The sequence below is a fragment of the Herpailurus yagouaroundi genome, unplaced genomic scaffold, assembly GCF_014898765.1.
Source record: "Herpailurus yagouaroundi ecotype Mexico unplaced genomic scaffold, PumYag 77, whole genome shotgun sequence".
Taxonomy (NCBI): Eukaryota; Metazoa; Chordata; class Mammalia; order Carnivora; family Felidae; genus Herpailurus; species Herpailurus yagouaroundi.
The window spans coordinates 62,877,928-62,950,016 of NW_024412388.1; the positions used below are offsets into that span (position 1 = coordinate 62,877,928).

The 72,089-nt window shown below is 38.0% G+C and overlaps 2 protein-coding genes and 1 long non-coding RNA gene across 7 annotated transcripts in view; 1 reads left to right on the plus strand and 2 right to left on the minus strand.

Annotated features, from left to right (window-relative positions):
- Window positions 1-1,150: 1,150 nt before the first annotated feature.
- On the minus strand, window positions 1,151-37,594 carry CRYZ (crystallin zeta). 2 transcript variants are annotated; one of them, XM_040470659.1, is made up of 9 exons: window positions 37,484-37,594; window positions 32,013-32,129; window positions 30,416-30,568; window positions 26,457-26,620; window positions 21,657-21,708; window positions 17,275-17,424; window positions 13,780-13,881; window positions 13,584-13,679; window positions 1,151-2,188 (listed from the first exon to the last, which is right to left on the minus strand). In XM_040470659.1, exons 2-9 carry the CDS (start codon window positions 32,121-32,123, stop codon window positions 2,006-2,008), a joined length of 1,011 nt encoding a protein of 336 aa, XP_040326593.1. In that variant the 5' UTR covers window positions 32,124-32,129; window positions 37,484-37,594; the 3' UTR covers window positions 1,151-2,005. The 2 variants fall into 2 exon arrangements, with proteins under 2 accessions (XP_040326593.1, XP_040326594.1); XM_040470660.1 differs by lacking the exon at window positions 1,151-2,188 and adding an exon at window positions 12,058-13,147.
- A 31-nt stretch (window positions 37,595-37,625) lies between these two features.
- On the plus strand, window positions 37,626-54,215 carry TYW3 (tRNA-yW synthesizing protein 3 homolog). 4 transcript variants are annotated; one of them, XM_040470665.1, is made up of 7 exons: window positions 37,626-37,920; window positions 40,437-40,517; window positions 41,634-41,732; window positions 41,961-42,032; window positions 44,248-44,381; window positions 50,602-50,692; window positions 53,659-53,727. In XM_040470665.1, the coding sequence occupies exons 1-6, from the start codon at window positions 37,747-37,749 to the stop codon at window positions 50,678-50,680; spliced, it is 639 nt and encodes a 212-aa protein (XP_040326599.1). In that variant the 5' UTR covers window positions 37,626-37,746; the 3' UTR covers window positions 50,681-50,692; window positions 53,659-53,727. The 4 variants fall into 4 exon arrangements, with proteins under 4 accessions (XP_040326599.1, XP_040326595.1, XP_040326596.1 ...); XM_040470661.1 differs by lacking the exon at window positions 50,602-50,692 and having other exon boundaries at window positions 53,659-54,215; XM_040470662.1 differs by lacking the exons at window positions 41,961-42,032; window positions 50,602-50,692 and having other exon boundaries at window positions 53,659-54,215.
- Window positions 54,216-67,227: 13,012 nt separating this feature from the next.
- LOC121018529 (uncharacterized) overlaps window positions 67,228-72,089 on the minus strand; it is a 102,768-nt gene continuing 97,906 nt past the window's right edge. The window contains exons 3-4 of the long non-coding RNA XR_005785217.1: window positions 70,157-70,302; window positions 67,228-67,344 (exon numbers count right to left, since the gene is read on the minus strand). This is a non-coding gene — a long non-coding RNA (uncharacterized LOC121018529). The remainder of the gene's footprint in view (window positions 67,345-70,156; window positions 70,303-72,089) is intronic.

Here is a 72,089-nt window from a genome sequence, read left to right on the forward strand (position 1 = left end):
GGCATAGAACAATGTCTGGTTCAGAGTAGGTGCTTAACAAATATTTGTCAAATGGATGATGTTTGTTTGAAATATTTATTAAGTTTTTAGTTAGATGGGCAAGCTAGAGGTTTTCAATCAATTTACCAACCACTTACTCTGTGGCAGGTACTATTCTCTAGCTTTTATGAGACAAAAGACCACCCATGGATCCCTGGATAAACAGAGCAGTGGGGGTCGGACAAGTCAGTTGATAATTGTAGTCAATTATACTTCAATAAAGCTGGAAAAAGAAACAGATAGCTGTAATCTACCTGTTCATTCAACATGTACTTATTGAGTACTTAATAGAAGAGAGCGGAGTTTCTTCACAGGCTTTTTATGTGCCAAGCATTGTGCAAAGGCATAGAAAGATGTATCTATTATATTTTTTCGAACAGCCGGTAACCGGTAACCATTATCCCCGATTTACAACCATGAAACTTGAAGCTTACCAAGGCCCACCAGGTCTGGGGGCCTAAGTGGCTCAGTGGGGTTAAGCATCCGACTCTTGGTTTTGGCTCAGGTCATGATCTCAAGGTTTGTGTGCAAGCCCTGCATGGCGCTCTACACTGACAGTGCAGAGCCTGCTTGGGATTCTCTTTCTCCCACTCTCTCTCTCTCTCTGCCACTCCCCTGCTTGCTCTCTATCTCTCTCTCTCTCTCAAAATAAATAAACATGAAAAAAAAAAAAAGCCTAGGCTAGGTGTAACTAAACCAGCCCTGCGAGAAATATTAAAGGGGACTCTCTGAGTGGGAAAGAAAGACAAAGCGACAAAAACTCGAAAAGAACAGGGAAAATCTCAAGACTAGACCAGGTCTAGGTCTAACTCTGTATTATAGTTATTCTGCTAAAGAAACTCAAAGAACCATCTAACCTATGAGTGAGCTCAGAACAGCATTCCAAGCAGAAGTAACACCTAAGGTAAACCTTCAAAGTAATGGGCCAGAATTGGGCAGGGTGGAGGGGAGAGCACGCTGAGCTGGATGGACAGCCTGTGTGGAGTATCACAACATTGTACTTTCCATAAAGAAACTTCTGGACCTTTGTTTTCATTAATACAGAAGGTTAAATTTTGGCTCTCTGAATTACTGAAATATAAAAAATACAAACACACACATACACACCCCATTATAAACAAAAGCAAAATCAATTTAATATGTGATATAACTCAATCATGCAGTGCAAATAATCAGCAGGAAAGAATAATATAAACACAAGACTGAGGAAGATCCAGTATTCCAGATTTTAACAAAAGAGATATGATTGCCTATAAACAACATTTTCCATTTATAGCATATAATTAAATAACTTATGTGGCAATTAAATTACATGCCAATTAAATAGAATTGCAAGCCTTAATAAAACAAGTTAAAAACAAATGGAAGTTATTACTGAAGCACATCAATTGCTTTTTTCCTACTAAGTTGAATTGACATCTAAAAATTAATACTTACCTGTGTTATATACTTTCTATATTTAGAATAGAAGTTTAAAAATTAGACAGTTACAGGTTTTGCAAGCTAAAATTAAGTAAGGTTATGACGTCCGGATGCTTGTTTCATTCAAGTAAAATAATAAAGGAAAATGAATGTTTTAATTCATCGGTTTTACTTTTATTTTCTTCAAAATTCCATTTTTTTCCTCTTAACCATCCAGAGTGAGATTTTCTTTGAAGCAAGATGGCAGGTACCCAGAGCTGAGCTTTGACAGTATACAAAGCCAAATTTTTCATACTTGATCCAAGTGTTAAATCTGCAATTTACAGTTAATGTACCAACATGTTTACATACCTCTGTGGTATGTAAACCATAATACAGTTTAAACTTCAAATTAAATATATATATGTATATATATGTGTGTTATATGTGTGTGTGCATATATATATATGTAAATTGCAATACAGTTTCAACTTCAATTAAATATATATGTAATATACATCGTGTGTGTGTGTGTGTGTGTGTGTGTGATACTTGAGATATAGCATTATTTGTAATAATACTTGATAAGCAAGTATTGTTTCTGGGAGATGTGCCTCTCCCTTGTTTGTGGTTGTGCAGGGTTATGTTGCATACCTGAGGCTTCATATGCTTCAGAGAGTTTATATAAACACTGACCAGGATTACTGGGAGCAAAAGATCCATCTGTCCACTTGAACCTCCTTTGTACCTGTCCAGAGAAAAAATATAGAGTACACTAAACCTAACTAAGGTTATTATGGTCTGGTTGTTAGAGTACCATGTTGCCCTCATCCTGTCTTTTCTTCCTACTTTGCAATGTACTTGAGAAAACTGAAAAATCATAATGGATCAATTTACAATATTTTATTTTCTAAAATTCTCTTTTGCGTGTTTACAGTGCAGAGCCCCCTTCTCCTCTGATAGGAGACCTAGGCAGTTACCTGAATCTAGTTCAAAAAGGTTATATAAAAAGGGGCCCCTGGGTGGCTCAGTTGATTAAGCGACCGACTTCAGCTCAGGTCATGATCTCACACTCTGTGAGTTCAAGCCCCGTGTTGGGCTCTGTGCTGACAGCTCAGAGCCTGGAGCCTACTTTGGATTCTGTGTCTCCCTCTCTCTCCGCCCCTCCCCAGCTTGTGCTCTCTGTCTCTCAGAAATAAACGTTAAAATTTTTTTAAAAAAAGGTTATGTAAAAAGAAATTGTAATAAAAGGCATACTCTGCTTTCCAAATCCTTGTTTTCTCTTAATCTATGTAAGGCATACCCAAAATAGACATGTAAAGAAAGACAAAATTTGTCTTTATGGAAGAAACAAAACAAAAAGCCTTAAAAACCTATATTCATAATAAATATAAGTGGAGCTATATTTAAATTAAATTAAAATAAATTAAAAATTAAATTAAAAAAATTAAATTAAAATAAATTTAAATTAAATTTAATTTAATTTAAATTAAATTAAAAGCTATATATAAATACAACTTGATATAGCAAAGCTTGCAGGTAGGAAAAACCTAACTGGCCATTATAATCCTTCACTCCCCAAACACTTGAATGCCTGCCCTCTACAGCGCTATTAGGTTTTATTCCTCACCTCAAGAAGCTTAAGTTCTAGTGCAAAAAAGTTAAATCAAAAGATAAAAACATTCACTCCTCCTGATTAGCAACTGCTTATCCTACTAAGCTTCAGCTATTCCATGCTCTTCCCTAGCTTGTGGTTTACAGCAATTTGCTCTCGTTAAGTTTCAGTGATATCTGATTAGTAGCTGCTCCCACATTCCATCTACCGTCCAGAGGGAAAAATGCCTTGCTCATCTTCCAAACACTGCACACAGGGATATAGTGAGATCATCTTGTGATTAATCAAATGCTTAATTCCTGAATATATCTAGAGAAAGGGCAATAATGGGACATAAATGGCATGAACAGGAGTACAGGCGGGAAAGTTCTGGGTTTGAAGGGCAAGTGAGAGGGGGCAGCTCAGCAGCACATGTTTCATTTGATTGGCTGGAGCCTCAGTGGGCAGATGACATGGTGATAGGAAGACTGGAAACTGGGGGTTGACTACAGGTTTGATGCAGGGCTAGGTTTCATTGAGTGATTCTGTAGATGGATGGTGTCCGTACTAGTTGAAGGTATTCCAGTCACCACCTAGGCCTGGTGGAATGCGAGGGCTGGTTATGGCTAACCCACTGAACAGCAATGAGGGATCAAATGAGTGGAAGGACTGAATGCAGTCAAAGAACAGGTATATTTTAAATTTTTTTAAAGGACTTTAAGCTACCTCTGCTTTGGAAACTGATTTCTTCACTGTCTAGTCACTTTAGAAAGGCATATTAAATTAAATCTTCCCAGTCCTCACCACTGCAGGGGCTAGAAGTGAGGCCACAATAATAGTAATAACACAAATCCTATTATTTCAAGTGAGTCCAGTGTCTGGCCTAGGGCATCCAGCTCCCTGAAAAATCTTCCCCAAGTATTTCTAGGGGATCCAGAGCTGTCTAGATCATGGCTCTTTCCCTGGTCCTATGGCTGCTGCTTTTCTTCTGTGTACCCCTATCCTCCAGTCAGCCTCTGACATGCCTCTAGGAAAAACAGGCACAGTGCTAGGATCCCACTGGCTGCAAATTCCCCATTCCTTGGTCAAACCATAGTGTTTGGAATTTATATCTGAAAAATGCATTATGAACACAATTTCAGGCAGAAGTTAAGGCACATTCCACAAATCAGTGCATAATAAATATTTATTAACTTATTCAATAAATGTTTGCTTACCAGTGAGGTACAGAGACAGATTTAGGAAATAAAAGACAGAGTCCCTTCACTCAAGAAATATATGCCATTCTCGTCAGCAAAGCAGACAAATCAATAGTAAACTACAATGGTGTAAGGTGTGCTTTTTTGTTACCATGTTTATATGAGGTATCTGTGTGTGTGTGTGTGTGTGTGTGTGTGTGTGTGTGTGTACTCACCTTCTTCCAAAAAGAAATGACTACCTTAGGCAGGGTGGCAAGTGTTCAGATTTATTTCAGGAACAGAGTCGAAGGGTGCCTAACTCCGATTAGGGGTGGTCAAGGAAGATTGCAGGATGTTATCGTATTTAGTAGGGCTTCAGATTCCATGTGCTGCCTTCACATCTTTGAGACTCACAGGGCCCTGAAGGCTTAGCTGTGAGTTCCCCTACTCTTGCCAGAAATGTCCCTGACCTGGTGGGAAAGGCTCCCCACCCTTGTTCCTCTGTCAGCTGGGCTGGTTATGACCCATCCTGTCCTCAGCACAATGAGTTGGACCTCTCTGCCAGCCTGTAAAACTCTTCAAACCCATCACATTCCCCAGTGGGAGCCAGGGGGTACCCTACCCTCTTGTTACTACAAAGCAGGCCTCCCAAAGTGCCTTTTGATTCATTTAGCTCCCAAGTACAACTACCCATGTGGCACTCTCTGGCATTCAGTGCCCTTTTCCCTGAGCTGTGGGTATATATGACAAGTAACTCTTGCCAACCTCACCTGGCCAGTGTTGGGTGTTGCGTGTTTGGCCTTCTCACACTATTTCGGGTGGAGGAATCCCTCCTTCACCAGCGAGGTGGAAAGGAGGTGCTCAGAACAGTCACGTTCGAGGAGTTTTGAAGGATGAATAAGATTTACGTAGGTGGAGACTTGGAGGAAAGCATGTCAGAAGAGAGATACAAAAGAGTATGATGCATTTAAGGAAGGACAAGCAGATTGGTAGAATGGAGAGATAGTGAGGGTAGAGGCTAAAGAGGGAGTGCCATTTGTGAGAAGGTAAAGAGGTTTTTTGTTTGTTTTGTTTTGTTTTGTTTTTCTTGAAACAACATTAAAGGATTTTAATGAGACATTTCACAAAGATCACTCTAGTACTGTGTGGCCAATGGATTCAAAGTAAGGCCACAATAAAGGCCAAGCAGCCAGTGAGAATGGCATGATAGAAAGTCAAGCGGGAAGCACGAGAGCTAAGACCAGGTTCTGTAGGTACAAAGAATGGAAGCCATTCAGGTTCCTGGCCCATAGGATGCAGTACTGGGGACAAAGGAGGGGGAAGAATTGGAAACGACTGCTAGACTTGGGTAGCCAGGTACAAGCTGTCTTCATTCACTGAGTCAGGACATGCAAGAAGAGGAACAGGTTTGAGATTGGGAAGAATCCAATTCTGGACATACTGATTTTGAGATGTCTGTGGAACATCCAAGCACTGTCCAGTGGATGGTTCATCCTATGGATCTTAGAAGAGGCTGGAGATAAAGGTTTGAGTGCACAATGGTGATACTGATGCCTGGGCTCTGATGCAAGTCAAGAGGAATGTACAGAGAAAAAAAGTCTCAAAGTAAAGCATGCCAACATTTAAAAGGTGAATGGAAGAAGAGATGTTTACAAAGGAAACTGCAAAGAAACCAAGGGTATCAGGAGAATGTTGTTCTGGAAGTCAGGATAGGAAAGAACCTGGGGTGTTTATATACTTAGGGAGATGATGAAGCTACAGGATTCAGGAATATTCGACAGAGCAAGGTTCATGAAGAGGCCAGAGCAAAAGGATTCAGAGAAAAGATGGAGAAATTAATGCTTAATAAACAGAATGGTCATCACTTCCAATGAAAGAGATGAAGACAAAGGATACAAATAAACATGTAAGTATAAATAGCTTAATGTTTTCTTCATTGTGAAATAAAAATTCCAGATAAACTGCCTACCACTGGGTGGAACAAAACTGAAAAACAGTGCTCCTCATTTAGTTAGCCAGCAGGCTGACGATAAAGAGGCAAAGAATTCTAGCAACTTAAGAGTTTTCATTTATGTGGAAATGTAGTTTGATAGACATAAAAAGGAACATAATCTGAGAAGCACTTAGAAGCTATAGTGATAGGTCTATAAACAAGACTATGTGAAGCCAGCTAATAAACTCAAACCTACTTTAGGATAAAAGAAACTGCAAGACATGTAAAAACCCAAATTGTATGGATACACTGTGAAACAGAATTACAGTGTTAATTCCTAAGCAAAATAATATTTCACCAAATAATACATGGGTACAATTTTGTTACAATGCATTTGTCACACCTACTAAAAATGCTTTGATTACAACTGATGCTTACAATTGGATTTCAAATGTGATGTTGCAATCAAAATAAACATCCAAGACAAATTGATAAGCCTAAGTTATTCTTGTTTTTTTTTATTAACCCTAAGTTAAATCTGAGAGTTCATTACTAAAAAGGTACATACAAAGCTTTCCCAAGATCAGATAGTTCTCATCTGAAGAATATTTTATCTTTTCAAAACAAAATGGACTATTTTCTGAGGACAACTTATTTCAAAAACAAGAATAAAATAAGTAAATCATTACAATCCACTTAGTGCAAATTTAACACAAATGCACTGCAATAATTTTTTAACAAGCATGTCATAAGAATAAATCATAAATTATCAACACAGATAAAAACGAATTCTGAATGTGCAGGCATACAATTACAGATGGTTCATGGTAAGATATATACTTGTACTCTGAAACTTAGTCATTTGTTTTGATATTTTTATATTAAACTCTTTAGAACCTAATATTTATTATATAAGGAAGAATTTCTCTTAAATAAAATTTAGCTGTTGGTTTGTCAGAAATAACTTTTGTTCAAAAATATTTGAAAATGTTGAAAAAAAGTGTTGGGGGAAAATCTTTGTAACTCCACTACTAAATCAGAACCTTCTGATAAGTATCTAACAGACATCTCTTGAAATGCATAATTAACTGCAGTGAAATAGAACTGGAATTATACATATTTTGTATTTGCTCTTTAAACTTAATATTCCTAATACTGTGTCCTGAACATCTTTCCATGCTAATAGCTATAGATCTACCTGATCATTATAATAGCTACATTGTATTGTGCTATACAAATATATTAGCTTTTTAATGACTTAACTGATGAAAATCTGGGTTGTCTCCAGTTTTTTATTATAATTAGCTATGCTGCAGTGAAAACAACCTTGACATATGCCTCTATAGACATATCTATCTCGTTAGGATAAATTCCTGCAGTGGAATTAGTGGGTCAAAGAGGATCCACATTTTAAACTTAAGGACATTACCTATCTGCTGTCCAGAACAAAAGCAATTTCATACTTCCATCCATAGTCCATGAGTGCCCATTTCTTGAGTTACTAATGAGGGTGAACAACTCTTTCTCTAGGTTTGCTGCCATATGCATCTATTGTTGAATGGGTTGTCCACTCATTTTCATTCTCTTCGAGGGTGTCCATCATTTAATATAGAATTTTTTAAAGATGATTCATCTCTATGTGTAATTATGGATTTTTTTTCTACTTTTCCTATTTTGTTCTTTCTTTGATAGTTTGGGCTTCTGAGTAATGGTGTAAGGGGATGTTCACCTCTCAAGATTATAAAAAAATATTCTACCATCTGTTTGTTGTATATAATTTTATTTATTATATTCAAGTTTTTGAACCATCTCAAAGCCTATTGTCAACCACAAAAGTGAGAAACATTTCTAGACTCTCTTTTGTTCCACTGATCTTGGACTAATACTTTAGTAACTCTAACTTGGGAAAAAAAATTTTCATATCTGCTGGGACTCGTTCCAACTTTTTAAGTATTTTTTTTTTAATGTGTCTGGCTATCTGCCTATTTTTTTTTTCCCCACAAAAAAGCTTTGAAAACATTTTTTCAAGATTCTAAAAAGTCCTATTGAGATTTTGGTATGAATTACGTTGAATTTCCAGAGTACAAGAGGAAAGTCTGTACATGAATCTGATCAAGAAATCTTTAAGTATTCCATTATGTCCTCCAGGAGTTCTGTAGTTCTCTTTTTAAGGGTCCTGTATGTTTCTTGTAAATTTGGTCACTTATATTTCACTGCTTTTTAAATTTAAGTAGTATTTCTATTGCTAATAGATCTTTCTCCAATATATTTTCTGATTGATCAGGTTTATATTAATTTTTGTAGATTTGTTATTTTTTAAATTTTTTAACGTTTATTTATTTTTGAGACAGAGAGAGACAGAGTATGAATGGGGGAGGGTCAGAGAGAGAGGGAGACACAGAATCTGAAACAGGCTCCAGGCTCTGAGCTGTCAGCACAGAGCCTGACACCGGGCTTGAACTCACAGACTGCGAGATAATGACCTGAGCCGAAGTCAGACACTTAACCGACTGAGCCACCCAGGCGCCCCGATTTCTGTATATTTATTATGCAATTAGCTACCTTTTTGAACTCATAAGTTTGAACTCTTTCCATTTATTCTCTTGTATTCTCCAGGGTTTGGATAATATAACTGTAAATAATGATTCTTCTGTATGCTCCCTTCTAATATCTGTATGTGTGACTTCTAAAAATTTTAAAGGGTAGGGGCGCCTGGGTGGCTCAGTCGGTTAAGCGGCCGGCCGACTTCGGCTCAGGTCATGCTCTCGCGGTCCGTGAGTTCGAGCCCCGCGTGAGGCTCTGTGCTGACAGCTCAGAGCCTGGAGCCTGTTTCAGATTCTGTCTCCCTCTCTCTGACCCTCCCCCATTCATGGTCTGTCTCTCTCTGTCTCAAAAATAAACGTTAAAAAAAAATTTTTTTTTTAATTAAAAAAATTTTTAAAGGATATATCTTATTACTAGTAGTTTTTAGGGGCACCTGGGTGGCTCAGTCAGTTGAGCGTCTGCCTTCGGCTCAGGTCATGATCTCATGGTTCGTGAGTTCGAGCCCCGTGTCGGGCTCTGTGCTGACAGCTCAGAGCCTGGAGCCTGCTTCGGATTCTGTGTCCCCCTCTCTCTCTGCCCCACCCCTGCTTGTGCTCTGTCTCTGTCTTTCAAAAAATGAATAAACACTTAAAAAAAAAACCAGTAGTTGTTATTAATTTTGCATAGATCTAATAAAAACTATCAGTAAATAAACTTAGCTCTTTTGGTTAGTTTAGGAAAATATTACTTTGATCTTTCTGTTTTCTTTGGAGTGGCACACTATAATTCAAAACTCGTATTTTTCTTTCTTTTGTTTGCTATATCTTTTTTTTTTCTCATCTCTTTCTCCACATTTTTAGAGTGATCAAATTTACCCATATGACCATTGAAGTTTTCAGTAGCGTCAGTTATGCTGATTTATTCCTTGTATGGGAATTTGCTTTGGGGGTTTGCTTTTATTTTATTTTTTCATATTTCAGGATGCTTCCCTTTCATTCCTCCTCTATTTCAACTTACTCCTTTTTTATGCCTAATAAAAATGAAAGACTATTTGTTTAAACACTTCTTTATGCAAGACAGAGCACTGAGTACTTCACAGACTTGAACTTGTTAACTTTCTACAAACGCTAAGGTAGATATTACTCCTGTGTTATGTGTGAGGAAACTGAAACTGAATGACTAGTTAATTTGCCCAGGACTCTACAGCTGGTCAGTAGGAAAGCCAGGATTTAAAGCCAGGTCATCTGCCTCCACAACCCATGCTTTTAACAACACTACCGGACAGTTGGTTTCACATGCCTTTGCGTCTGTTCATAGGGGAGTTCAGTTCCTTTCAGATCTATACCTGGAATGAGGTGGCCTCAAAAATACCTTGAGTCAATTCCACTGCCTGCTGCACTAATGCAGGAGCATCTTATGCTCCAATTCTTAGATAATTTGCCATTGCTCAAGTCAGACAAATGTTCTCTGTGCAAGGGTTATACACCTTCCAGCATTTGTTACAATCTAGGGATCCTCCACCCTCCACCCATTAGCAAGATTTTCTCTGTGGTGACTGTACACTCAGCGGCGCAAAGTCCCCCTCACTCCTGAGTCTGCAGGTGTACCCCAAACTGAAATCTGTAGTTTCTATCATGCAGGTGAAAGAAAGGGGCAGAGGACTACTGAGGGGGTGGGCATAGATCTCAATTCTAGCTAGCTCAGATGATGTCTGGGCAGCAGGGACTTGATTTTCTAGGTAGTGTAGCTCCTGTGCCCTGAGTTTGAGGCAGTGACTGAGTTGGAGCTTTTTACTAACTTCTCTCCAGCTAATTTGGGTCAATGAATCAAATGATGGACACTGGAGTTACTATAAATTCCCAGTGGATTCTGGCACAGGGTTTCTTCTTTAGTTTCTAGTAGTGTTATAATCTTTGTGCGATTTTTTGCATGAAGCTGGGAAAGGATAACCAGGGATTACCAACCTCTGGCATGTTTAACATGTTTAACAAGCATCTGTATCACACAGCAGGTTTGTGATTTGATTTAGGTTCACTTTTCTTTTTTTTTTTGTGAGAAAGGGAGAGTGTGGGTGCATGAGCGGGGGAGGGGCAGAGAGAATCTTAAGCAGGCGTGGGCTCAATCTTATGACCTTGAGATCATGACCTGACCCGAAATCAAGAGTCAGAAGCTTAACCAATTGAGCCATCCAGGTGCCCCTAGACTCACTCTTAAAGAGTATACATAGACTGTCTTCATCAACACCTAACAGTCCGACTCACTCACCAAAGTGAATCTAGATCACTTTTTATGATATAACATTTCTGGGCTCTCTTCTTCGATATAGGAAGTTCCCCAAATATGAGCTATTCCTAAAGCCCTATAGTGAAACTGTCCTGTGACAATTTTCAAATGACATATTTTTAAAAAATCACCATGCTAAAAAATGGTAGTGTTGGAAAAAGAATTAAGGATTGATCTGAGGTGTTTTCCCATCTATGAGATGTGGTTGAGGAGGCAGAAAGAGCCAGGTCAAAGCGACCTGATAGGTTTTGCTATTCTTTAGTGTTATCTTGCACAGAAAAAAAAGCTCTTTACACCGTGAATTGTGGAAGCCCCTTGGCACGTAGAATTTCTTGCTTGAGTAAAGCTGAGCTAAGGACATTATAAAATGCTACCTCTTGGGGCACCTGGGTAGCTCAGTCAGTTAAACATCTGACTTTGGCTCAAGTCATTATCTCACGGTCTGTGGGTTCAAGCTCTGTGTCAAGCTCTGTGCTGACAGCTCGGAGCCTGGTGCCTGCTTCGGATTCTGTGTCTCCCTTTTTTTCTCTCTGCTCTTACCCTGCTCACACTCTGTCTCTCAAAAACTAAACAATAAAAAATTAAGAAAAAAAATGAAATGCTACTCCTCCCCCCCCCCCTTTAGAAGCACCCAAGTTTTGTACTTCTATGGCCAAAGCTACTCTGGATAGAGGCAGCTGACAAGTGCATCAAAAATATTAAATGTGTAACTGGAAATCTCATGCTACATTAAGTTCCCTTCATCTGTGTTCTTATGTCACTCCCTTGTGATGATTGGTTTTACGTATCAATGTAATGTCACCATGTTTTATTTATGTGCTTACAAAAAGTCACCACGTGACTCTAGGTAGATTATCCTCATAACGCAGATGGGCTGCACGCAATCGGTCAAAAGTCTTAAGAACAAAAACTGAGGTTTCCCAGAGAAAGAATTCAGCAATATAGAAAATCTATTGGCCTACCCTATAGATTTAGACTTATCAGTCCCCATAGCTGCATGAGAAAATTCCTTAAATCTCTTTATACATACGCATGTGTGTTTGTACATATATAGGAGGCTGTGCTCATATAAAGAAAAACAGGACAAAAATAACAATCAAACCTCATTTCCTTGCACATAACATTGATGGCATTTATTTAGTATAGATAAAGACTTCCAACACAGAACACTGTTAGGAATTAATCATTAGGAACTATGTAAGAGATGTGATGTAAGGCAAGTATTATATAAAGATGAAATAGATAAACAGTTTTTATTTTTCTACAGAATTCACTGCAAGTTACCATGCTATGAAAACAAAAGCCGCCCACTCTTAATAGGTCAAATTTGTTTAGTAATTTAAAGAAAAATATATGACTCCCATCACACAGATAATTCTAAATTTACTTTGAAAATCAAATCATCAAGAAGTATCTATCTGGAGAGACTACGGACCTACTATCACATTATAACAAAGATAAGGCTGCTATCTTCACAGAATATATGGATAAGTAGTAATCAACCATTAACACAGTCAATGTTCTAATATTTGGGGAAATATTGGAAAACTATTTTTTAAAAAACAAATTTCTGTGGATATTGTTTATCTTGCCAATGAGATTAGTTTGGAAAAGGGGTCTTGTTTAGTCTAGAAAATCTTCAGAGTCCAATAGAGTTCTGGGCTGAACATATACTGAAGATCCTTTACAAGCACAAATAGGCTTGGAAATCACACAGTCTTACTTTGAATTAGCTTGCTTTAGTCCAAGGTATGGAATTAATGATCAAGTACTAGGAATTTCTGTAATGTACCCAATGCCAAATGGCTACTAACATTCTACTTCCTACTATGATGACTCCTTGATTGGAGCTCGGTGGGAGGCATAAAGCATATTGTGAACTATAAAATAAATTGTGCTCCAATTTATTCCAGATCTCTAAAGCTAAATCTTGTTTTTCAATATAAGAAACTCACTATTAGAGCAAAAGTAGTATAAGTAAAACTGGGGCAGGAAACTTCTAATTGCACAAGAAATACATGAAAGACTTAATCATTCTAAGAGAAGAATCATTTTCCCAGTAGCCCCACTGCTATGGATGATATTTTCATGAGCCTGGGCCACCTTCTCCAATGAATACTGAGAACCTATTACAGGTTTCAGCCAACCAATTTCCATTCCAGCTTGAAGGGCCGCTGCATATTGCCTAAATTCCTCCTAAGTGAAAGAAAAAGGTATGTCTGTAGAAGAACATACGACCTAAGTTCCAGAAGCACTAGAAAATTTCAGATTCTGAGAGTTAGAACATAAACGGTTTCTTACAAATATGTGGCTTTTGTCAACTTGTCCAGAACAACAGAAAAAGTAGTTCCATATAGAATAACCATAAGCCCAATTTGCCTGAGACAGTGTCAGTTCACAAAATACCTACTGTCCTAAAGTAATTACTAATAGTATGTCTTTTCTCTCTCAAAAGTGTCTTGACTTGGAAAATAAATCACATTGTCACCCTGGTTATCTTATAGTGACTAATACTTAACATACTCATGTAGTCAGATAACTAAGTTAAACATCTGCTTAAACTTTCAGTCTGTCTGACTAGGCAAATTGTCTGTGTTTAAGTTACCAAGATCAGAATCACTTCTTTTCCTACCTTAGTTGATGAGTAGAGAGCAACCCCAATTATACTAGATTCCTTTGTCATGGTGTCCCGTGGGTTTATTTCAATAGGACCTCTGCTGCCAACAACCTATTATGAAGAATAACACGTCTATAGTTAAAGATTACTGTAAAATAGTATTAAATCATGGTAAAACTTCAAAGTGGTAAAAAGAAACCAAAATACTTACTATTACTCGTCCTCCACGTGACAGAAGATTCAAATCATTATTAAGATTTACATTAGCTAACATTTCAATGATCACATCAATTCCTTTTTCACCAACAGATTTCTGTGTAATAAAAAAGAACCCAGAGTGAGATAAGAAAACAAGTAAAAAAAAGACCCTGTAAAATAGTTATCATAGTCCTATATATTGCAGAAATGTGTTTCAAAAGACATAAATACTACATTTTTAAGACTATAACACAAATGTTAATGATCTAATTATATACTGAGGATGTAATTCCAAGGTACTAGTCACAACATCTAAAGTGATAAAGATTTATACTAAATAAATTTCACGTGCTTCGACTCGACTATAAAATACTTTTTATTTTATAAATAGTTGAAAATTTTCTGTCTTCAAAATGTATTTTCACAGAGAAAAAAAAAAAAACAAAGCGTAAATCCCAAAAAGGTTTTCACTTTAAAAAAAAAAAACAAAAAACAAAAGAAAATCACTGGCTGTCTGGCGTTGCAGATTTTTTCTGTGTGTGCATTCAGTTTTGTCCCAAGTGGTTTACAATCAGCTTGGCTACTACTTCTTTTCTTTTGGGTTTTTTCAGAGATCTCGGCCATCCCAAACTGTCTCTTAAGTAAGTTATACATATACACCTTATATTCATTTTATTCTAACAAAAAAAAAATGAATACCTGTGTCAGATATTGTTAAGTACTGGGAATTCAAAGATGGACACAGAGAACTCAAAACACAGCTAGGGAGAAAGATGGAAAATACCGCTGACACAGCTGTGATGGAATGGGCCAAGTGCTGCATGAGCAGAAATAAACCACAGGTTATGGAGAAAAACAGAGTTACAACCCTGATCACCTGTAATGATCACAGAAAGTTCCACAGAGGTGAGGACCTGGGCCCTGAGGAATGAACAGGAGTCCTGTAAGTAAAAAGGGAGGAAGAAGAGCCAGCGGTACACACATGAGGCATAGTCCCTCCAGACAGAAGAAACAGAAAAGCAAAGAGCTATGGACTGAGAGTCCAGGTCAGGATCAGAAAGTAGCCAAGCAGAGCTGAGGCATGTGTTTGGGAACGTGGGGGGGGGGGGGGGGGTGGGGGGGAGGGAAAGGGAGAGAGGTAGAGACTATAAGTTGCTATGGACTGGTAACACACATTGATGCCACGTTACAGGATCCAGACTTTTGGGGGGCAGGTATTAATTAAGTTTTGTGTCAGACCCTGTTTTAGGATACTGAGCTGCAGCAGGTAACAAGAGAGACAAAAATTCCTATCCTCATGGAGATACATACACACATATACACATATTTTTTTTTTTTAGGAGAACAAATAACTCTGGAGACAGTGAAGATAGAAGGCGATAGTAAGTCAGTTATAAACAAAAGACAAAGCTGAAGAAGATGAAGACTAAACTAAGTCACAATGGAGAACAGAACAAAGAAGATATATTTGAAAGGCATGTCAGAGATGAAACTGATAGAGGGAGGTGATCGGCCTGATGGGTAGGAAGGAGAACGATAATTAAAAGATAGAAATATAAAATAAAACTTGTGACTCTGTCTGCAGGGAGCAGATGAGTGGAGACATCTAGGAGGCCGATGACACAAAGGCAGGGAACTCACGCCAGAGACAGTGCTGGATACCAGCAGGATGCAGGCACTAACTGACCAGGGGAGATGAGATTGGTCAGGAGGAAGGTCTAGCACCAGGGAGGATGGCAGACCAAGGGGAAAGTCTAAGGAGCAACAACATTTAAGTAATATGAGGAGGAACGGGGCTGGAAATGAAGTCAGGCAAGTAAGACAAGAACCAGCTTTCAGGAGACGTGGTCAGGGGTAGCTGCTGCCAAAAAAAAAAAAAACCCCCAAAAAATCAAGCAGGATGAGGCCTAAGCCAAAAGCAGCAGATGGGTAATTAGGAGCCCACCAGTGACCTCTGACAAGAGGTATAAGTAGCTGGGGTGGAAGCAACATGCGGGGGAAGGTGACGGGAGGTAAGGAAGTAAAAGATGTCCTCACTACTTTCTCAAGTGTGGTGGTAGAGGGTGTGGAGGGTTTGATAAAGGGTTAAGGGAATGGTCTGGAGAATGAGAGAGACTTAAGCAGAAGGAGCCAGTAGAAGACATAGAAGCCATAAGACCTCAAGGTCTTAAGGTCAGATTTCTGCAAAACAAAAACATATTCTTAAAATAACTGAGCATTTTTCATCTTTATAAATATTCTTGGATAATAGTATCAGGCATGAATATTCAATTAATTTTAGGTTTTCTAGATATATAACAAAAGAGTGCCTTTACACAGCTTTTTTTTTTTTGGCAAGATGATGTAGTTGTAATACACAAACCCTCACTCATATTTTCCTCAATTTGTAATGACCTAGGTTACATAGTAATCAGTACCTGGAAAATTCTAATTCTTTCTCAACATGAGCAAGTAGTCTGAGGATTAGGTTGAACTCTGCTCTAGCAATGAAATATATGCAACGAGTAACTAAAGCCTACCTCACAACTCTGGTTGTGGTAGTGATTATTCTTCCATGGCATACAATTGACAAGTAAACTTTGTCCCCTAGCTTAGACAGATCCAATTTGTAATCTGTAACTACCTCACCTTCTCTGGAAAATTTAAACCAATAGAAATTATATTAAGAAATTAAGAAAACCTCATGGTTGCCAGAGGTGGGGGTGGGAACTGGGTGAAATGGGTGAATGTGATCAAAAGGTACAAACTTCCAGTCATTAAAAAAAAATAAGTCATGGGGATATAACGTACAGCATGACAACTATAGTTAATAATACTGTATCACAGATTTGAAAGTTGCTGAGAGCATATCTTAAAAGTTCTTATCAGAAGAAAAAAAAATTTGTAACTATGTATGGTGATGGATGTTAATGAGACTCAGTGTGGTAATCATTTCACAATATATGATATATACAAATATCAAAAAAAAAATTTAAAAGAACACCTCTCAGCTCTAAATACAAAGCTATGACTTTACTAAAAATGTGGCTGCATTGGGGCGCCTCGGTGGCGCAGTCGGTTAAGCGTCCGACTTCAGCCAGGTCACGATCTTGCGGTCCGTGAGTTCGAGCCCCGCGTCAGGCTCTGGGCTGATCGCTCAGAGCCTGGAGCCTGTTTCCGATTCTGTGTCTCCCTCTCTCTCTGCCCCTCCCCGTTCATGCTCTGTCTCTCTCTGTCCCAAAAATAAATAAACGTTGAAAAAAAAATGTGACTGCATTAAAGAGTACCAATTTTTATAACTAAGACTCTGGAAAGGCTATATTTTATTTGATAAACATAAACAAGTCAAATGAGAGTGAAGTCTGAAAATTAGACATCTCTGCTTTTTTAATTAAAACTTTAAAACACACATAGGCATAAAAAAAGAAAACAAACAGCTTTAAGAGAGTGGTTGCTTTAAAAAGGTTACAAAAAAGTAAGTCTCTCAAGAAACAAAATTTACTTTCATAAAACTGTGGACTAATTTTACCTTAATTTTATCAATATAATTATGTTCTCTGTGGTTAAACACTTCATGGGCTCCATTTTGCAAAACGATGTTTTGTCCTTCCCCAGTACCAGCTGTGCCCAGAACCTTTAAACCATAAGCTCTAGCAATCTGGCATACTGCCAGTCCAACCTGAAAAACAAAATATAAATGCATACTTTTAGATTCTTTGCATCCCTGCAAATATTTCTTAAATATATATAATAGAAGGTTCCTCTAGGTCCTACCCTATCCTTAAGGAATTTCGAGTCTAAATGAAGAAATAAGAACAACAGCTTTTATTGAGCATTTATAATGTGCCAGGTACCACAAAAAATACTTTCTATGCATTGCTTTATTTTATCCTCACAGTAAGTCTAAGTAGACATGATGTATGTAGTAGACATGAAATGTCTACATGTATGTAAGTAGACATGAAGTAGATATGACTAGTGTCCATGTTCTGTAGATGAGAAAACTGAAACTTATATAATGTAAGTGACTTGCCCAGGTCACAGAGATGGGAACAGGACCAAGTCACAGAGCTGGACCAAATCAGTCTGTAGAGCTTGAGCCTTTAACCACTGTATCAAAACGTGTACTTAGCATCTGCTTTGCACAGAAGGTACAGAGTTTAAAGCTATTCAAAACATGCTCACTGGCTTCATACTTTCACTGTACATTTAAAGTATTACACAACAAATGTTACACCATTTAAGTGGAAGAGACAGGCGTATGAGCAAATTAACTTATTCATCCATATGATGACCGTTAAATGTTTACTATGTGCTAGACATGGTACTTCGTGTAAGAAACATGTTCTAAGAAAGAGGAAAAATAATAAACACAAACAAATAAATGAATAAATTAAATTCAGAAAATAAAAACGTGCTATGAAAAAAACCCCAGCCTATTGTGTTACAAGGAGATAGAGAGAAGGGTTAGTTAGATCATCACCAAAGGCCACTCTGAAGAGATGAGACCTGAGTGAAGTGAGGCACGAGCCATGTGCAGATCTGGAAAGTCTGGTGGAGAATGCTGTGGGCAGAATGGCTGTAGCTCACCTTGTGATGTGGGAATGAGCCTGGGGCATTAAGGACAGAAAGAGGGTCCATGCGGCTTAAAGGCAGGGCACATGGGAGACAGAGCAAGATGTGGCCAGAGGGGCACACAGGGCCTTGCAGGTAAAGGCTCTGGATTATATTTAAGAGATAACTTAGAGCTATCAGACAGGTGCGCCTGGGTGGCTCAGTTGGTTAAATGACCGACCAACACTTGATTTCGGTTCTGGTCATGATCTAACAGTTTGTTGAGTTCGAGCCCCACATTGGGCTCCGTACTGACAGCGCTGAGCCTGCTGGGGTTCTCTCTCTCTCCCTTTCTCTCTGCCCCTCCCATGTGCTCTCTCTCTTTCTCTCTCAAAATAAATAAATAAATACATAAATAAATAAATAAATAAATAAATAAATAAAAAGAACATTTTATATGGGAGACAGAAAGAGGGGAGTGGCGATAGGAGTAAGATGGACCTTCCTCATGGACTGCATCTGAGAAGTGAGGCACAGAGAAAAGTCAAGGCTGTCTCCTGGGTCTCTGGCAGGGTTAACTGGGTAGATTAATAGGGCTGAGGAAGAGTACAGAGAATCAAGTTTGTAAGAGTATCAAGACTGACTCTGAGCAAGCTGAGCTGTATTTGCTCACCTAAGTGAAAATGTGTAGTAATCAGCTGAATAAGCATATGGAGCTGGAAATATAAATTTGAGATTCATCAGTTTAGAGATGGTATTTAGAGCCACAGATTGCACGAAGTAACTAGATCATTACATAAATGTGCTTAGGATAAAGGAGAAATAAACGTATATTAGGAATATGGATAAAAGTAATTATTTAAATTACAGTGCTAGGAAATCTATGTTTGGTTACATGATCTATGAATGGCACAAGTAAGTGTCACGTACATTTAGAGCAGGGCTTCTCAAACTTAGCACTATTGACATTCAGGGCTGGACAGTTCTATGATGTGGGTGCGATCCTGTATGTTGAAGGATGTGTAGAGTAGCATGTACCCATTAGAGGCCAGAAGCCCTCCATCCAGTGACAACCGAAATGTCCCCAGACACTGCGCCAAATGTTCGAGGGGGAGAAGAGATGATGCCAAACCACCCATCGCTGATAACCAACGATTAAGAGGAAGGTAAAATCATGGACTAGGCATGACAGTAAAGAGTTTAAATGAAAAATGATGATAGAAACTGATTAAAATTGTAACAGAATCACAGACTCCCCAGGCCTGAAATGGACTTTAAAGATTGTATGGCATATGGGAGTGATGAGCCTGAACTCTGTTGGGTTTTGGCAGGGATTTGTTTGATTTAACCAAAACAAACAAACAAAAAAACTCACTGTTTGATGAGAGAGACATTCAATTCCATGAAATACATTATACTATGGAGTTAGCACTATTGATTTGCTACTTTAAGTTAAAAAAAAAAAAGGCCTGTAATAAAACTACACCTATACTAAAAACTTACTGTAAATATATCTCTTTATATTCTACTTTAAAGAAGCACCTAATCGCTGTTCTGAAGGTACTATTTACTTTATTCTTGTCAACAATTATATCAGCAATACCCCTTTGATAGATGATATACCGTTAATGTGTCAACTATTTTTCTTCTATTTACTTTGCTGACACTAAAAGAGGGCACTCCCCACCAACATATCTGGATAACAACCGTGTTCATAAATTCCACACGATTTTAAATACACACCATAATCCCAAAGGAATTTGCATTAAATGAGGACAGAAAGTACAAACAGAAGCAAACAAAACCCAGTACTATTTCCCTGTGGTAGGGCAGGGAGGATCAGAAGCGCTTCACACACCAGGCCACCAGCCTATCCCTGCCAGCCAAGGATTTAACAAACTCAGCCAGCTCAGAGAACAGTATGGATTTTGCCTTAAAAAAAAAAAAAAAAAATCATGGTGAAGCGACTGAGCTTTTTACAAGAGGGTGAAGGGAATAAAAAGATTTTCTTTAAACTCTTCTCTCCCCTTCCTACTGAAACCTCTCTCTTTTATACAGAGCACAAGGTTAGCTCTCTCAAAGCCAAAGCAATTTAAATAAATGCATGTTTGACAGATCCTTTAGTTATTTTGGGTGAAATTTAATTTAACCCAAAAATAGCCTCTTCAGTGAAGGTATGCAATGGGAAGTTTTGACAAGGTATATCTGTCATATTTTCTCAAGCCCCCAAAAGACATTCTTGGTCTTTTCAGGAAATAGTCTGATCTGTGACATCCTTCAGAATTGATCTATTTGAGGTAGACAGGAAGCTAAGTGTGGTACCTCGTGCTTCATCTCTCTAAAGTAACAGAAACACAATGGGCTGAATTCTGTGTTTGTACCACCTGGCCACCTTTAGCCATAAATTCACATTTTCAGGATGCCACTCATTATGCTGGGTACAATGTGCCATTTTTAATAGGTTACTTGTGTCGATTTACTCTGCAGAATACATAATGCTCTGAAAGGGTTAACCAGCTTCCTCAAGGTTAGCTATGGAGCCCCAGGACCTGTATTTTAAAAATGTGAAATCTCATCTCCAAAATTTCTAAAGCCTCTACATGCAGGATAGAGGTCATGTGGATTTCTTGTTAAATTCCAACCTCAGAGCTCTAACTTTTCCTCTAAGCTCCTCAGAGGCAGACTGACAGCCGGTTTCTTGAAGAAGCTTCTGACAGCCCGGTGTTGGGTTATTTCACTGAAGGGCTTATTTTAAAGTTCTCCGTCCTCTCCCCACCTCCCCACATTAGCATTTTAAGCCACGGGTTGTGGAGTTAAGGACACAGCTGTACACTGTGCCTTCCATGAATGCCATCAAAGCGCAGCGGGCGAGCAGTAGAAGGAAGATAGAAGGGCCTCAGAATTCACAGTGCAGCTTTGCAGTGCTGTCTGGGGCAATGCAGGTAAAGCTTTAACGAACCTTAGTTTCCTTATCTAAGGGAATAAGGAATTAATATTAACTTTAAAAAACTGTTTCAAATTCTAAATAAATATTATTATAACATAGGCTACTTGAAGGCAAAAACAAAGCCAGTTTATCTTGGTCCACACCCAACACAGGTGGAAAACCTAATACACACATTTTTAATGGGGTGGTCTGTTGAATCTATTAACCAAGAAATGCTAAACTAATGACAAAGAATCACCTTCAGAAGATAGAACTCAAAAAAAGCTTTACTACAAAAAGGAATATTTATTGACTATAAATATTGACTATGTTTATAAATTTGGCTTTTAAAAATGACTTAAAAGAAATATAATGTGAAACCCATTAACAAAATCTCATTTAAAAATAAACTTAAAAAACAAAATACTTACTCCTCCACTAGCCCCATGAACCAGAACACTTTCTCCAGCTTTCACACGGGCACTGCAAAAGAAGGCATGATCATCACCTCACTTTGAAGCTAATTAACCCAGGAGTTTGTCATTCTTAAGAAAACTCTATGCTCAGTTCAGCTAACACTTCCCCAAATAGGAAGCTCATTCTACTTTACAGCCCCAAATTTTCTCCAGGTTTTAGAGGATCAAACAATGGCTCTTCAGAGCCACAAACAAAAGACAACCTTAAATTTATTTATGCATTCAACAAACGTTTACTGGGAATCTGTTATGTGCCTGGCACTGTGCTGCATGCCTGTCTCTCGAATTCATTCCCCCAGAAAGTGTCTCAAAACAGGCTTTTTATAGCCTAATTGTTATTCTGTGGCCCGGGGTAATGTCCAAGTAAACACAGAAGTCAGATTATTTAAGGAAACATTTGCCTTTGAACATCAGGTTGTATAACCTCTAAGCCTTCATTTCAGAGAGCAACGCTGAATTGGCATGGTAGGAGAGTAAGAAGTACGATAAATCCTGTCACAAAGGTTTCTATGTCACCCCCAAAATGTCTAGATCCTCTGGTGAAATGACACATTCTTTTTAATTCTGGTTCATACTACTACTTTTCTATTATACCAAAAATAAGGCACAGGCAGCGAGACAGACAGGAGATGCTTTATTATTCCAGATGGACAAGTGCTAATGTCACAATCCAGCAGCTGTTCTATGATCCAGATCTGACTCTCAGGAGATCTCTTCCTTCCTAGAACAATAGGGGTGGCCACACCGTACAGACATTGTGGTCAGACATCTGGCAGTAAGAACAAAATAACCCTGGGTCTTGCTCAAGGCTCTATGCTAACAGCCGACAAATGGCAATTGTGAGCAGTAAATGAAGCTTTTCCCAATACTCTTGCTTAGAGATAAGGAGACTGAGGGCAGTGAGTTAAATGGAGAGTCTGAAATGATAAACTTAAGATAACTATCACCAAAACACTCTGATACTTTAAAAAGTAAAACACAAATAAATGTAAGAGAAAGAATAACTAACGTTATACTGTGGGATATGAAATACTTTTCCCAGTAACGTTTTTAAAAAACTTACAAACAAGCCCTCAAACACTAAAAGCACATTCTCCCTAAACCACTGGGCTTGGGGTGGGGTGGTGAAAAAGCAGGCTAACCCTCTTCTGGATGCCCACTGCTCTGATCCTTCTACCCTTGCACAGAGTCACTGTGATGGTTAATTTTATGTGTCAACTTGGCCTGAGCCATGGGGCCAGATATTCGGTCAAACATTATTCTGGATGTCTCTGTGAAGGGCCTCTTCCAATCCGCTGAAGGCTTTAATAGAACAAAGACTGGCTTCTGGAGCAAGAAGGGATTCTGCCCATAGATTGACTTTGAATTTGAACTGCAACTCTTTGCTGGGTCTCCAGCTTGCCAGTTTACCCTCTCAAGACTTTAAACTCACCAAGCCTCCACAGAGCAATCTCCCTGCCTCAATCTCTCTCTAATACATATATATACATACACATATGTGTATGTATATACATACGTAAGTACGCACAAATTCTGTTTTTCTGCTCCTCTGGAGGACCCTGACGAATACAGTCATCTCCCCCTGGGGGTCACGGCAGGGGCTGGAGCCTTGGCCTGGCCTTCCATGATGCTGTACCTTATTCCCTCCCAGTCACTGAAGACTAGTACATGGCACACAGACTTTCTCTCCCACCCAAAACCAACCCTAATCTAAAAAGTTTCAACATTCCCTGGGAAGAAAACCTTGAATCACAATCCCTGAATTTTCCTCCCCTTTGGCCACTCTCTCCCAAGGCTGAACCTGGTAACTTCCCTCAACCATTCCACTTGAGAAATAGCAGACCCTAATAACCAATGCTATGACAGCAACCTCCTCTCCTAATTCTGTAAGCCCATATTCTCTCAAAAATTTTCTTTCCACTTCCCAGAGACTGGCATCTCTCAATTATTCAGTTTCTGCCCACTTGTTGCTCCTGGCCTCGCTTCCTTTGCTGGACAGCTGGACCCTGAGGTAGGTTACCCCAACTCCTCCCTCTCTTCCTCTCCAGTGCTCTCATTTCCTTTGCACTGTTCCATTTTGCCACTAGTACTCCAGGCCTAGATGAATGCTAAAATCTAACTTCTTTGATAATCTATCCAAATGGCTTAGTACTATTAAAAAAAAAAAAAAACTCACATGACCATGCATTTTGGTGTCACTTCAGTTCTGATTCTCAAAAGATCACTTTACATATTTAATTATGAAAAGTGAGGCAATCACATATGAGTTCCTTCAACACTCCACCTCCCTACCCACAAACTTTTCCATAATTATGCCATTTTCACATCTTATAGGTTTAGCAGATGAGCTGTCCTTCGGATAGCTGAAGCCAATCTCCCTACATATGTCCTAAGTCCTTTCCATCTTGCCTTCTGCAGGATCTGGTTCCATCTGCCACTCCACCCTCTCTTCCAAACCTTCCATCGCCCCCTCTCTGCTAGATCTTTTCTCAGCTATAAACATGTTCAACTCTTGCCCAACCTTTAGAAAATCCTGTTGTCCCCACACTGTCCTCGAGTATTCTTCTGCTCCCTCCTCCCTCCCTACCTCCATTCAAGAAACCAGTTTCCGCTTCCTTCTCTAGCCCACTCACTCAAGCTTCTGTCCCACCACTACTGAAAATGACCTGATTCAAGTCACCAATCACCTCCTCACTGCGAAGCCTGTTCTTTTTATTCCCCAAACACCTCGCTGCTACATTTGATGGCTAGCTTCCCTCCTTAGTAACAACATCAACTACTGTCCCTAACACTGCCAACACTGATGGGAGTACTTGCTCTGCGCCAGACTCTGTGCTGATCTTTACCAGTGTTACCTCATTTAGTTCTCACCACACCCCTAGGAGGTAGGTGCTATTACTATCCACGTATTTCAAATCAGTAAACTACAGCTCAGGCAAGGAAGTAACTGGACCACGGTCATAGGGCTGGTCGTAGGACAAAACAGTATTGGCCTTGGCATACACTCCCTTTGGTCTCTTAGGACTCTGTCCCTACCTCTGACTATACTCCTACATGCTGATATTCTCAAAGGTTCTATTCTCACTCCCCTGCACTTCACTCCCTGAAGGCTTTCAGTCACTTTCATCTCATCAGCTCCCACACACAGGCTGACAGTCCCTCGGTTACATGTTTAGCCTTCAGGCTTCAGACTTTCACCTAACAGGTTGCTGGTCTTCTCCATTACGATGCCTATCTTGGTTTCAACTCCAAAGCTGGACTCAGCTTCCATTTGACACTTTTTCCTCCTTTTCTTTAAACATTATCCAAGCTAAAGAGCTGGAAGTATCCGTAAGCTCCTCTTCTCTCTCATTGTCCACATGCAAACACTCAACCAAATAAACCTGATTTTACCCTCCAATAGTTATCCTTTCCTCTCCACTTTTTCTACTCTGGCCCGTAAGTATTATGCCTAAGAGATATTCACATAATACCCCCCTATCTCTTTCTCCATTCCTGTCACCAAATCCTGTCACCTTTCACACAGCTGACAGGTGATCTTAATAAAATACTCATATGACAGTATCTCTCCTGAATGAAACATTTCATGATCCCCAATCCCTTACAGAACCAATATGCGAGCTCTATCATCTTGCTTTTCATAATATGAAATCTATTCCATGTGATAGCTAACATTTATTGAGAAATGACTATATTCTAGCCTAATTCTATGCCACTCTTTGCCTTGATATCTTCTATTCAACAAAACCAAACTGCTATAGCTCTCCTTAAATATCAAGATTTCCCCCCGATGCTAGGCTATTCCTATGGTCTAGAATTCCCTCCCTGCTCCGAACTATCCTTCCCCAGGATAACCCCTTCAGATTTTTTTTCAAATACATAGGGAATTTGATGAAAATACAGATTCTCAGAGGGATGCCTGGCTGGCTCAGTCAGTGGAGCATGTGACTCTTGATCTCGGGGTTGTGAGTTCAAGCCCCACACTGAGTGTAGAAATTACTTAAAAATAAAATCTTTGTGTGTGTGTGTGTGTGTGTGTGTGTGTGTGTGTGTTAAGGACAGCTATGTAGCTCAGTCGGTTCAGCATCCGACTCTTGATTTCGGCTCCGGTCATGATCTCATGGTTCGGGAGTTCAAGGCCCACATGGGCTCCATGCTGATAGTGCAGAGCCTGCTTGGAATTCTCTCTCTCTCCCTTGCCCTCTGCCCCTCCCCTGAACACACACACACACTCTCTCTCTCAAAATAAATAAATAAACATTTTCAAAAATTAAAAAAAATATAGGGAGATTCTTAGATCCCAACCATGGAAGCTGACCAGTGGGTCTAGGGTACTATACTTTCAAATTGCAGCAATTAGTTTCTAGGGCTAGATAACAAAGATTTTTGAACGAGGACTTTAAAATAATCCAAGCCTTACGTCTTGGCAGGAAGCCCTATCTCATCACCACTGTTACATCCCTTGTGATCCCACAAATCCCTATGCACATCTACACCATTGTACTTCCTCCATATTATACATCAATAATATTACTCTTATGTCTATCTCTCTTACTAGACTGTCAGATGCATCTTAAAGATAAAGACAGTGTTTTGCTCTTCTTTATATCCCCAGTGATTAGAATAATCTCCCAAATTAGCATAGTTTCCACTCCATAAATACTTAATGGTAACCAAATATGAGAGATGGATACATGGACGCATGGCAGGAAGGAAGGCAATACTGGCAGTATAAGCGACAGTGTATGTTATTACCTGTGGAGCAGAGCTCGATAAGCAGTAAAATATGGGATACCGATGGCAGCTCCTTGTTTAAAGTTCAGTTTTTCTGGCAGTGGGTAAACAGTGTGATCTGCTGCAAGAGCATACTCGGCATAGCCCCCAGAGATGGTGCTGGTAGTGAAAACTCTGTCACCTTTCTGGGGAAAGCAAGAGATTAATAAATGCACCAGGGATTAAAAATTATGTCAAAATGGGTATAATCCTTCATAATGTAACCATTATAACAACAAATAAGTATTTATGTATTGCTTTCTACATCTTAGGGTCTTGTAAAAATAGCTTCAAAATGCTGAAGGTTAAAAAAAATTTTTTTTTTTTTAGAGAGAGAAAAAGCACGAGCTGGGGAGAGGAGTAGAGGGAGGTAGGGAGGGAGAGAATCCCAAGCGGGCTCTGTGCTCAGCACAGAGCCCAATGTGGGGCTTGAACCCACAATCCTGGGATCTTGACCTGAGCCAAATCAAGAGTCGGATGCTCAACCTACTGAACCACCCAAGTACCCCTGAACATTTTTAAAGGTTTTATTCGCAGAAACAAAGAAGAAGAAAAATTAAAGGAAATAGAAAAAATAAGAGGAAAGAGAACCTCCGGAATGGTATAACATGAAGACAACTAATCTTCTTTGAGATCTTAATGTGCAAGACAGTGTATTAGGTGCTTAATGAGTACTGTCTAATTTGATCTTCTCAAGAGCCTATGAGGTAAGTACTTTTCTTATCACCACTTTAGATTAATTCCACTATACAAATGAGGAAATGGAGGGACAAAGAAGTTCAATAATTTGCTCAGATTAAGCAGTTAGTAAATGGCAGTTAATAAAACCCATTTTTTTCCCTCTGGTATACTAGGGAGAAAATAAAACGTAAGGTTTCTTCCACACACTAAATACCTGTTCTAAATCCTTTCTACATGTTCCCCCTCATTTTTCATGCATACACCAAGCGCAAGAAACTATCTGTGGATCCTGATAGTAAAATGAGCCGAAACAGGCTTCTTCCCTTGTTACAGCACCAGAAACACAGTAGACTTTCAGTAAACTCTGCTGGGTCCTTGCTATTGAACAGTGGATGCATAGTTGAGGGTCAGGTATGGCACTATGCAAGCATTCAAGCCTGTCCAACATGACCTGCATGCTACGGAAATTAGCCTATCACTGTAAACACCTGCCCTAACTCTTCTTTCTTGAAAAAAAAAATGTAAATATTCCTTGGAAGAAGCACAACTTTAAGGCAATAACTCTCAGTATACTTAAATTTGTGCTATAAAAAAGAGATCTGAAAAAGTAACAGCACTATGCAGTGCAATAGAAACAAAAAAGCCTCACAAGGCATCCAGGAGTCAAAGACAAGCCTCACTACTTAACAGTGTCACTTGCAAATGGTCAAATGTGACTGTACTAAGATCAGTACCATTTTTTTATAGCTTTAAAAAGAGGTTGTACTCCTTATAATTCAAATATTTTCTAGGAATTCACTATGAAAGCAGTACTTTTTGAGTTCTGTGATGGATATTAATAAAAAAACACCCTCCCCCACTAAAAGCATCTTAAACTCTAGGATGACAGAAAAGAAAAGGGTAAGAGTAACTACAATGCGAGACAAAGATGATGCGCCATCAAAGCTGGGTAGCAGGAAAAGAAAGAAATTATTTCTAAGTAGAAGGAGTAAAAAACGGCTACATTGGGAAGCTAATATTTAAGGTAAGTCTTGAAGAATAGGACAAGATTTTAAAAACTAAAGCTGAGAAGAGTCATTATGAGTGAGGGAAACAAAGTAAGTAAAGGAACAGCGGCAGGAGTAAGTGTTGAGAAATCGCTGGCATTTGTGCCCAATGAGTAAGTAGTCTAACATACAGAATGTAATAGTTTCAGGGATAAAATGAAAGGGAATTAAAGCTGGAGGGTAAAATCTCTTCCACCTATGCTTATAAGTTTCAGTTTTATTCTGCCAAGTGGCAGAACCAATATGAAAAAAGATAGAGAAGAGCAAGCGTGGGGTATGCAGGGAAGAGCAGCTTTACTAAAAAATAAACTACCAGGTGAGAAGGAATAGAGATAAGAATGGAAGGATAGTAGAAAGGAGCATGAAATATCTTCTCTAACAACATAAGCAGTCTCAGCAATACTCTGAAATCTGCAAGGAACTGATGTTAAGAATTAACTGTAAAACAATCGATTACATTTTAGAAAACACCCTTTATATAGCAAGAATTGACTGGAGGAGGAGGGAGGGCAGGTGTTAAATACCCATTACAGATATCCAGGTAAGGGACTAGGTAGAATAACCTGAACTATAGGCAGTGGGAATGGAAAGAGAGAAAACAGTTCTAGTAAGGGAGAGCTGAGTGGGGGGAGTGAAGAGATATGCCTCAAAGCACAGAAGTCACCAAGACAGTCACACAAGAGAGGAGCAGATCTAACGTGACAAAAGATAAGCTCAGTTTTAGACATACTGAGTAAGAGGTTACCAAGGGTTGACTATGTGGGTCTCATACTCTCCAACACAACTTCCTGTGATGATATAAATGTTCTATATCAGCACTGTCCAGTAGGGTAGCCACTAGAAACAGGGGGCTATTCAGCATTTGAAATGTTGCTACTGTGACTGAGGAATTGACTTTTTTATTTTAATTTTTAATAAGAATTTTAAATAGCCACATGTGGCTACCTTATTAGACAGCGCAGGTCCACAGCTTCATAGACAATTCTAAGCTACAGATATCATATGTGATAATGGACACCATGGGGGTGCATGAGATCTTTGTGAAGAAGGTACAGGATACAAAAAGCAGAGGTCTAAGTAAGGGGCCAAGAGCACTGGGCAGCACTAAGATTTGAGGATTATCCAGAGAAAAACAAGCTTGAAAAACAATGTCCAGGAGGAAGTGGGGAAGAGGACAGGAGAAAATGATGTCATAGAAGCTGAAGAAAAAAAAAAAATTAAGAAAAAGTAAGTGGCTGAGAGTGTCAAATGTCACTGAGAAGTCAAGAGAGATAATGACATAAAAGGCCCCATTAACTCCAGCAATAGAGAGGCCATTAGTGACATTAGCAGGAATCGTTTCAGTGGAGCGGTGGGGGCAGAAGCCAGACTGCCACAGGCCGAGGAGTACAAAGCTGTAGGAATCTGACGGTCTTCCTGTGCAGAGGCCACGTTAATCTTCTCTGTCTCAGTCCAATTTTGGTAAATGTGCTGCCAAAGTTGAGCAGGTCAGGGAATTATGAGAAAAGGTGCTGGGACATGAATATACTATCTGTGTTTTATATTTCTTTTGGCATATAAATAACAAAAGCCCTGATCATAACATTTTCATTGACTCAGTCACCTTGATCTGAGTCAGAGCTCTAAAAATGTATAGTTGACCTTGCATTTTTTTCATCTTTTACTCATTATTCAAAAGAATTAGCTTTCCCTTTATCCTATGAAACTGAATTTATAAAAGGAATGAAACATCATCTAGGCTTGTTTTTATCGAGAGTTAGGAAATACTATAATTTCCTTGCTTATTTTCTTTCTTACATGTTTCTGCTACATCAAAAGGATCAGTTGAATTCTATGAGGGGAAGTGAAGATACAGAATTTACCCAGCACTTGTCCCCAAAAATGCAAACAAGGAAGACACCTAGACAAGAGGTAATCTCTTTTTTGAATAGAGGAGTCCCCCAAGTGGCAGAACTTGTGTAATGGGGCTTTTATTTATTTTTTTAAGTTTTTATTTAAATTCCAGTATAGTTACCATACAGTGCAATATTAGTTTCAGGTGCACAATATAGTGACTCAACACTTCGGTACATCACCTGGTGCTCGTCACAACAAATAAACTCCTAATCTGTAATGGGCCTTTTAAAGATTTATATACAGACACATTTGAAAGCTATGTCAAAATATTTTAAGAAAAATATTTCGCCAAAATAGAAATAATTTAAAATGTAATACCTTGAAAGTAGATGCATTATCTCCAACAGCTTCTATTACCCCAGCTACATCTGAACCAGGTGTATAGGGTAAGAGTGGTTTTATCTTGTGAGTACCAGAACGAATATATGTTTCCACTGGGTTTACACCACATGCATGGACCTTGATTAGAACCTGTAATGCCAATGTATTTTAGTTAAAACAAAACACTAGGCATTCATTCAGCATTATGCTAGGACTATACAGATTATGGGAGCTATAAAAATGGAGGGGGAAACCTTGCCTTCAACAAGTTCACATTACAGTTTTGTAAACCAACATATAAATACAAAGATAAGACAGAATGGTTTATGTGCGCAAAACATTTTGGGAAAATAGTAGTGGAAATATTTAAGAAGTCGTGTGGCACAAACCTCTATGTGCTCATCAAACCTATCTCCTCCTCCTCCTGGGTATGTGGGAAGAATATTATTTCTTGGTGCCTTTAGTTATGAGCAGCCAAATGATTGAGTTTGGGCACAAAATGATGAGAACTACTCTCAGGGCTGGCCCATAAAGACCTTCTGGGCAATCCTCACTGTGCCTTCACCCCTTCATTAGAAGGGACCTCAGAAGACAGGCATTGAGGGTGACAGAGCCACAGTGATGGAGGAAGCCTGGGTCCCTAAATCATTCTTCAAGAGTCACCCGCAAACGTTTTAGAATTCTGCAATGCAGTGAATGAGAAACAATTTTCTATTGTTGAACCATTGAGATTTTGAGGTTACATCTACCACAGAAGCTAATTTTACCTTAATTAATACCTAACGATTACTTCTGGTGCAAGAGTAAGAGAAGGCCTTCCAAGGAAAGCAGTATTTGAGCTAGGCCTTAAAAGAAGAGTAGACATTCTTTCAGAATGGGAGAAAAAGGACAATTCAGGTAAAAGGAATAGTATGTGCAAAGACAGAAGGAATGAAAGGGCCTCCTGGGGAGACCAGACAATCCTCTGGGGAAACCAGACAATGCTGCTTGTTATAGCACAGTCTACTGAGAAGGAGCAATAAGAAATGAAACTCTAAAGCTAGGTTATGGCCAAACTGTAAAAACTCATAAGGTTCAAGTTTCGTTAAGGAAATGAGACGTAAGAGTTACGGAAGGTGCAGTAATAAAAATACATAATTTTTAATGAGAAAGTATATCGTTAAAGTCACAGGAAATGATTAAACTTTTCATTTAAATTCCCTTAAATCATATATGGAAAAAAGCATGTATGCAGAAGAAAATTATTTTCCTACTGTGCACAAAAAAGAAATCATGGAAGTTTGTAATAGAATAACTTGTTCAACAATACTTATGATTTTATCCAGAAAAAATCAATTACTGCACTGCATAGATGATTCCCAACTTCAACAATTTTCTTGTAACAGGATATTTTTCCTTTTCATAGATCTACCTCACTAACTGTTACAATTACGTTCTCTTTGTCAGACCTCATATATATCATCAGTATAAACTCTGTCCTAATTCAATGTCTTTTACAAATTATTGTGAGTCTGCTTCTTTTGGACATTAACCTGATGTGCTGGAGACTCACACTCAGTGTAATTATTGCCTGTTTTTATGTCATTATATCTACCTGGTGGTCTTTTGGAGTTGGTACTGCCACATCCGACTGGAGTTTCAGCACTTCTGGTCCACCAAATTCAAAAACTCTAATTGCTTTCATCAATTTCAGTCCAGTTGCCATGGTGACCTAGATACCAAGAAAAAAAAATTATGTATTGTCATATGCATCTAAGCTACCATTATGTTTTTTTCCCCTGGAGGGGGTAGATCAAACAACTTTTCAAACAACAATTTAAATCTTGAGCTTACACAGATCTAATTTCATGTTTAAGAACCTTTCATCTTACAAATCCTTCAGCTACAAAGCAAAATACTTCATACTACTTCCTGTAGGGATTCAGTGCCTTCAACAGGGGAATCAAACATGCAAATAAAAACATCTGGCTAGACATAGAATGATATAATATCTCAGGTTTCTTTTTGTGTAAGCTTGTGCTGCAACATCTTAGATATTTTAGGAGCTGATGTTAAGTTTTATTAACATTAGAAAAATAGACCTTCCGTTAGATTACGAAATATTTCAAACATACAGAAAAATATGAAGAGTATTTATAATAAACAAATTTACTTCCCACTCTGCTTTACCAAATCTTAATATTTTAAAAGCCCAAACATTATAGACATAACTGAAGCCTCTGAACCCATCCCCAAACCCATTTATAGCCTACCCTTTTAAGAGGTGATTATTACCATAAACTCGGTGCCCCCCATTCCTAAGTATGATATCATACCACTACTACACATATATTCATTAGTCAAAAATATGTGCTATTGTGTTGCATGTTCTCAAACTTTATTTAGATTGGATCACACTATACTTAATTCTGCAACTTGCTTTTTCCTCTCAACATTAAGTTTTTGAGATTTATCAATGGTGAAACACTTGGCGTTGTGAAGTTCATTTACTCTCACAAAAGAGGAAAACATTAAAAACTAAAAATACTTCTTTGTATGTAATATTTTATAAATTATAAGGGTCATTTGCAGTTAACCTTTCTGTCCTACCACTGTTGTTATTTTTGTCTACCACTGTTATTATTGAAATGAAAACTCAGAGCTAAAATAAACTCTAAAAAAAGGTAAAGGACACTTGAATATAAAAATAGGTAATGGGGCACCTGGGTGGCTCAATCAGTTAAGTGTCTGACTTTGGCTCAGGTCATGATCTCGCGGTTTGTGAGTTCAAGCCCTGCATCAGGCTCTGTGCTGACAGCTCACAGCCTGGAGACTGCTTCGAATTCTGTGTGTGTCTCTCTCTCTGCCCCTCCCGTGCTCATGCTCTGTCTTTCTCTGTCTCTCAAAAATAAATAAATGTTAAAAAAAATAAAAAATAAATAAAAATAGGCAATTATGGAAAATTTCCATACCTAAAGAGATGTAATGAAAGGCTTTTGACTGTATCTCCATAACTCTGCTTGTGTGTTATCACAATTTCTTGAAATTAACCACATCAAGTATTTAGTTAGATTCTGCCACCACCTAGAACATTGTTGCTAACTTTTGGAATAATTATATTCATCAACCATGAAGAGCTGAAAGATCAAAAACAGTTGCAGAGGAGCACCTGGGTGGCTCAGTCCGTTGAGCGTCCGACTTAGGCTCAGGTTATGATCTCGCGGTTTGTTGAGTTCAAGCCCCGCATCAGGCTCTGTAAAGACAGCTCAGAGCCTAGAGTCTGCTTTGGATTCTGTATCTCCCTCTCTCTGCCCCTTAACCGCTCACACTCTGTCTCGCTCTCAAAAATAAATAAACATTAAAAAAATTAAAAACAAACAAAAAAAAACAGTTGCAGAAACTAGGACTTGAAAGAATTCAGACTTTTACCATATTGAAGCTCAACACAGGGCTACTTAGAGTACACGCTAATGATAAAATGTCACTGCATGTACAGGAGGTAATCAAGAGCATTCGGATAGTGTTATTAATGGAAAGTTCTTGATTTGATTAATCAAAAGTTGTATCATTTTAAAACCCTTGAAGTGATGCAATATAGTACCTAGCACAGAGGAGTAAGTAAATATTCCATTGCTAGAAGGCTGTTTAGCAATGACACATCCTGAAGGGAAGACCTCAAACACAAGGAGGTGGAAGCAGACAGACAACACAAGCCTAAGGTCACTGTAGAGCAGTGAGGCAGTCCTGAGGGTGACACCTGTGTGGAGTGAGGACTAGGAAAAGGCAGTTCACTCCGTAACTACCAGCAGTCTCACTACTATATTTCTATTTGGGTCTTCACTCAGGCTGGGCATTTGTTAGACAAGAAAGTGAAAATGTAAAGACCAGGAAACAGAAACAACAGCAACAAACGAAGGTTGCTCTGATCAGAGTTTTCCATTCTGGAAATAAGAACACAACTTTTTTTTTTTCTTTTTGTCTTCAGCACAGTGTTATAGTAAGAGTATGGGCTTTGGAATCTGACAGCTTTCAGTATGAATTTCATCTCTTATCATTTACTAGCCATATGGCCTTGGGCAAGGCAGTCAACTTTTTTGAGCTTCTTCATCTGAAAACTGGCTAACCACTCAGGGTCACTGTGCTAGGGACACAGCAAGCATCAGGCACTGAATCTGGCAAAAATGTTTACTCTTACATATAATAGATATCATTATTCCTTTCCTATCTATTTTCTCCTTTCCAATTTCTTACTGATTAAAATACTCCTGATTCTATAATTCCATAATCACTTTTGATTGTAAATATTTGTAAGACTCAGATTATAAAAACAAGACCTTGGCCTCAAAGAATTCAGTCTAGAGAATTCTTGACACATTAACATCAAACGTTGTTATTCATTCAACACGTATTTTGTGAACATTAACTGTAAGCGAGGCACTGTGCTAACCTCAGAGAATAAAAAGGGCAAAGAGAAAATGTCCCAGCCCCCCTCCTAGCTCCTGCTCACTCTGTGCTCTCATTCCTTCCCACAGCTACATACACTATGTAAGATCTGTAGCTCCTTTTCCACTTTTTACCTAATTCCTACCTATTTCCTTCTTTCAAACTCTCGCATCTACCTTTTCACCAACAGAAAATTATTATCATTATTATCCTCAAAGAACTGCAGCAGTAATAAAAGCAAAATTACCCTGAAATAGGATCTGTCAAAATTATCTAGCACATACATTTCCCCCGCTACATTTGACATCTACCAAGTTGGGAGAAAAGAACAAAGGAAGGAGGATACTCATCCTTAATAATGGATTTAGAAGACGCTGTTGCCTTGTCCAGTACTGCCATCTTATCCTATCCAGTTTGTAAGGAGACAGGGCATAACCTTGACAGTGCTGTCTTCCACTTTGCTTCTGTCCATCTTATTTCCCACTGAGCCTTTGCCACTATGATTGATTAGGCTCCAATCTGCACAAATTGCCTTTGAAAACCCCCTCAACTACCCACAGGGTCATCATCTGCTTCATAATACGTAAGGTGATAAGTCAAAAGGAATAATAAAAAGAATAAAATAATACAACACACTAATAACAATTACAATTCTTAAACCCCTGTAATACCTGAGTTCTTCTACAAAGTATGCCTTTCATGTTCATTGGGATAATTATTTTCACCATAGGTTAAAAAAAAAAAAAAAGCAACCATTTAATTGTATGCAGAAATGGAAATAAAATCACCATCCATTTTGTGGATGAGAAAACATTCCAAGAGGTTAAGAGGTCACACAAAAGCAGAGTGAGAACCCAAGTCCTCTATCTTAAGTGTTGTAAAGTGATTTTTCTTCTCTTTACTGTATAATCATTTTCATCTCATCCTTTGAAATGTTGGCATAGAGGAGCCTTAATTTCTTAAAAATATACTTTATAATGATGATAGCTGAGACAGGCTGAGCTAGAAATATGAAATTTAACTAACCTGAAGGTAGGATTACATATTTTATGATTAAGGCATCTGCTCAGAGTTTGAAATTTTCCAAATGCCTAGAAGTTCGGGAGATCTACTGTTGATACACAGAACATGACTCAATTAGGAAAACTAATAATTTTCTTATCTGTAAAATGGGGCCAGTATCCCCTAGCAGAGGATCCCTGTGAAGATTAAACTGCAAGAGCACACAGGTGAGTGCTTCAGAGCACGCCCAGCATGCAATAAGCTCTACTATTCAGGTTAAATCACTTGCATGTCAGCAGACCTGCTACCCTGCTAGTGTATTTAAATATAAAATTTAAACCAGAGGATCCTGGTTTAATTTTTGGTTGTACTTTTTACCTATAAAAAGTTGCCAAGTATACTTCGCAAATCAGAATTTAAAATTCTTCCTCAAATCTTTTCTATGCTCTGTTTCAATTGTTTGGTTTCAATAAAAACTAAAGGGATAGGGTAAATGTTAGAAATATATGTTAACATGGAATGAGGAGATCAAGTCACAAAGTCAGAGCAAAGGCACAGTATGAGAGAAGAGCATTAAGTGAAATTAAGAATTGCTGGCAAGACATAAAAAATAAGAACTTGGCAAGAGAATCATTACTAAATGTGCTGTTGATCAAGAAAGACTTATGTAAGCCTTTTTTTTTTTTTAATTAGCCTTAAGCCAGAAATACTAAAAAAAAATAGAAGTACCCTAAGAAAAGTCTCTCGAAGGCTGTAGGTTACTCCCCTGGCCTGGATCTCAGTGCCCACTTCTGATAAGAGGGGGGCGGCAGGGTGTGGAGAAGGAGTTGAATGGATAATTCCAAACCCCTCCACGTTCTGGGAAGAAAAGATTGGATGGAACTGGGCAGGCAGCTCTCTGGGTTCAAGAAGAGTTCAGTGGGATTTGTCGCTGCTGACCAGACACGGTGCGTGCGGCTGGCTTCAGTGAGAATTGCACAACCTTTCCCGCTGGCAGTCCAAACTTTAGCCTTTCAACAGTTCAAATATTAACACATTCCCTGGTCACTGAGGTTAAGTCTCGTCTCGGAACTAAGTGAACATCAAACGATGTGTTTACGCAGTGTTCTTTAAGTTTTTTGCCTTTGAAAATGATTTCAGGTGGGGGCCACGGGGCACGGGAGGCCACAACACTACGCATTTCTCTCCAACAGTAAAACAGCAGCTCTGATGGCAGAGCCGACATAGGGCCGGGCTGGAGCTCCGCAGACGCAGGAACCACGAAGGACAAGCCGTTGCCCGCCGGGCTGAGCACAGGGGCCACGCAGCCGATGCGCGCGGCCGCGGGAATGCCCACATCCAGGCCCGGCGGCGGGGGCAGAGCCAAAGGCGCCCTGCTGGGTGCAGCGCAAACGCGGATCTCACTGGAGACCAGGGCCGGGAGGTCGCGGCCATCAAGTTAAAGTACCCGCGCGATTTACGCCTGAGGAACAAGCAGCCCGTAGAGGAAAACGTCCTCGGCCACGAGCTCCTTTTGCAAATTCTTCAGGAGGACAGAACGCGGGGTAGGAGCGCCACCTCAATCAACTCGGCCCCTTTTTGGACAAGCGGCGGGGAGATCCGCTGCCTGGACAACTAACGGGACTTTTTAAAACCACTTACCCGGTTCTAGAGAGGGGAAGCAAATTCTGCGAGGGCTCACTGAGATTCCACAAAAAAGGGGACGGACCTGGGCGTCTTCTACATTTGCTGGCTCCTCCTGGTCCGCCCGCCTCTCCCCGCCCCCAGACGAGGGCGCAACCAGCTCCCGAACTCGGAACGAAGAGGAAGTTTGGGCCTTTACGGCCACCACCCGCTACAATATGGCTTCCCCCAGGGAAAGGCGAGACCTAACGTCAAAGTATAGACTCTAAATCCTTCCTCACATGGATCGTAACGCAGAGTTCAAGAGATGGAAGGCACAGGGTCTGAGCAAAGCAGACCTCAGCCGAAAGGGCAGTGTGGATGAGGATGTGGTAGAACTTGTGCAGCTCCTGAATGGGCGAGAACAGTACTTCACCACGAGTTCCTGCGCTGGGCGCATCATCCTCCTAGATGGGGTGAGGCCGTTTTTTGTCCTTTCAGTGCCCACTCTGTGGTGTGCAACACCAGAGTCCTGTGCCCACCTGAACAACACCCCAGTCCGAACACTCCAGTCCAGCCTGTGTTTGTCCTTCTGATGGGTAGTCTCGGCTTCTTTATGAAACTTACAGGTTGAATTAAACCAGTGCTTCTAACACGTTAATGTGTCTATTAATCATTGGGAGCTTTTTAGAATACAGATTCTGATTCAGTAATTCTTGGGTTGGGCTGATATTATGCATTTCTAACAAGGCCCCAAGGGATGAGGAAACTGGTGGCCTGGGAATGATCTTGAGTTGCAAAGGTTAGAGAATTTGATTCTGAATATTAGGGGGAATTTAAAGATTTTTCCAGCTGGGCGAGGCTCCTTTTCTCTTCAATCGCCCTATCAAATCATTGTTAACTACTTTATAGAACGTCTCCTGGTTAAGGAGTTTACTGCCTCCTGGTGGCCAAATCCCTTATTACAGCTCTGGGAATTTTTACGTTAAGCCGAGTACAATAGAATATTTGGTATGGTGTAGTCTGAGATAGTGGTCAAGCCCACAGGCTTTGGAGTGATAACTGCTTAGATTTAAAACCAGTCATGGGACTTATTGGCTATGTGACTTTAGGAAGATTACCTAAACTCAGCCCCTCCCTCCCTGTTCCATGAACTGAGAATAATAGAGTATTTGCTTCATAGGGATTCTGTGTAAAAGAAATAGGATAATTTGAAATGTTTAGTTAGCATCATGTCTGTCCCGTGTTAAGTGCACCGTAAAAGTTAGCTCCCTGTTAATTTTAGCGTTAGGACTAAATTCAGAGCACGAAAGACAGCACATTCATAAGCTCATTCTTTAGATCCTCATTCACTGATAATTTGCTGATCTCCCAGGTTAGGAGGGCCTGTATATTTTTATATCGCCTCCATTGCCTCCTGAACAGTGGCACTCTAGCTGGGCTTACTCTCTTCCACCATTTCTACTACACTGTTTTACCTAAATTTCTGCAGTGTTTTTCTAACAGGTCACTGATCTACTACCTTAGACCCCAAACTACGTTACGTACTGTTAACAGATTTACTTTCCTAAAGACAACTCTGTGTATGTCACTCATCTATGCTAAAATCTTTTATTACACATTTTTCACCATCAGAAAATCCGAACCTCTATCCTAGTATACCTTTCAACCCTTCTGCTGCTCCCTTATTTTCTGCTACTTCTCTTCATGTTTATCTATTTACTAAAACTGAACTGTCCTTTCTCAGATTTACCAGCCTTTGCCTTTTTCATGTTTGTTTTTCCTGAAATGTTTTCCCCCATCTCTGTGTGTTTGAGATGTGACTCCAAAAACTCCCCTCTCCCATCTGAACACAAGCATACACACCCACTTGTAAGTAATGACTGCTTCTCCTGAACTGCCTTAGGACTTTTTCAGAACCTCTTTTCATTCTATGTAGATTATTTATTTTCACTTAGCCTTATTTCAGGAAGGAATTGCATTGAATTACAGAAAAGCAGTAGAGGAAGAAAAATAAAAAGTGGGGAAATGGAGGTGAAGGGAGTATAGATAAGATGAAACTAGAAATGGCATTAGTTACCAAACATGCCCCCATATTCTATAAATTTTCTAGAGGTGGGCCACACATTTAACTCTTAAGATTAACAGCAGCCAGCATAAGATCAGATACATGTCACTCAATGAAAGCAAACCAGTTATTCAGGACAAGCAGAGCTTTTCCGCTTTTCAAAGCCAGATAGCCAAGTCTCCTGTGTACCCATTGTAAAAATAGTTACTTTGTAGAAGTATAGTGATTTACAAGTACTTGTGGTTTACTGCATTCTCTTTCCAAGAGGGTAGGATCTGTTTATACCCAAAGAATCTAATGAAGTTTAAAAACAAACATTCCCCAGTTAATAAACAAACAAAAAAATCTGATGTTTAGGTATTTGCCTTCTTTAAACTTTGACCTTGCAGTCCTAGCTCTGCCCTTTGGGACTACATATAAAGTCTAATCCACATATTACAAATATAATGCCTCTAGAGGCTAGAGACATAAGGGTATGAACAGCTGAGGTGTCAGTAAAAAGTAGTAAGCCCTGTGTGGGATTGGTACAGTGCTTTCTTAACAAAAGGAGTTCAAGTTGTTTTTTTGTTATTTGTTTTTTTAATATTGTACAAGTCAAATAAAACAGCTAGACTAGAGTACAGCTCAGGGCTGCTAGTGTACAACCTCTTAGAATAATCCCTTTTCTCCTGACAAAATCATGACCATATTTCATAAAATATTAAGTTTTTATGATAAACAATTTATTTTCTTTCTATCTCAGCTAATTTGGTTTCATTTTTTGTTTTGGGTTAACTTTACCCAAAGCCTATTGAATTGTTCTCAGTAATACTTAAAATTACCACTTGGCATTATTCACCTAAGAAAGCTTAGAATTATGCTATGCATTGTATTTGTTATTTTTATAAATATGATAGAATTATGTTTATTATTTTTTTATTTTAGAATATAAATGGTTTTGAGGTTCAAAAGCAAAACTGTTGCTGGCTACTGGTCACACACAAACCTTGTGTAAAAGATGATGTGGTAAGTTTTTATATATAAATTTATACATAAACTTTTAAAATTTATTTATTTATTTACAGAGAGAACACACAAGCAGGGGAGAAGGGCAGAGGGAGAGAGAGAGAATCGCAGGCAGGCTCCACACTTAGCGTTGAGTCTGACCTGGGGCTTGAGCCCACGGCCCTGGGATCATGACCTGAGCCGAAGGGTCTGATGCTCAACCACCCGAGCTATCCAGGCGCCCCTAGAAATAAACTTTTAATTCACAGTCACATCAAATAAAGAACATAGAACACTAGAGGTAGATTTATGTACACAGTCATAATGACTGAAGATGAGAGAGCCCCAAGAGAATTCATTACAGTGGCTTTTTGATTTGTAGAGATAAAAGTATGTATGCATGTGTGTGTGTATATACACACACACACACACACGTATATATACACATATACATACATATGCATTACTTGTATATACATATATATACATATACATATATGTATGCATTACTCATATACATGTATATAATTATGTATGCATTCCTCTTGGACATAGAGAGTTTATGGATATTGGACACATAGATCAAAAATACAGGAATATCACTCTCTCTCTGCCCCTCCCCCGTTCATGCTCTGTCTCTCTCTGTCCCAAAAATAAATAAACGTTGAAAAAAAAATTTTTTTTAAATACAGGAATATCAGTTCTACCATTTGATGACTTTGTAACATGGAACAAATTATAGGAGAAAAGAGCTGAGTGAAAGGGATTAACACTATCTGTATATTACCAGCATACTGATATAAATAAATTATACATTACTGGAGTGCCTGAATGGCTCTGTTGATTGAGCATCTGACTTCAGCTCAGGTCATGATCGCGCAGTTCATGCATTTGAGCCCCATGTCATGCTCTGTGCTGACAGCTCAGAGCCTAGAACCTGCTTCAGATTCTGTGTCTCCCTTAATCAGTTTTTGGAGATGGAGGACCAAAAAAGCAGAGTAAAAAGTTATTGCAGAAAAAGGTTGCTGGATGAGTCTGAATGTTTCTGTGAAAAACTGAAGTTGCATATGATAAAGGGTCACCAGAGAACAGAATCATATTTTTGTGTCCTATTGCTAACATTTTTCATTTATTTAGATTGTAGCTCTGAAGAAAGCAAATGGTGATGCCATTTTGAAATTTGAACCACTTATTCTTCATGTGCAGTGTCGACAGTTACAGGATGCACAGATTCTGGTAAATTTTTATGATTATACTTGAATTAATAGGTATGTGGGTAGATTTAATTTTAAAATTTAAATCTACCAAAAAAAAAAAAATGCAATGTTAGTTTAATTAACTAGTTTTTAAATTTAATTATAGATTTGGGGTTATATATGTTTCTTCAGTTCATGTAGAGCTAAATAATCAGAGTTTATCTGATTCGCCAGATTATCAGAATTTAAATAATTTCTTTTCTTACAGCATTCAGTGGCAATAGATTCTGGTTTCAGGAACTCTGGCATAACTGTGGGAAAGAGAGGAAAGACTATGTTGGTAAGATAACTTTTGGCAAAAAGCAATTCTTTGGGCACAAAGTGACTCAGATTATAGAATAACCTCATTAGATTCTAGCCTTTAGTCACTCCTTACTCAAATCTTCTTGCCATGCCCTTGCCCAGAAAGCTTCAGCACCTTACTCTTTGCTACAGAGCAGAGTCCAGAGTTCTTAGATTTGCATCTGAGATCCTATACTATCTTCCTCTATTTATTTTCAACCAGATTCTCTGTGCCCTCCTCACCATAGTCAAGGCTCAATTTAATAAGTACTATGATATAGTGGAAAGACTCATAGGCAGAGGGTCTATAAAGAGGGTCTACATGGGTATTGGTGGCACCACAGCTGTTCTGTATTAGCTTAGGCAAGCTCCTTAATCCCTTAGGATCTGAATTTTCTTAGCCATATTATGGGTCCAGCAAACTACTGCCCTGGGACCAAGTCCAGTCCACAGGAGGTCAGATCCCATTACTCCCACTTGATAAGTTTTTGTCTCAAGTTGCTTTTGTGTTACAGTGGTAAAACTGAGTAGTAATGACAGATATTTTATGGCCACAAAGTCAGAAATATATACTATCTATTCTTTTATAGAAAAAGTTTACCAACCCTGGACTAGATGATCTTTAAAGACCTTTCTATGCCCCCAGCCTCTCTGAGTCCTTTTCCTGGCCAAGCCAACTCCTAGCGATTTTGCCCTGTTTCCTGTAGCATTTACTATTTGTAATGGCATGCATTCTTTGCTTTTGAACTATTTCAGGTTTTCCTCCATTCTAGCTCCCTAGACGTTCCTATTTTTCTATTTTAACAAATTACCCATTCTCCAAATAGAGATGGCATACAAAAGAAACATCTATAAAAAAAAGCATGACTAAATAGAAAGTCAGAGTCCACAGTACTGGTTTGTGTCCCACCCTGTCTCCTTCCCCTACACTGCATCTGGTAGCCCAAGCAAGAACAGAGTTGTTCTTTCACTTTCCTTTCCTTTGTCTTCCATATTCAATTAATTACAAGTCCTATCACATCCATGTCTAATTTCTTACACCCGACCCCACCTGTTCAAGCCCCTTGTTACTGCCCCTACATAAGTCCTCATGGTCCCACACCTCAGTCTCCTGACTGGTCTTCCTGCTATCCATCTTCTCCGTCAGTCACCCTGAGCCATTACTATCAGAATCCCCCTTTTTAAAAAGTCAGGGTCTCTATATATTTCCCCTGTTATTCAAGGCTTTACCCAAACTGTTTTCCATCGATCTTCTTTATGCTCATCTTCTGCTAGCATATTTCTGTTCCAGCCAGATAGAAAACTATCTGTTGTTTCCCAAATGTATCATGCTCTTTCATGTCTCCATGACTATAGATAAGTCGTTCTCTTGCTGGAATACCCCTTGCCTCCATTTTTATGTGTGGTGAAATTGCATTTATCCTTCAAAATCCCAACTCAAATGCTACCTTTCCCAGGAAGCCGAGGCCTCAGACTCAATTAGTTGCTCCTCTTCTATATTTCCTTAGCATCGTGAGTATGGGTATATGTACACGCATGGGCATATTGCACACATACGTGCATGTGTCTCTCCTGTCATAGCACATGAAACATCGTAGATGCTCTTTTGTAAAAGTCTATTGAGAGAATTTTTATTTCTCACAATAGTTTTTGCTGCTGTTCTTAACCTATTTCCATTGTTTGGATTTACTTGGCACACGCTGACTATTTCATCAACAGGTTTGCTAAGATTGGCAACCCTCAAGCCTGGAAAAAGCAGCCACTTTGTGAGATAGGACAGGCTTGGTTTTTTCTTATAACCACAGTCTGCTCAAGCAGCACTAAGAGGCTCTTCCGCATCCAATCCATTTTGATTTTCCCTTGAAGCTGCTGTTGAGATTTCATTAATTTCTTTTCTTTAAATAGGGCATTAAGTCTTACTAAGCTTTAGTGAGACTGAAACTGTTAAAGTGATTGGATTCTTGGATATTATCTGCTTTTCTGAAAAACAATGTGTAGAATGACTTTCTTCAGAAATAACTTTATGTGTTGGGAAAATCTATTTAATCTCCTTTCATTCAATTGTGTTTAGCTAAAGTATATTAAAGCATAAACTTAAATCCTGTAATGGAACCCAACTATCTTTAAACACTGCCCTGACTGGGACTTTTCTTTAGTTATCTTCAGTGTCTCTAGTACATAAATCATTGTATCTAAATTGTTTGTCCTTGTAGGCTATCCGGAGCACACATGGCTTAGAAGTTCCATTAAGCCATAAAGGAAAACTGATGGTGACTGAGGAATATATCGACTTCCTGTTAAAGGTAGCAAATCAAAAAATGGAGGAAAACAAGAAGAGAATTGAAAGGTATATTAATTGTATAGTTCCATGTTACTCTTTTTTTTTTTTTTTTTTTTTTAAATTTTTTTTTCAACGTTTATTTATTTTTGGGACAGAGAGAGACAGAGCATGAACGGGGGAGGGGCAGAGAGAGAGGGAGACACAGAATCGGAAACAGGCTCCAGGCTCTGAGCCATCAGCCCAGAGCCCGACGCGGGGCTCGAACCCACGGACCGCGAGATCGTGACCTGGCTGAAGTCGGACGCTTAACCGACTGCGCCACCCAGGCGCCCCAATTCCATGTTACTCTTATATATCTAGGTCATCTTTGAAAACATTGATACATACCATCTTCAGTTTATACTCCCAGCTACTTTTCTATTTGTAGCCTTATCACAGATAATAAAAAAAATGATCAAAGTAATAGATGAGAGTAGCCCAGACTGTAATGGATACTAAATAGAGCATAAAGGGGAGGCTCCATGGAGGGCAGTGGGACATGACTGCCAGCAACATGCATAAAGGTGAGAAGCATAATCACTCAGGTAAGAGAGCCCAACAGTGACAAGGACCATAACTGATCAACTTGAAGGCAGCCAGGGAAGAGGTACACACTGCCCCCTGGATGTGTTCTACTGGAGATTACCTACAATCTCCTTTTGAGGAAAGCAATCTGGTTAATTTTAGTCTGATAAATATTTTACATATTTGGCTGGTTCTTAGGGATTAAATCTAGAATTGCCATAATTGTTCCACTGGGAAGGATTATGGCTATCAATTCACATCATTATACTTTTCTTCTTCTTAAACTTTACCTCCTGGTAAGTAAAACTCTTACATTACTTTCTTCTCAACTTTTTCCTAAAAACTGAGTTTTTGACATAAAGCAGTGACTATGATGCTGCTTTTCTTATATGAAGGTAATGCCACTGAACTACCATCAGCAAGATGTATACTTCTGAGTTATTCAAGGAGTGATGGTCAACTTCTTGTCGTTTGGAATTTCCTTTTTCTCTTCTCCTTGGTTACCTCACAACCGGTCAATCCTTGCCCAAGTAATTCTTAAGTCATTCTTCTCTCCCCATCTGTACTGTCACTTTCCTTATTCAAGACCATTGCAATATAGCCTTGTTAGCTGGTCTCATAGTAGCATGCTTCTAATGTGTCTCTCTGCTAAGCCATTCTCTGTTATCACCCTCAGAATCCTGACTGCAGGGGCACTTGTGTGGCTTAGTCAATTAAGTGTCTGACTTCTGCTCAAGTCATGATGTCATGGTTCATGTGTTACAGCCCCACATCAGTTTCTGCACTGACACCTCAGAGCCTGCTTGGGATTCTCTCTTCCCCTCTCCCCTTATTCTCTCTCTCTCTCTCTCTCTCTCTCTCTCTCTCTCTCTCAAAATAAATAAATTTTTTAAAAAGTTAAAAGAATCCTGACTAAAATGCAAAGGAATCTTATTGTTCAACTTGCCTGTGTAACATTCTTTAATACCTACAGTTTCCTTCTCACCCCCTTTGGAGAAGCTAAGGCTACAGGTGCCAATGGTAGCAGTGTAGGACGGTGGAAAGAGAGAGAATTTGGACCCAGAGGCAGAGCTGAGTTTGATTCCAGGTTCTACCACAATTAACTCAACTCGCTTGGCTTAATTTTTCTTTTGTCTAACTTGGGAGAAATAGTTGTCTTAAAAAACAGTTTTAGTATGCATTAAATAGCATATGTAAAATGACCAGCCCTATCCATGTCATGTCATGGATTCTCAGGATAGAGTAGTGCTTTTCTTTCTTCACGGACACATATAGAAAATAAACCTACAATCACATCACTACCACCATCCAGGCTTTCTCAACCAGAGCTCCTCATTTGAACCATAGAATTCACAAAATTATTCAAGTGACTGTTTCTCATTTCTCTCAACAATGGTATACATCTTCCATCCTAGATACGTTGGAGAGAACTTAAGTCATTATGTACAGTGGATGTCTTAGGGCATTAGAGCTTAATTTTCTGGTGTAACCCTGGTTGAAAAAAGCAGAGGGGTTACCTGGCTTTGAGCAAACATTCTAAATGAAGTGATAATTTCAAGTAAGTACTGAAGAGCACCCAGCCACTTGAGCAGACTACAGAGTTTGAACTACATGCAGGTACTCATTGGTACCATTCCAAAAGTTTACTACTTTTCTTAGATCGTATTCCAGTGAGACTCTTTGCTAAAACATAGGAAGTAACAAATCAGTTTCTCTGTTTCCTTACTTGAATTTCAACAAGATTATAAATATAGCCCAAGAGCAACTAACTATACACCTGGTGAAGTTAATTGAGCCACGTTCACCAACTATAAAATCAAATTATACTTTAAATCCATTGACTCGGAAATATGTTTTGAGATTATAGTGTGCATGCTGCTATCAAGAGAGCCATGCTCATCATATGAAATCAGTGAAAAATTACAGAAGGGTAAAAAGTGTCTCAAGATACTGATTAGAAGATTACATGTGAATTCAGAAAGGGGGAACAAATTAGAGAGTTCCTGTGGGAACAGCTGTACATCCAACCAAAGGCAGAGAAAAGTCACCCTTCTGATGTTGAAAAGTGAAAAAATAATAAACACTGGAGGTGATAAGTCATGCAATCAGATAGAGTACTAAAATTGGTTTGTCGTAGGACCAAAGTTTCACAATTCAAATGACTATAGTAGAATTTTTATAAGTCAAATTCTAATGAGTAACATTTCAGCAATAAGAAATGATCTAGAAATGCGAAAATTAAAGTTAACAGGTAAAATGTTCTTAATATAAAAAAGGTCTTGTTTGTGTAAAACAGTTCCCTAGCCCACTTCTTAGTGGAAAGAGTAAGATACATTCATACATAATGGTTTCTAGGCAAAAAATACCAAGTTTGGAGATCTATTTACTACTAATTACAAGAGGAAGGCTATCTTTGGATCTATTAATAAGAGATCAAGACTGACTTGGGTCAGATGAAACCACATTTGGCTATGAGTACAATGAAGTTAGTCGTGTTCTTCTCTTCACCAACTGTGTAGTAAGAAAATGCTAAATATAGAGTAAAAGGGCTGAGTACATTGGCATATAATACTGTTGATAAGCAAATTGGAGAGAAAAAGTAAATGAATCTATATCCGATGGTTGGTTGTTTTTTTTTTTTTAACTTTTCTTTTTTATGGTAAAATATATGTACATAAAATTGACCATTTAAACTGTACATTTCGATGGCATTAAGTACATTCACATTGTTACTCAGCCACTACCATCAACACTATCCATCTTCAGAACCTTTTCATCATCCTAAACGGAAACTCTGTACCCATTAAGCAATAAATCCCCATTCCCTAGAATCCCAGCCCCTAGTAACCACTATTCTATTTTCTATTACTATGAATTTGACTCTTCTAGGTACCTCACATAAGTGGAATCATACAATATCTGTCTTTTTTTTTTTTTTTTTAACGTTTATTTATTTTTTTGGGACAGAGAGAGACAGAGCATGAACGGGGGAGGGGCAGAGAGAGAGGGAGACACAGAATCAGAAACAGGCTCCAGGCTCTGAGCCATCAGCCCAGAGCCTGACGCGGGGCTCGAACTCACGGACCGCGAGATCGTGACCTGGCTGAAGTCGGACGCTTAACCGACTGCGCCACCCAGGCGCCCCAATATCTGTCTTTTTATGTCTGGCTTATTTCACTTAGTATACTGTCTTCAGAGTGTATCCATGTTGTAGCAGGTATCACAATTTCATTTCTTTTTAAGGCTAAGTAATATTCCAATATATTTATATACCACATTTTATATATCCATTCATTCATCAGTGGATGTTTGGGATTTTTCTGCCTTTAAGCTATTGCAAATAATGCTGCTATCAACATATTTGTACAAATATCCAAGTCCCGACTTTCAGTTCTTTTGGGTATAGACCCAGAAGTAGAATTGTGGGATCATATGGTAGTTCCAGGTTTAATTTTTTGAAGAATTGCTGTGCCGTTTTCCACCGGAGCTGCACTGTCTTATATTCCCACCAGCAATGCACAAGGGTTCCTTTCCTTGCCAACACTTGTCTGTGTGTGTGTGTGTGTGTGTGTGTGTGTGTGTGTGTGTTTAATAATGTCCATCCTGATAGGTGTGAGGTGATGTCTGTGTGGTTTTGATTTGCATTACCCTGATGTTAGTGACATTGAGCATGTCTTCATATACCTATTGGCAAGAAATTCTCTTATATCACTTTGCTCCTTTCCTTCCTGTTTGTGGTGCTCCTTCTCAGCTTCCTTCTGGATTTCCTTATTAATCTACCTGGTGGTTAAGTATTACTATTCTCTAACACACTGCCCTTGGCCCATTGCTTCAGCTACTTCCCCATATAAATGGTAGGTCTTCCAAATTTCTCCCAAGTCCCGAGCCTATATATACAATAAGCTTTTGAACATATCTAACTAGAATACTCACTCTATCAGCCTTTCTTTATTATCTTTCTTATCCTAGTCTCAACCCCACAGCCACTGCCTTCGTTCACATTCGTTTACCAGCATTATTTACCATTTACCAGTTATTATTTACCAATATTATTTACCAGTATTTATTTACTATCATTTATCAGTATTATTACCACTCAGGGCAAAACAGAAATGTGAACTGTGTTGAATTACCATTATTTACTTGTACGTATGTCCTTTTTTTCCACTACAATGTGGTCACATTGGAAATAGGACTGACTTCTCCCTGTCACCAACCCCCCCCCCCCCACTCACACACACACGTGCACACTTTAAATACTCTTATCCTAAAACCTTACATAGTGTCCAGCTCATAGTGGAAAACCATACATGTGTATTGAATTAATAACAGACAATAAAAGAACTTAAAAGTTAACACATTAAGTGTTCCCCAAAGGCAAAGACCGTTTCTTATTTTCTGAATATCTGGCATGAGAATAGTGGTTAATAAATATTTGCTAAATTCATTAACTGACTTTTTCCATCAACAGTGCTACTTACAAGGCTTCAGAGCCTTAGATGATTATTCTGGAAGATGTGTAGGATGGCTTACAGATAGGGCGAGCAGGTGTAGGCTCTTGCTACAGAGTCCTGGTGAGAAGTTAATAGGACCCTAAATAGCAAGATGAATGGGAGCGATAGTGCAGAGTGTAAACTGAACATGGAGACAGACTAGAAATGGGGGTAGAGAGAAGGAAGAGGCAAGGATAACAGAGGTCTTAGACTCCCTACTGTTGCTAGTCTTATTTTTAAAATGGAATTAAAGCAAGTAAATAACTTGCACGTTTCCCTAGGTACTTCAGTCAAAAGAAGTAAATAATATAAAGTGAACACACACACTTTATTTTTGCATAGTTCCCCCTGGATATTCCCTCCCCTCCTTTTTTTCCTTTCCCATACCTAGTCCACTTCTGTCCATTCTTACTATTCAGCCCTGGCATTGGGTTTTTTTTCCAAGGAGCGTTCCATGATCTCACTCAAAGCAGAGTACTGCCAGTGTGCCCCAACTTTGTCCTGTCTTTTTTCATGGCATGCTGAATGTGTCTTACCAGTTCTGCAGTCCCTTAAACCCTGAGCTCCCTGAGGGCACAACTGGGCCTCTTACTTCTCTTCCCAGCACCTGGCACAGGCAATGTTCACATGCCTGTTTTTTAAATAAAAATGCTTGAGTTTAATCCAGTTAAAATCTAAATACATTTTTATGAAAATAGCCACCTTTGTTATTTGTGAATAATGGAAGCCTAAAAGGTATGAAATTGTGTCCAGCTTTCATTAATTTTATGTTCCTATTTAAGAAATCAGAGAAATATCAGCGCTTTATTGCAAGTGGTCCTCTAACTGACCTGAAAAACAAGAATTCATTTTCCCAGGGCTGGTCTGAAAAATTCTGTCATGAAGAGAACTAAGTACAAGTTGCCCTGTGGCATGACAGTCTTGACAGCAGAAGTAGAGAAACTGAAGACAATTTGATTTTCTTAGGGGGTAGGGAAGACTGTTGCCTGTGCATACATTTCCTTTTATATCCTGAGCTCTTTTTGTTGCCTGTGAGAGCTGAGAAAATTGCACTTTGAGAATCGGGCTGTAGAATGCCGTGTAAAGGGGCATCATACGAGGGCAGAGCATGTAATTGCAAAACAAATTTCTGACTTATCGAGAGAGAGAGTTTGCCAAAGAGCTTTTTAAAAATTGTCTTAAAAAAGGAAAAGGAAAAAGCATTTGAAATATTTATTCTTGGCTTTCAGCACAAAGGGCCTTTGTTCCATTTCACCAGTTGTTTTTTGGTACCCCACGGATGTGGCTTTGAATTCTGAGGTTCTTTAATGGAAGATTAAAGTAAGGCACCTGTTCCTCTTTAGTTACCTTTTTTTAATGTAATTGACAAGATATTTTACACAAGCTATTAATTCTCTGTGATCATAAAAGAGCAATTTAATCTTACCTTTAATTTTCTAGGAATGAAGTATAATCCACAAAAAACAAAAACAAAAACAAAAAAAAAAAACACTTGGTTACCTGAGTCTAAAGTTCAGAGTTGGGTGGGAAATGGTAGAAAATGAACTTCCACATCATGGATAGCCTCTTATGATCAAATAAGGGTGATTCACACCATTTTGTGGTATGAATTTTTGGATTTATGTTTTATATAAAATGAATCATTCTACAGGGTCATTTTATTAAGCTATTCTAAATAGACAGTGTGGAAGATGAGAAGAAAACAAGTCATTGAAGTTACCCAAGATGATGGTAAGACCTGGAGAGAAAGATCATGCCAAGTATAGAAGTTTTCATGAATGTAAGGGACTGAACAAAATACCGGTAGATTGGCGTGAGGGGCAGATGAAGGAGTTTCGTCTGGTGAAGTGTTGGTGAGCCAGCTGAATTCTGACCTCACCTCAACTCTGTGTTAGGTAGGATATGGAAAGAATAAACATCTCCACTTGAGAGGAATGCAGAGCAGATGGTGTCTTTGTGGGGGGACCAGATTTCAGTTAAGTAAGGATATAAGGGGTACATTAAATTAAAAGACTGTTACCATGGAACAGGACAGGGTCTAAAAAATTATACATCAGTTACTATTTTTCAAAGCCTTTTGCTGTACCTCCTACTATACTGTTTTTCCTTGTACTATACCTCCGTCTTTGAGACTGATTTATTAATTGAAGAAATATCTATTGAGTACCTATTACTTGCCAATCATGGTGTTGGGTATCAAGGTATACAGTGGTAAGTACATAGTACTTGAAATACGGACAGGATATGTAGCATTCATGTTAGGTATGTATTAGAATTATGTGGAATGTTTGGAAACAGGTGAATACATCTTGGGTTTTTTAGGGCAGTTTAGAGCCTTTGCAAGTAGAACTTAACCTGTTCGTTGAATTTAAGATAGAAGAAAATTGGTCCAAATAGCCATCCATTGTATAGGTCTCAAAATTCCCTGTCACAGTTTGCCGTTATAATAGAATGTAAAGCATGATGAGATCCCCACAATGGCAAGGGAATTCTGAGCTTCCAGATTACTCTAATTTGGGACCTACTATAACACATCCTTATTCACCTTTTTGTTCAGCATTTATTATTTGTTCACTTATTTGGCATATTTTTCCCAAGTGTGTCAGCATCACACTACATTTTAAGAATATTAACAGAAAACAAGATAGATGGGGTCGTTGATCTCATAGAGTTTATATTCTGTAAAAATAGTCATATTGAGAATTTACTTTGTGCCAGGCACTGTGCTAGGTACTTACATATATAACCTGTAACCTCCTGACAACTTAGCTTGGTACGAGATAAAACCCACTTTTATAAATGAGGAAATCGAAACTCAGTAAAGTTGGAATTAGCCTGGCTTAGCTTTCCCAGTGGAACACATCTGAAGCACATGCAACACACCATGCCACCTCTCTGCCTTTCCACATATGCGGAAGGCTACTGTGTGAGGCAGAGCATTGTATTAGGTGCTAACACGGAAGAAGAAAAGACATGAAGAAAAATTTTCAGGGAGCTGACAGTTTGTTGTACCACAAAGTTAACACTAATGTGGAAGTAGGAAAATGAGGAAAGGAAAAGAATAATTTATATTTAAAAAATTAAGATAGCTAATAGGCAGATGAAAAATAAACAAACAAAAAATAATGGGACATTGTTGTCACCTATCAAAGTAAAGTATGTTTTTTAATGGTAATATTCAATATTTGAGTGAAGTGGTCTGTCAAGTATTGCTATTAGAAGCATATTTGGCGGGGGGGGGGGGGGGGGGGGGGGGCAGTTGGTTAAGTGTCCAATGTCAGCTCAGGTCATAATCTTGCAGTCCTGTGAGTTCAAGCCTCGTGTCGGGCTCTGTGCTGGCAGCTCGGAGCCTGGAGCCTGCTTCAGATTCTGTGTCTCCCTCTCTCTCTCTGCCCCTCCCCAGCTCGCACTCTGTCTCTCTCTCTCAAAAATAAACATTAGAAAACATTTAAAAAGAAAAAAGAAGCATATTTTTTTGAACACCCATTCTGGAAAACAAGTAGTATTTATCAAGAGCTTTACCGTTTATACCCTTTAACCAGGTAATTACAGTTCTAGGGGTCTGCCTTAAATAAACAGCTAGAAACTCAGGTCACGTTATTTTTGAAAATGTTTGTCACACTGTTGTTTGTATTAGGGAAAGTTTGAAAATTAATTAAGGCCAATCTAGATGACATAATGTTATACTATCATTAAAAAGTGTTATTCTGTAGTTTATTTGATGATATAGAAAAATTTTTCAATAAATATATAACAGAAAATGTAAAATTTTATATATAAAAATTCTGTAAAATACAGTAGATATATGGGTGCATGCATAAGTACATTAATTCAGAATATATTAATAAACTGGAAAGAATTAAAATATTGACAAGTTATTTCTAGGTGGTTATATAGAGGTAATCTGTATTTGTAACCTCATATATTTGACAAATTTTCGAAAATGAGATTTTATTACATTTGTGATTTTTTATAAAGGAAAATAGTATCTGTTCTGTTTTTACCTTCTTTGTTTGACTCCTACACGTGGAATAGAATTTGAGGTAGAATACCAGTTGTCAAGAGGTGATTCCAACCAATTTTTAGGAGTGTTCTTAAAAAACTGAAAACACATTTCCTAATTAAATGATCATACCAAAAAGCAAGAAGCATATTATTTCCCTAACTCATTTTATATTTTAAGGTTAATACAAAACATAAAATTTATATAACTTATAAGTTCTAGATGTATTTCATTCATGCTATTTCAGAACATAGATATAACAATAGTATTTATTTCTTTATAGGTTTTACAACTGCCTACAACATGCTTTGGAAAAAGAAACTAACTCACATCCCAAAGAGAAAATCAAAGACAAAAATAATTCATCATATAGTCATAAGAAAAAAAGAAACCCAGAAGCATGTGGCAAATGTATTGAAGAAAATGATAAAGAACTTGAAAATGATGATGATCCAGGAATCAGTGTTACTATCTTCCCTGAAGATTACTAAGATTGGGTCTTGGTAGTGTAATGTTTCTAATAGATATTCCAAAGCTGCTCTTTATAAGAGTATTTTAGTTTCTTGAGCATATGAGCCACTCAGAAAAGCAAGATTTATTCTTTCTCTGTATTTTAGAGAAATCCCTAACTTTTAAAAATAGCTGTGTATAATATTTGCTTATTAAATACCATCTGTTTTAGTCACATAGAGATTTCCTTGCAAAAATAAAATTGACTGGGGCACCTGGTTGGCTCAGGCAGAGAAGCATAGGATTCTCCATTGTGGGGTCATGGGTCTGAGCCCCACGTTGGGCATAGAGATTATTTAAAAATAAAATCTTTTAAAAAACAAAGCAAAATTGACTTTTTAAATGACTTTTTTTTTTAAGTTTCAATTTCTACTTCTGCAAAACACAACTATAATACTCTTTCAGTTGAAGAACCTTAACATTAGGAATACTTGAGTAAAAGTCATCTCCACATTTTACTTCTTTTTAACTTTGAAATCTCCAGCTTTTAAAGGGGGATAAGTCTGCTTCTTGTTGCCATGGAGTCCAGTAACAAGTTCTTCCCTTTCTTTTGACCTTGTGGAGAAAAGAACTGATAGCCTTTTTGTTCAGGACAAAATACCTGAACCCTGTTTCTCATTATTTCTCACAACCCAGAGCTTGCCACTGACACACGGTCTCTGTGACACAGGTGGGACCTAGTTTTCCACTAAACCTGGTCAGAAATGATAACTTAAAACATAGGAATCTTTGTAGAATCTTTATATACTATTTTGGAGAATTTCAAGGAATCGGAAACCTTGGGTTTGAGTTTTGACTGCTGCAAGGAGGTCCTTGAGCAAATCACTGAATTCCCAAGGCCTTCTCTTTCCTCTTCTGCATAATAGCAGTTCTGACACCTGCTGTATTTACACCACAGGAGTGCTGACAGAATCATGTTAAATAAAAATGAGAAAGTTATTAATAGACTTCTGCATATATGTTACCATTTACTTTCCATTTATTTTCATTATAAAATTAAGATCCTTCATACCATATTTTCAGAGAATATCAAATTGTAAATTTTATATTTAAAGAGAAATTACTAGTTAGTCATAGGACTAAGGATAAAATTAACCAGAATATCAAGAAAAAAAATTATACAACGTAGTAAACATTGTGATTTTGCCATTTCTTAGTATTTTTATAATTTAAGTTTTCATGTAAATATGTTTAGGTTTGCATCTCACATGCTTACCTTCTGAGATCTGATTTTGTTCTTGTATTTTTAAAATAGGTAGACTTCATAAACATCTATTATCCTCTAAGTAAATGCATCATGGATAATGGCCAAGGAGCTTTAAAGTTATTGAGAGATTTTTTTCTTTGACCTTCATAATAAGATACCATTATTTACTTTTCCTAATTTCTTTTAGCATCCCTACAACATTTAGGAAGACTTCCAACACAATCTTCTCTTTCATTGTTCCAGAAAGAAGCTCCTTGGAGTCCTCAATCTCCTTGCCATCCTGCAGCATTTGGTGCTGTTAATTATTCTTTAAAAAAAATTTTTTTTTCTACATTTATTTATTTTTGAGGGAATGAGACAAAGCACTAGCAGGGGAGGTGCAGAGAGATGAAGGAGACAAAGAATCTGAAACAGGCTCCAGGCTCTGAGCAAGAGTTCAGCACAGAGCCCGATGCGGGGCTCGAACCCACGAGCCATGAGATCATCACCTGAGCCAAAGCTGGACACTCAACCGACCGAGCCACCCAGGTGCCCCAATGCTGCTGTTAATCATTCTTGCATCCATGGGCATCCCGAACACTTTCTTCTTAATCGTTTTCCTGATTAGGGTGAATCCTTCTCAGTTCTTTTTTTCTAAAACCCATCAACAGTTTTCAATATTCACTGCACCTTAGAATCATCTTCAGAACTTTGGAAAACTACAGAAAGGATCTGAGACTCTCCAGGGAGGGACAGTAAGCATGTGTACTTTTTTTTAAGCTACCAAATTGTTCTCTAATTGTAAACCAAAGGGCAATAATGTGTAGGCATTCCTTATTTCTGCCTTTGCCTTTCTTCCATTTCTCTCTTCACCCCAGCCATCTCATACATTCCAGCAGCTCTGACCTCAGACAATGACTCCTAACTCCTGCCCTCATCTGTCTGCTAAGCCCCAGCTAACTGCTGGGCTTCTCCCGTATAGCTGTTACTTTATAAGTTTTCTCTCCTTACAAGGTTTCCTGGTTCTTTGGCTAGAGAGAGCAGGCTTTTACTGGGATTTTATTTATTTTTTTCTGAGCCCATTGGCATTTCTGGGCTCTGGCTTTTCCAGTTCCCAGTCTGGGATATGTGGGGTAACAAGAAAACCCAGAGCACTTACCACTGTGTTGTTCTTTAGGTCCCGAGATCCCTAGCTGGTCCACCTTCCCCTCTTCACCTTTCAGTCTTCTTATGTTTGTTTTCTACACATGTCCAGAGTTTTTAGTTGCACTTAGCAGGAAGAAAATATATCTACTCCATCTTCCAGAATCAAAGTCTAATATATATATTTTTTAATTATTGGTAATGTCACATTGTTGGGGGATTGTTGACACCTTTGGAATCTAATAGCCACAGTTTCCTTTATTTAGTGTTGTGCCCCATCTCCCAGCTTGTATGCTTTGCTGCTCTTGCTTTAGGCTTCTGGAGCCTATCCACTCTAAAATAAAGAAAAAGGCTGGAGTCTGTTTCCAATCCACCTCCCACCCTGCTGCCACATATACACCCACTGTGTCATAGCCAATAATGACAAGTGCAGAGCTTCCAAAGGTAACTCTGTTGCCCAGAAATGGGATAAACTTGGACATGCATAAGCTCCCAGCAGCATCGGGCTGAGGCTGGGACTTCACCTGAATCCTATCATGTTTTTTCCATTTCCTTACCCGTTTCTCCTGGGAGAGCCTGCCTAATAAATCACTTGCACTAGCATGGTGTCTTCTGCGAGAACCTAACCTAAAACAGGTACTGTGATTACTTTGGATCTATTTTTTAAAGGGATAGCATACATTTATTATAAAGAGTTGATATTTTACTATGTTAGAAATTATATCATTGGTAGTGATTAAAATTTACCACGTAAACATAATGCAAATAAACTTATGATGTTAAGTGTGTAATTTTATTTTTTTTAATGTTTACTTATTTTTGACACACAGAGAGAGAGACAGAGCATGAGTGGGGGAGAGGCAGAGAGAGAGGGAGACACAGAATCCGAAGCAGGTTCCAGGCTCCATGCTGCCAGCACAGAGCCCGACGCGGGGCTCGAACTCACAGACCATGAGATCATGACCTGAGCCGAAGTCGGACACTCAACCTACTGAGCCACCCAGGCGCCCTAAGTGTGTAATTTTAAACATATTTTGGGGAAGTATCTGACCAACAGTTTTTGAGAATCACTTTTTTTTTTTTTTTAAAGTAGGCTTCATACCAGCACAGATACCAATGCGAGGCTTGAACTCACGACCCTGAGATCAAGACCTGGATGCCTAACCAACTGAGCCACCCAGGTACTCAGTGTAATACATACTATTGTAAGAATTTAGAGGCAGGAATAATTGATTCTACGTGTGGGAGTACTAGAAATACAATTCAAGAGGGTATCATTTCATTTATGTCTTAGAGGTCAAGAAACAAGTTCACTTAACTGAAAAAAAAGTCCAAGAAAAACTCTTGCCAGACAGAAAGAATGCGTAATGTAATTAAGGCACTGAAGAGCATGATATATTCAGTGATGGTGAATATTCCGGAAAAGCTGAAATGCGATATACGGTATGAAGTCAAGTTGGTTAAAGCCCAGTTGCAAAGGGCTTTAGAATCCATCAGGGACATAGACCAGTGTTGCCTAAACATAACTATGCATCAGAAACTCCCAGGCTAGCAGTGTCTGGGGGAGTGCTTTTCAGAACATGGACTCCCAGACTTCACTTGTCTTTCAAGCCAGAATCATCAGTCTGGAGTCTAAGAATCCATTTTTTATAGAGATTTTGTTTTTATGTTTATGTATTTACTTTTGAGAGAGACAGTGTGAGTGGGAGAGGGGCAGAGAGAGAGGGAAAGACACAGAACTCAAAGCAGGCTCCAGGCTCCGAGCTGTCAGCACAAAGTCCAATGCAGGGCTCAAGCTCACAAACTGTGAGATCATGACCTGAGCCGAAATCAGACGCTTAACTGAGCCACCCAGGTGCCCCTAGGAATCCATTTTTTGAACTCATGCAAGGGATCATGATAAAATCAGCCCACCACTTTTAGAATTCACTGATAACAGACTTTATCCTGAAGGCACTGGAGAGAAATTAAAGACTTTTTAATGAAAGAAAGTAGCATGATCAGATGTTGCCATGTACCTATGCCACAGATTTTGTGTATACACATTGTAGGAAGGTAAGCAGAGGTTCTGATAGATTAATTAATGAAGTCACTGTCCTTATCCTTGTGTCTAAAGCAGCTGCTAGGAGGATGACAATATGTATAGCTGTGTCATTTGAACTCTGTTCAACTCCAGGCACTCCTTAAAGGTATACAGAGCACATTCTTCCATACTAACATATACAGCAGTCTTGCCAAAAAGAAATTGGGGCAGGAAAGAAATCTTATAGTCTCAGAATGTCTGCAACATTTCTTCTAATTTAATGAATAAAATGTGGAAATGCCTGGCAGCAGGTGGATGAAAAGAGAAGAGAAACAATTTAAAAATAAGCCCTAAATACATATAGAAGTGTGGGGGGGGGGGGCGCCGGGGGGAGGAACCGGAGGGAGGGGTGTCCTGTGATAGAATAACTATGAGTTCTGTTGTGTAAAAATATCTCTAAAGATCTCATAATCCATTGGCTTTCATAATCCCTCAACACATTTAAACTGAGCCCATAGGGATTTATGGATCCAAAAATTTTATAAAGTGAGTATATGCATAAGAATCAGGAAGAGAGGGGCTGCCTCCTAATCCCTTTATCTAAGGTAACAGAATTATCCTGTTCCTCTTAGATTAGCAGAGAAGAGAATACAGATGCTGGCCATAAGCCCAAAAAGACATTGAACCCCACTTGCTTCTCAGCATAGTACATTATTTTATATTCAATTCACATGCCTGATCAAGAATATTAATAACTATAGCGAGGCAATTAGTAATAATTTAATATGCAAGATAACCTACTGAGAATTACCTTGTGGTTTCTTTTCATTGTTGTTCCAACTAAAATGTAGGGGATCTTTTCCCTTCCCCCAGGATGAGGCAGTCATTTATTCCTAAAGCCTGGATTCCTCATTTCTCCACATCATCTACAAACTAAATGCTTTTTTGCTCTAACACAGAAAAAAAAAATCTGTTAGCTTTACTGAGAAATAGGAAAGAAAATTTAAAAACGTGCTTTTGTTTTTGAAATTCTAGGGCAGAGGTCATAAACTAGTGGTGGAGGTATATACAAACACCTGTTTTGGCCTACACAGATTACTTTTTTCCTAATTGAGCCTATATTTTAAAATATGATGAACTGTTTTGTTTTTGTTTTTTTTTTAAGTACATCTCTAGTTTTTCTTTAAAAATTGGAAGATCTGGGGCGCCTGGGTGGCGCAGTCAGTTAAGCGTCCGACTTCAGCCAGGTCACGATCTCGCGGTCCGTGAGTTCGAGCCCCGCGTCGGGCTCTGGGCTGATGGCTCAGAGCCTGGAGCCTGTTTCCGATTCTGTGTCTCCCTCTCTCTCTGCCCCTCCCCCGTTCATGCTCTGTCTCTCTCTGTCCCAAAAATAAATAAACGTTAAAAAATAAAATAAAATAAAAAAAATGTTAAAAAAAATTGGAAGATCTGACTAAACTGGGCCAGAGACAACACTTAGTCAAATACTGGTATCCACAAGGCTTTTCCACTTACCACAGCTGCAGCGCCTCCTGCAGGCTCTCTGACTCACCGGCTGCAATCTTTCCCACTTCAGGGCTTGTCCGGGGGCATCAGCATTGGCAACTCCTGGTTAGAACTTCAGGGAGAATTAAACTATATAATGATGTTAGTTATGATATTACACAATAAATAAGAGCTCAGAGAAGGACTGGCTACACAATTTGCAGAGGACAGTGCAAAACGAAATGCCACAGGGGCGCCCCTGTTGAAAAATGTTCAAGAATTACAAGATGGCAACAACGCGATACTTGTAAGTACGGGGTCCTGTGCAGCTGCACAGGTTATACACCCATGAAGCTGGCCCTGGATTGGAGGCGTGGTGCTTCTAGAGTTGAAAGCGTAATGTGTGTCAGGATGTTTGGCCCTCCTCCCCCCTTTCTGAACGGGGCAGAGTGCTACAGACTCTGTGATATTCCTGGTCAATGTGCCTGCTTTCACATAACACCCCTGAGGGGGCAGCGCCATGGGCAGCTGCTTAGGAGCCTACAGGGACTGAATACTCATCACTGACGTTTTGAAAGGTAAGGCAAAGGTCTCGTGGCTAAACTTAGACCAAGTAAAATGAAACCGTTTTGAGCCACCTGATTGCAAAGGCAAAGGCGGTGATGAGCACCTTGTTTTGAAAACAAAGGTCTTCCCAATTTTGACAGGAGTTGTCAAGCTCATGGGTGAAGTGTTAAAGAACCTTGAAAAATGGCTGCCTTCCTCCTTCGGTGGGTTGACTTTGAACTGCTTTAATTTTGTTGGGGGAGGGGAGTAAAACTTAACTGCCATATGAAGTGTAAAATAAGGAATATCTTTTGGTTAGAATTTTTGGTCTTTAAAAATGGGATTTGACCTTCATTCAAAGTGGGCTTTGAAGCTCAAGCCTCTCTTTTCCCTACTCTACTATGCTGCTCTCAACATGCAGATGTCTCTTAATGCAAAAGAATTGTAATACCCATAAATGCTTATGTTCTTAAACTCAACAGTTTAATGTACTGGATTTTTATGCATTCAGTTCTTGCTAAGAATTTCTCAGCCCTTTTTCTTTCTGTCTTTAAAATGGTTCTGTTTAAACTCTAATTTTAACTCACGGCACATGTGTTTATTTAAATTATTATTTTTAATGAATTTAATAAATTTTATTTCTTTGGAGAAGTTTTAGGTTTACAGAAAAATCAAGAAGAAAGTACAGAGAGTTCTTATACACTTCCCTCATCCTATGCCCCCCGCCCCGCCCACTTCAGTTTCCCCTGTTTTTAACCTCTTACATTAGTGTTGTGCTTTTGCCATAACTGATGTGCCAATATCAATGCAGTGATATTAACTAAAGTCCATAGTTTACTCCTCTTCTCATCTCTATTCTCTTTTGAAACTATTAGCCATCTACTGGGCCTAATTTATCTATCTATTCTCCTTATCTTTCATCCCCCCCTTTCCCCTCCATCTCTTTATCTTTATGCAGTTTATTCTTTCTCATGTACTCAGATTATCTTTCAGCAAACTCATTCTTGTTTCTACTGTGTCTAATCTGTCTAGCTGGCCTACTGAGTTTTAAATTTCAAAGACTATATTTTATTTCTGGAAGTTCTGTCTGGTTCATTTTTTTTTTCTCTAAATATAATTTATTGTCAAGTTGGCTAAGATACAGTGTATACAGTGTGCTCTTGGCTTCGGGAGTTGATTCCTATGGTTCATCGCATACATACAATACCCAGTGCTCATCCCAACAAGTGCCCTCCTCAATGTCCATCACCCATTTCCCCCTCCCCCACCCCTCCCATCAACCCCCAATTTGTTTTCTGTATTTAAGAGTCTCTTATGGTTTGCCTCCCTCTCTGTTTGAAACTATGTTTTCCCCCATCCCTCCCTCCATGGTCTTTTGTTAAGTTTCTCAAATTCCACATATGAGTGAAAACGTATGATACCTGTGTTTCTCTGACTGACTTATTTCATTTAGCATAATACCCATGTTGTTCCAAATGGCAAGATTTCATTCCTTCTCATTGCCAAGTAGTATTCCATTGTGTATATAAACCCATCTTCTTTATCCATTCATCAGTCAGTGGACATTTGGACTCTTTCCATAATTTGGCTTTTGTGGATAGCGCTGCTATAAACATTGGGGTACATGTGCCCCTATGAGTCAGCACTCCTGTATCCTTTGGATAAATTCCTACTGGTGCTATTGCTGGGTTGTAGGGTAATTATATTTTTAATTTTTTTCAGGAACCTCTACACTGTTTTCCAGAGAAGCTGTGCCAGTTTGCATTGCCACCAACAGTGCAAGAGGGTTCCCATTTCTTGCCAACATCTGTTGTTTCCTGAGCTGTTAATTTTAGCCACTCTGACCGGTGTGAGATGGTATCTGAATGTGATTTTGATTTGTATTTCCCTGATGATGAGCAATGCTGAACATCTTTTCATGTGTCTGTTGGCCATCTGGATGTCTTCTTTGGAAAAATGTCTATCATGTCTTCTGCCATTTCTTCACTGGATTATTTGTTTTTTAGGTGTTTAGTTTGGTAAGCTCTTTATAGATTTTGGATACTAACCCTTTATGGTTTGGTTCATTTTCAAGTCAGTGACAGGTTATAGGAAGTTTCCAGAAATTTATTTCCCTTTCCATATACCCTTTTCCAGATATTTCTGTCAAATTTACTAACACAAACTTTTCACATGCCTATATATCATAGAAGTGACCTACTTTCTTTAGCTATACCAATAATAATTTAAAAACTCCTTCTTCGAAATATAAATCTTGAAGAGGAAAGTGAAATCTTTCTCAATGACCAAATTGTTTACTTGCCATTCATACATGTATACAACAATTGCACAATAGTTATTTAACAAATATTTATGGAGTGCCTAACTATGTGTCAGTCACATAGAAACAAGACAAAGCCCCTACCTCCACAAGGCTTTCCATCTTGTAGCATTATTAAATACTGTATTGTGTACACCATCACATAGTTGCCTAGACCTTCTGTGCTCTTTACTACTCATCAATCAAATCCCATTCAAATGTTGCCTCTTCTCAGAAGCTTTCCGGATAGCCCATTTCAGAATCAACTACCTCCATTTGTTTTCCCATAGCACCCTCCCATTATTATATTTCCATAGCACTTTGTTTGTATCTTTATAATCATACAAATCAAGGAGTAGCTTGATATTTGTTAATTGCACACATATACGTCCACCAACACCATCCTATTAAACTTTGACGACTTGAAGGAGAAAGGTATATTTCTATCATTTTTGTATCTCTGATTCCTTGCACATTGTTGGTTTCTAACAAGTACTCTCTAAACTATTTCAGTTTATAGACACATTATATGTGTGAGAGTTCAGAGCATTATCTAATTTATTACTTTATAGACAAATCACAAATTCCTGGTCAAATCCTACTATTCATTTCTTGGAAGAATCTTTACATGATTGATAAAATCAAGGGATAAGGTGAAAAACTAAGCTTCGAAGACACTGTGCATAGTATCATGCTTTATGTCTGATGAGGTATCCACATTTCCAGATTCAGCATTCCAAGATACACCTTGTGACCAAAGGTTATAGATCCTGTTCTTATAGAAAGTCTTTTGAAATCTTTTTATTGTGAAGTGATTTCCCCCATATTGACTACTCCATTTCCCTCTGTCTTTTTATGTATATCGGTATATACATATATGCCCATAAATATAACTATTTTTTCTGAACCATGTGAGAGGAAGTTGAAGATACCATGCTTCATTATCCTTAAATACTTCGATGCATATTTTCTAAGAATGAAGACAGTCTCATATAATCTCAATAAAAATATAAAAACCTATATAATCCACCAATCCTATCAAATTTCATCAGTTGTCTCAATGATATGCTTTTTAATCATTTGTTTTTCTGATCCAAGACCCAGTTTAGGAACTTAACGTAAATTGCATTGTCTCTTGGGGCGCCTGGGTGGCTTGTTCGGTTAAGCGTCTGACTTCGGCTCAGGTCGTGAGTCGGTCCGTGAGTTTGAGCCCCGTGTCGGTCTCTGTGCTGACAGCTCAGAGCCTGGAGCCTGTTTCAGATTCTGTGTCTCCCTCTCTCTCTGCCCCTCCCCTGTTCATGCTCTGTCTCTGTCTCAAAAATAAATAAACGTTAAAAAAATTTTTTTTTAAATTGCATTGACTTTCTATTTCTCTTTAGTCTCTTTTAATCATTAATAATTAGTTAGCAAGTCTTTGTCCTCATAACACTGACATGTTTGAGAAATATATGGAGAAGGTTTTTAAAAATGCTATCAGTGTATATTTTCTCATATTTATTCATAGTTAGATTCAGGTTATGCATTTTTGGCAAGAAAACTACACAATGATGAGTTCTTGTCAATATATAATTTTAGGAGACATGTGACTTCAGTTTATCTTATCAGTGGTCCTAATATTAATTCTTAATATGATATCTGCTAGGTTTCTCCATTCTTAAGATAATATTTTTTCCTTTATTTTTAATAAGAAATTTGTAGGATGCTATACTTTATGAGTATGCAAATAATCTGTCCTTCATCAAACTTCTATCCATACGTTGTAGCATAATTCTTGTTTGAATCAGTTATTACCATGATAATTACAAAAGAGTAATTTACTATTCCTTTATTCCTTCTACATTTACTAGTTGGCATTCTACTTCAAGAGAAAGTTTCCCCTTCGCCGTGTGTGTGTGTGTGTGTGAGAGAGAGAGAGAGAGAGAGATCACTATGGATTCAAATATTTTATTCAATGGTTTATAATCTGTTGCTATCATTCTTAATTGTCCCAGATGTAGACAGTGTGAGTCACTTCAGTTTGGCTCGTGTCTCTTTTGATATGTTCCCATCAGGTTTTAACCATTTCCTTATTATTTTACACAAGAAGATGTCCCAAGTTCATCATGTACTGCCCCCAGCCACAGAATCAGCTGAAGAGCCCAGTTCCTTGGCATTTAGAAATTATTTTCTGAACATTAGGTGTGTTCATGACAGCAAGTTTAAAAAACACACACACACATAATTATGAAATGATTCATCAGTGTATAATAATCAGTTAGTAAGTGATTATTATTCAAAGCCTGGATCTTACAGTTTACAGCATCCATGAGATGTGTTGACAGAAATGACATCTCAAACTGTCTCCTAAGTTTATTTCCCTGTAATGTAGCGGCAGGAATGTTCACATTAATACACAGAAATGCAATCTCATTATATTCATTTAATAAGTTCCTTTGTTCCTCAGTTTTTCACCATTTCATATCTGCCCTTATCTATTTTCCAGGACATGGTAAGTCTTAAATAAACTTCTCTTAACTCCTTGGGGAAAAAAGCACCATGCAGAAACCAAAAAAATCTGGCTAATTTCGTTTTACTTAACAATTGCCAATAAGTTACTCAAACCTCCTGTGAATCTTGTGGCTAATGTGTACTGATGCTTTGAAATGAGGCAAAAGCAAATTAGTAAGTCACACAAACCAGCCAGTGTTCCCACAGTAACAGGCATATTGTCAAATTGAAGTTTAATTCATTAGTTCTATAAATGGGAGGGTAGAGAAAGAAAAAGAAATACATTCTCTAGAGTTTTCACAAGCAGCCAGCAGGTGGCAGAATACTACAAACAGTGGACTTGGCTGAGCGGTTTGAGCATCATTTAAAACTGAAATGGTGAGTGTGGGTTTTTGGTTTGTTTTCTTTTCTTTATAAAACCAATTCCAGAATATTTTGATGTTTTTATTTTTAAGAAAAAAATAACAAAAAAACTCTGCCATTTATTCCTCTAAAAATGAAATCAAGTAATGTCAAATGATACTTGGTATTTTAATAACAAAAGCCATATACTCAGAAATGGTCACCTTTGTTATTCCAGTAAGCCATTAAAATTGTATCATGTCTATGGTGTACAATAAAAGAAATACTGGGAACAAGTTTTACTTCAAAATTTTAGTCTGCTTGAATCTAAAATTTACATATAGTTAGAATTGTAAGATCATCTTCTTAACTTCAAATATTTTTCACACACACGTAAGTAAAATGTATGTGCAAGAATTAATAACCAATGCAATTTTGTACAAATTCATAAGATGAATCTATATATCTATAGATGACTCTATATAGGCCTGAAAAGAAAATTGCTGTCTCTCTCTGTATATTTGTATTAAATCTATAGGAATCCTAGAGAAAGAGTGAATAATTACATTTATTTGGATTATAGATTTCCAGGTCAAATTTTTTGTTTAGTATTTTTATGTTATTATTCCTCATGCAATCCTGTTTATTCTTTACCTTAAATAGAAGCTCAACACTTAGACGACAATTAGTTACAAAATTTAAATATACAATAACCAACTCTCTAAATAATCCATTGCTGTTGGTCTAAAAGAATTGTCCTAAAATGGAGGCTCATTGATTCCTGGTGATTTATTCTAGACAACACATTCTAGATTTTGTACACCGTTTATAGGTTTTTTTTGATCCCTTGATTTAAGGGGCTTTTGTGACACTGGATTTTCTTTGCGATTGTATAGAAGAAATGTAAATGAAAGCACACTTTCAATGTAGAGTGCAGGACAGAGGGTTTCAAAACACAGCACAACTGGGTATTTAGGACTCTGTGGTTTGGCGGTAAAAAGTAGAAATTAGAGAATCTAAAAGTAAAGCCTGGTAAGCCATAGTGTTCTTAATTCAAAGATAAAGATAATCAAATGCTGAGGAATCTTCAGTGATTTGTGTGTGCTTCCTACTGCTATTGTGTGTTGGATGTCGTCTTGGGAACATCTGGCTTAACCTTGTAATCTCTAGTTCACACTGTGTATTTGAAAAAACAAAGGAGCATTTTTCTTAAATATTGCATTTGCATTTTCACTTACAAACTTCTGGAGGTACTTGGCATGTGTTCCTTTGTGAACTTATGTTTTTACTTTCTTGCCTGGATCTCTTTTTTGGATGCTCTACTTAACTATTTCCCCAGACTTCTCTATACTGCACTCTAAGCAAATCAATCCTTTAAGTGGGAAAATACTATTTGAGGGGACATTATTTCACTCAAGGAATGAAGACTAGTTCTTTAAAAGGGTTACGTTTCATCAGTCATTTCTATAGTCGCTTCTTTTTCTGTCTTTCCTTATTTTTTAAAATCAAAAAGCTACATATGATGCCTTAACTCTTGGTTGGTCTGTCGGTGACTGCTGCCCTATTGACGTTAGCAGCCTAAATATAGAAATGTGCATATAGCTCGCATTAGCTCCAGTATCATGCCTTGTTTCTATGGAAAATACACGATTCAACTTAATTACATAATCTGTCGTTCTCTAAGACAGGGCTTCCAACAGGGCCAAACAATTCTAAAGCAGGTTCGTCTCTTTTTTAAAGAGGGCTAATCAGAAGGGATTTGTGATACTGAAATCACTAAGAGGTAATTATAAATGATTTTGTGCAATTCAGAAATGAAAAATTCCTCCCCAAAGCCCCAAATCTTTGGGTCTATTTTGTTGTAAAATAATGGAAGTTTGTGCTTCACTTACCTATCATGCTAATGTTGTGCCTGGATTTCTTTAATGCCAAAAATGAAAATATGTTCCTGTAAAGAAAGATGAATGGATTCCAAGTGACAATAAGAAATGACATGTAATATACTTCTTGAAGCAGAAATTTTCACAATGATGAAAGACAAGGGAATTTATTCTGTGAAAATAATATTAATGATGGGTTTCAACACTGATATTTTTCATTGTTTCTTTACAATCATAGAAGAAAAACATTTTCCAGAAAACTTTCCATAGTCTGTTGACATGTACATCAATTTTTACTGTTAAAGTAGAAACTAGTAATTACATTTTTAAAAATGACACTCTGGTAATTATATATTTTAAATATGAATCCTGATGTTTAATTAGGTCATATGACTGTAATATCAGCTTGCATTAGCAGCAGATTATCAAATCCCAGCAATTCATCCCATAGAGAAATACAAGAAGAAAAGGCTGCTATAATTGTGAGATTTAAATAGAATAAGCCATAATGCAGTACAATATTCTTTAAATATTTTAATGTTTACTCATGTTATTGAGTAATGAAATTTATCATCATGGCGTATTCTTTGTAGATAATTACTGTGGTAGCAGTAAGCACATAGGAAGGAGCTTGGTGTTTTTTTCCAGGAAAGCTTTCAAATTAGGCTTAGAGCAGAATTCAAAATGTGTATTTGAAAATGGTTTTGTGTATTTTCAATATGCATATGTATACGGTATTAGTTTTTTTTTTCTGAAACTAGTTACATTGTGCTTGGATATTCAGTTAAGCAATTTTTATTTTTTAACCTGTATCACAAATCTGCATTTTATTAGCTCTTACTTTCACTTTTTTTCTAATTTTCATTGATAAATAATGCAGTGCATATAAAACCCATTTTTAGCATATGTATCTATCATTTGCAGTCAATTGTTTCTAAAACACTTAACTATATGCCTATATTTTCTATTTTAATGTTTCAGTTTGAATTTATTACAGTGCATTCAGGGTTTTTGTTAATTTGTGTTCTAATTCCTCCTTGCTTCTCTAAATAGCACTGACTGGTATTTAGTTTCATTTTTTTGCCACAAACACAAAAATCATAATAGAGTTAATAGAGAATCTTAATACAACACTCTTTTGGTTGTATTTTTCTCAGTAAAGAGATACCTTTACAGTGTATATGTTGCTCTTCTATGATGCCTTGTGGAACTTCATTCCATAATATTACATTCTCCCTCCAAAATTTGCTCTTTAAGATATAACTGAATTGTTAAGTAGCTACTACAAAATTTATTTGTATAGGTTTAATGAAACAAGTGTTTTTAAGTACTTCTACATTTTAGAGTCTCTTTATAATGTGTCTAATGATTTATACAGCTAAAACAACTTGAGTACTTTTCCATTTCGCCCATAAAAGCTAGGATTTCCCATATATAGATGCCTTTACTACTCAAGAAGCCTGCTTGAAATTGTTCCACACATTGTCCTGGATGATGCTACCAGAATTTTTATTTAAAACGTCTTCTTTTTTTTTCCCCTTGCAGGCATATCTGCTATAATTCATAGTTATAAACATATATTTTGTAATGAGAGCAAAAGTCTCTCTGAATGACAAAAATCTAAAACTGCTTGTGTGGATCTGAGGATTAGATATTCTTTTATTTTATGGGCAAGAGAAAAGAGATTGCTTTTATCGCACACTTTGTCTTTTTGTGTTGACTAAAGCAGCTAATTGTATTAAAGGCAGTGACCAAATGTGTGTGCTAACATTACTGTATTTATAAACAATATTTGGTGCTTTTGATTCACCCTAAAGAATCTATTTCCTAACACTAGAGGTCATTTTAGCTTGTGTGAATATTCTAAAATACTTAGTTTTAATAAAACAGAAGGTTCGGAATATGACACTTCTTAGAAGAGTGCTATCCTTGAAAAACATTTTCCTGGGCTCAGATCCCTAAATTTTTCTCCTAGTTGGACTGTGAGTAGATTCGGTTACTTTATCTAATTTGGAAACTATTAAATGAAAGAATGCTTTAAGTTTCTTATCTAAAGTTCATTTTTGTTAATTCTAAAATATTCCGGCTACTTCACAGGCCTGGTACTTTATCTCGTGTTTTTGCCTACGGTAATTACTTTAAATTTTATCGACTTTTGGATTTGCTATTCCGTTTCTTTAAGCTTTTACATTCCGATCCTCCTCAGCCACAGTGAAAGTCTTACTTATTTTTCGCTAATTTTCAAACATCTGTGAAGTACAGCAAATACATCCATTAGAACAGAGCTTTTCCTTCCCATAACAAAATGAATACCTTCCATTACAATATCTGATTTCCTACTCTTTAAAGATTTAAAATTTTAAGCTCCTTCCTAAAAATACTTTGTTTTTCGTCTCTGAGACTTAATAATGTCAAGTCTTTATTTATTTTAAAAAAAAATCACTTTCAGGGCATAGTGGTGGACATGAGAGGAAATTTCTTTTTCAGAGTAGCATTATATATTTTAGAATATGCTATAGATTATGTAATATGAATTATGATCCTGTTTATATTGAATGGAGTAGGTAATTACAAGCTATAAATCATTTCTGGGTATCTGAAAAATTTAGCCTTCTTACTCTAGTTACACACATAAATAAAGATAGTTATATTTGTTTTTCTAAATCCAATTTTTAGATCTGCTTAAAATCTGTTGTGCTTCAGAAAGCATGGTGTATTCTGTTTAACATTTTCAATTTAAATCAGAGTATTCCCTTTGATTCAACACTAGAGGTATTTTCTATACCTAGTATTTGCTAGACATATGAAAAATACCGAAAGAAAGTGATTCTTTTCTGCTAAAAATGAATAAGTAATAAAAAACACATTAATTGGGCTTACATTGATTCAAATGATAGGGAGTCCCACGTTTGCTAAGTTAGAATCAGAATTACCACCCGATTTTCCAGACATGCCAGTTGCCTGTGTACAGCTACAGCTGCAGTGGCCTGAATTCTGTCCGCAGAATTCTTCTGTCGGTTGCCTACCTGAAAAGAGAAATGCAAGAACAATACTGTGTTTGAGTTCTGCTACTCATTGTCTATTGTAGTTGTTGTGGGCAACTGGTCTTCTTCATTTGGAAAATAAAAGAGAATGAGATATATTTTCAACAGGTGACATTTGAATCTTCTCATCCCTAAAGATGAAAGGGTTCTAAACTACAGAGAAGTTTCATTACAAGGATAACAGAAAGTGGTATCACATGCACAAACAGTGCTATTGCTCACAAAAGCATCATATTTTCTCACAAAAATCACTGCTGTCTGTACAAGATGGTACTAGCGTGTCACATTCCTAAAAAAAAAAATACATAATTTAAAGGCATTTGGAAGAAAGGATATAATGCAAAAGGTGCAATGGTGGGAGTAAAGATATCCAGGTTTTAATTTAATCTGACATTTACTAGCTGTGTGGCCTTTAGGAAGCTACTACCTTTACCCAGCCTTTGTTTCCTCATTTGTATAATAATTAAGAGGCTGAATAGGGTGGTCTCCAGTATCTTTTCTGCCTCTGTTATTCAATATACCTCTGTCCCATACTCTTATCAAGTAATTTTCTTTCATAGAAAGCAGCATGGTCCTAACCTCTTTCATACAATATTATATACACGTGTGTGTGTGTGTGTGTGTGTGTGTCTGTGTGTGTGAATGTTTTGCTCAGTAGAAAACAATTACATTAATTTCCAAACCAGTACCTATGTTTATATATATATATATATATGAAATATATACATGAAATATATATTTCATTCTAATGTAGAAGTTCAAAAGTAAGAGTGTAGAAGATGATTATATATGACTATATTTCTAGTAACAGAAACCTTACCTGAACCAAGTCCATCAACACTGCAATAATGAAGGAAAAAGCCAGTGGAGTATTTAACAGCATAAATTTTTTTTGTATGAAGTCAAATTCTCCAAAAGGTCAAAATCCCTTCTAAAACAGTGATACTCAAGGACATTCACTCAAACTTATTTGGGAATATTGTAGGTAAATGTGTACGAAAGAACTGACACCCCTTCTTCCTCCGGTTTTCTTCAGAGACCCGTAACTTTGACCGTATTGAAATATGTAATGTGGCATAAAATATCACCATTTAAAAGATACAGATTTCCAATATATTTTAGTTGGTATTCTAGCATGGAAGCAATGGGATTTGATGTCATAAAAATGGTAGCCCACAAGAGAAACATGTTACAAAAGCAACTCCTTTCTACCCCCTCCCCTCCCCCTGAAATAATAACAATTTGCTAAATTGTTGGGAAGTTGTTATAATTTCTTTTCCAAATTATTACTCGCCCTTTAGATTAGAAATGAGGCCAGGGTTAGCAATCAGCTATAAATGGTAGGATTTTTCAAGTAAGAAGCACTTGTCTGATTGTGAAGTGGAGGCCATTACTGCCTTGATTGGGCCTTTTTTTTTTTTTTTTTTCAGTTCCCTTGATTTGTGGTTGAGAGCGCATATTCACTCCTGTACTGTGAGCAATCAGAGCCTCTCCTCTCTCATTTTTGCTCAGCGATTTAGGGTCCACTACTTTGGCACAGCTGCCACCTTTTAGCTTCCATCATGCAGAACATATCCTTGAAAACAAGAGGGGGAGAGTGGAGGATGGGAGCAGGTAACTAACGAACATTTGGCTTCTTAATGTGTGCCTATTTTACATTTTCAGAGAAAAATTTTCACTCAAAATGACGATTGTGTTGGAACTTGGACCTCTACACTTCATAAATAAGTTTGGACAGAGACTTGAAGCTTGTGAGACCATGTTTTCCG

Excerpts from the sequence above, each read along its gene's own strand:
- CRYZ (XM_040470659.1), bottom strand. The coding sequence starts at position 32,123 with ATGGCAACTGGACTGAAATTGATGAAAGCAATTAGAGTTTTTGAATTT. Across the intron at positions 26,621-30,415 it reads ATAATGCATCTACTTTCAAG|AAAGGTGACAGAGTTTTCAC; the intron begins GTATTACATTTT and ends TGCTTTCCCCAG. Across the intron at positions 13,680-13,779 it reads CACGTGGAGGACGAGTAATA|GTTGTTGGCAGCAGAGGTCC; the intron begins GTAAGTATTTTG and ends TCTTCATAATAG.
- TYW3 (XM_040470661.1), top strand. The coding sequence starts at position 37,747 with ATGGATCGTAACGCAGAGTTCAAGAGATGGAAGGCACAGGGTCTGAGC. Across the intron at positions 42,033-44,247 it reads AGAGAGGAAAGACTATGTTG|GCTATCCGGAGCACACATGG; the intron begins GTAAGATAACTT and ends TTGTCCTTGTAG. Across the intron at positions 44,382-53,658 it reads AACAAGAAGAGAATTGAAAG|GTTTTACAACTGCCTACAAC; the intron begins GTATATTAATTG and ends ATTTCTTTATAG.